A 59,895-nucleotide genomic window follows, 5' to 3' on the forward strand; every position below is an offset into this window, starting at 1 on the left:
TACTCAAAGCGCTTTACAACCTGTTCACCCATTCACACACCATGACAGAGCTGCCATGCATGCTGCCAATGGGAGCAACTCCAGGTTCAGCGTCTTGCCCAAGGACGCTTTGACACATGCAGGGGGATTGAACGGACAACCTTGCGATCAGCGGAGGACCCACTCAGCCACCTGAGCCACAGCCGAGGCTAAATGCTACATCAGTAAGTAGTTTCTTTTTCTTTGCTTTCTATTTTTCTGTTTTTATTAAGTTTCGGTTTCCCTCGCTGCGGTGCTAGGAAATCCCCGACAGTTCCTCGGGGCACCACCAATTCTCACACGTGATTATTAAAAGAAATAAACACATGGTAATTTTAAAAAAACAACTAAAAATGGTTGCCGGAGTAGCTGCAAAAATCAGGTTGTCAAAATTAGAAGATCCTCGAACTTGTATCAGAAGAGCTGATAAGACTTTACCACAAATATTTCATCTTTCATCGCAAAAATTGTGAAGTAAACACTGTAAATCGTGCTCACGTTGCCCAGCAGTCCACCAGGAACGCACATGTTTGGCCACTACAACCTCCCAACAGATGACTGATGCGTCGTGTTGCGGCAGAAACTGACCAACTGTGTGGCCGGAGCCTCCTGCGTGGACAACAGCCGAGCTGTCACAGGATTTAGACGATTCACTTGGAATGAATTGAAGGCTGCCTCCGTCTGACTCCATCACATCATTAGACCGTGACTCATCATGTTTGTCGCTGCTGATATTTGCCTGCGCACTCAAGAATCTGTGGTTCTGCTTGCATAGTGACTTTTGATCCCAGATTCTGGAGCTGTGTGGCCGTGATTCATTTTCCGAGGGCATGTGTTCGCTTTTTTGCTGACCGAGCGCTGATCACATCCTCAGATGAGGGCAGTCTAATTATCCTGCTGACGGTGAGGTCATCTATTGAACTTCTCCTGCAGCTAAAAGAAGAGTTTCGAAACACTCCTCTATTCAGCAAAAGCTACGGCATGTGATCCCAAGATACTGTGGCCAAACGGTGATCGGTCATATGAATTGCGGACGGGTGCACTCTGAGCTTCTCCAAATGACCGCATCATCGGATGACTATCAGAACCGCTGTTGTTTTTTTTGTTAAACACAATGCCGTCCATTCATGCGAGTTCAATGGCTTTTGAACCGCTGAACTCCACAGAACGTTGGAGGCTACAGACGTCAACAAACAGCCAGCAATGCTCGGCAAACACGCGGTTTCTGGACAAAAGGCGAACGGTGGGGGAGGTCGGGGGAGGCAACATGCTGTAACCGACGCTGACCACCTGACCCACCTAATGGTTTACCCAGACACAACATCACACCTTGGAGCATTCGGGTCAAACAGGCCCAGACCTGCTGCAGTTTGACCCCGAAATACCAAAAGCCAACGGAAAGCGACGCCTTGGAGCTTCTTCTGCAAACACGACGCAGGGGGGCCTCCTCTCCTGTCACGGTTCACGCAGGTTCAATGACTAAAACAGGAAATGGATGACCTACTTCTCATATGTTTGTCACCCAGTTTCATTGTTTCATAGTTCCCTAACAACTGTGTCATAAACACGAGCACGGCGTGCATCATAAACAGCAGCAGCACACCTGCATTAGGGTTTTGCTTCACATGTGTGTTTTTAGGAGGATTTGAAAACTTGAATGGGTTTTTTTTTTTTCCTCCGTTGCGTTAAGCGATTGCGTTATTTGTAGAAATCTGATTAAAGCGGGAAATCACGTGTAGCAATAATGTGGTGACGGTAAAAGCCGCGGTTGTGTACAGGTAATCAGGAATCAGGAATCAGAAACCACAGTTTTAAACCAGAATGGGGAACTTAAGCAGGTAGATACTTCAACTTCAGAAATTCCAGTGGTTTTTTTTGTTTTTTGTTCCTCTAAGGTGAAGTTGGCCTGAGACCGACTGGGAGATCAGGATTCGTACTGAAGAGTCGTTCCTTTTTCTTCATCCTGTGAATGTGTCCGAATGTGCGCCATCATGCTTGTTTACTCGTTTTGGTTTCGGTTTCATTCTGACTGAGGGGCTTTACTATTTCAGATGGATGCACAGCTACTAACTTCCCTCCCAAGCAGTGGCGTCTCCGGCATGAGAAACTGAGTGAAGCACAACACACTCTGCAGCTAGAAGCAGCATCTGATTCTCCTGTGATGCCTCCATACATACAACCTGAGACTGATCTGTATTGAATGAGCCACATAAAATGGCAAAACCTACACACTACATGCAATTTCATATCTACGAGTTTCAAGAACACTTGTTGTGGCAAACTGCTAAATTTAGCTGTTATCAAAGAATCAGCTTTTTTTTTTCCTGTCTTGTTCGCTCAAAGTGAAAACCAACCCAGCTTGCTGCCATCCGCCAAAACTGTACACTTTTATTACGTCTTGATGTTCCAATATTTTATTTAGATGACTTTGTCTTGGACGCGTGCATCATGATTTCAGCAGTTCATCACTTAAACAAACACTGATGCCCTGTTCTCAGGTGTGTCAAGAGGAATTAGGCAACTTGTCAGCATTCTGTGGGCAAAGCTTTTGGATTATACATAAATGTGGATAACAAAATCGTCTTGGTAACATAACTGGTCTTTTTGAAGTATTATTATTCTTGATAAAATATTAATTATTGATGATTACTCAATAAAGACTGAGTTTTTTCCACTTAATTATTTTAAGCCAGCATAGAAACAAATGCAGAAACGTCACTGCTCCCGAGACTAGATTACCAACCAACCAGGCAAGACGGACAACTGACTGGAGCTCAGAGAAGCTGCAGCTTCACTGCGTGTCATTTCCATCCATCAATACACCGCTTAATCCTCACTAGAGTCATGGGGGGCTGGAGTCTATCCCAGCTGACTCAGGGTGAAGGCAGGTTCACCTGGACAGGTAACCAGTCTATCACAGGGCTACACTTAGAGACAGACAACCAAGCACACTCACATTCACACCTACGGACAATTTAGAATTACCAATTAACCTCAACATGTTTCTGGACTGTGGGAGGAAGCCGGAGAACCCGGAGAGAACCCACGCTGCACGGGGAGAACATGGAGACTCCACGCAGGAAGATCCCGGGTGTCCTCACTGGGACGTGAACCAGCGACCTTCTAGCTGTGAGGCAATGGTGCTAACCACTGAGTCACCTTGCAGCCCCACTTTGCAGATTTGCATCACTAAAATACGTCAACAAAGGCGGGGTCTCGTAGACGCCATCAGAAATCTAGTTTGACATCTAAATAAAACAGTGTTCCATAAAGAACCACAAACAAAACAACAAACAGGTTCTTTTTTTCTTGCCCCAGGGCATCATAACATGTCGATCCAGGCGTTTCTGTTTCCTTTCTCACCACAGCTTGGTCTCTATTTAACGTCATGATTAAGGAATGAGATCACTACTAATCTGTATTTCATATATACATATATACACACACTGGGTTGACAAACTACATCACAAAACCAGAACCAAGTCCACGTTTTCAGCTACATTTACATGCGTTTAAACACTTCACATTGTGCCCATTGAAGTCTATGCAAAGTCAAAGCAGGTGTTTGCCCAAGAGCAGAAGAATAAGGAAGAACAGAAACAAAGAATGGAGAAGGAAAGCGTTGGCATGTCACGTCTTGATAAAATAGACCTGCTGAACCAGTGCCAGTGAGGAGTGCCGTGTGTGTGTGTGTGTGTGTGTGTGTGTGTGTACACTGCTGGTATTTATTCTGAGACCTAATGTCCTGCTACTTCCTTCCTGTGGGTAACAAGCTGGGAATGTTGCTGGGAACATTCCCTCCCTCCTCCTCCCCTGTCGACCCTTCACAGACAGAGCCTTGTTACCAAACTGCTCTTTCCTCTGTGAATTCAACAAAACATGGAAGGCCTCCGATGACTTAATGCGGGGTCAACAACCTGCTGGAGGGAACACCGTGTGCCGGGAGGGAGAGCGAGCGGTTACAACAGCTTCTGCTTGAGCAAAGCAGTGACACGTACGGCACAGCAGTCATATGAAGAGCTCAAATACCATACAACATATTTAGGAATACAGTCATGTTATAGAAGAGGAAGAAACCCAACAGAAGAATCTGCACCGTACAGATGACGTGTCTGAAATTCTTTGCGTAGTTTGTGTGACTCTATAGTTAAAAAATCTCACTTGTATATTCACAGATAACACAAGAATCTGTCAGGAAACGTCTCTTTGTTGCTCCAAAACTGCTGCTACACAACGGAAAACACCAGAATCTGTGAAATCTGTGACGCATCTGTAGAGTCCGACCTGAAGCAATTAGTTGGACGATCAGTCAGTTAATTGAGGAAACAAATTAGATGAGCAATAAAGTGTACAAGTGGTTATTTGAAGCTAAAATCGTCTATTTTAGGTGCTATGGTTCATCTTGTTCACTCTCTTTCATCGTCTTTTACTTTATTTTCATTCCATCCTTGTTTCCAGTCTGTTCTTGAAATCAGATTATTCCTTTTCTTTGCCTCTTATCCCACGTCTCTATTTTTCTTTCCTTTAATGTCCAGTTTTGCTGTTTTTTAAAAAACTATTTGAGTTGTATCAGCTGGTGTTTGCTGTATAGACTTACATTCATCCTTTAAATGTATTCCTTCCATTAAAGAAAAGGCAAAATTCACAAAAGTCACTCAAATAACTAGCAACTGAAAAAAGTAATAATAAATAAAAATTTGCTAAATTATAATTTAGTGAAATAATGCATTGCTTTTGACTTGTGGTTGAAAAGAATAATTTTAAAAAATAAACAAAACTGTCCTAGAGTTACAGAAAACACTTGATGGCAGTGATTGGCTCAAAGGGTTGTTCAACAAAATATTAGTTTACAGGTCCCATCATGCTGTTTTTAATTTTAAAATATATATATATTTCTTTGGAACCATAATTCAAAAGCAATGTCATGATTTTCATTAAATTTTTATTTATTACTACTTTTGTCAATTTCACCTTATTTCAGTGACTAAAGCTGTTTTTTTCCTTCTTAAATGGGAGGGTATGAATACATCTGAGCACCACTGTATTTATATTCAAATTCAAGATAGTACTGTATTTAACTCAAGCTCTCCCCTTTTTCTGTCAAACTACTGTGTAAACTCTGCTTTTAAAAGTTGCTGGATAAAGCTTTTGAACCCTAAACCTGCTCAGTTTGAACACCAACACTCTGCCTTTTCTATGATTTGCATCCTTCTGTCTTAGACCATAACAGAGCCAGTCCTGCTTATTATGTCAGAACAGTGCTCAGGTCCACATCCAGATCATAGATAAGCTACTTATGCAACAAAAACGGTGCAAATGTGACCAAAAAAAAACCCATCAAACAGTGTCAGAGTCTATGAGTGATGTCTCCTGGTGTTTCCATCAAAACAAACCCTTCAACTGTTGTTAAGGACACAGACTGAACAAAGATCTTCTGAGGTGAGCTGGAAGGAATGATAGCTGCCAGGCCTCACGTCACAAGTGCCAACATGGATAAGCCGCCTATTAATACTGCACTATGGTACAGAATAAAGTTTCAAAGGACGGGATGACTCCGCTCAGATGGGAACATGACACATCATCCAGCAGGACTGGATGATCTCTCGGCAGTATCGACTCACCGAGACGAGCCGCTCGGGCTGAACCGCTGATGAATGGGAGCCGCCTGACCTCTGATCTCCTGCTTATTTTTAAACTTGTGTTTAAAGCTATTTTTCCCAACTCTGCGCTCCACAACAACATTGTTCAGCAACATTTCGTATGGTCACACCAAGTCTGACACAGCAGGAGAAAAGTTATTTACCCCCAAAGATGAAAAGGAAGACGAGAAAGTATTTGGTTTTTAAAATGTGACCAGCAGGTGGTTTTTAGTCCAACTGCTTTGAATCAAATGTTTTCTTTAATACCAGATCTAAGTCTTAGATCTTCATATTCAAACATTTACAGACATGTGTAAGCATCAACTATCTACTTTTCTTTTTAATTTCAGAGTAAACACATTTACATACAGAGGAATGTGCTGCTAAAACACATCAGATCATCAACCCAACCTCCCTAATGCGCCGTCAATCAACCGGCCCGGCACATACCAGGGTTATCCGTTCAAACGCTGCTTTGGCGCCGCTAAAGGGCATCACCAGGCCCAAAGACTAAATGAATGCTTTGGTTCCCTAAACAAGATTATACACGAGAATGTGTTGACGTCCATTTATAGACGACTGAGCGGAAGGCTGGTGTGTAATTCAAAATAGCAGCCATAACAAGGAGCGCCGTGTTTGTGGAGGGTTTTTTTTTTTATCAGCCAGGCTGCATATGCACATTTCTGCTTTTTTGCATGAATTAGAATGGATACGGCCGCCGGCGCTCAACAGGTGCTTCCAGGGAAAGAGAACCTGCGGTTGCTAAATGCGGATTCCAAAGAAGTGAGGGGGTTGGTGTCGGCGGAGATAAAGAGGCGTCAGCTAGTCAAACTAGAAGAGAAATGTCAGGGCAGGAAGAGAGAAGAAAAAAACCAAAAACAAACCAACACCTGACAATTTAGGTCACAGCAAGTGACACGTCTGGAGAGTGCAGAGCAGAAGCAGTGAATGCTCATCACCAACCAGAGAGACGACACAGCACCTCAAACACATTTAGACCTGTTCTGCTCAAAGGCACTTCTGCAAGGACGAGAGAGGAAAGACTTGAGCACACACCCTCAGGCTGCACAATTATATAAACATATTGAAATAGCAGAGCCCAGGCAAAGATTTAATTAGAGACCAGTTCTGAAGTTCAAAGTCAGACGAGTCTCTAATTCCTTGCCAGTGAAGCAGCCCTGGTGATTCTTGTGATCTTGCTGCAGCGCTGTGGCTCTTTGTTTTGCTGGTGCAAGACGTGCAAGCAGGCGCTAAACTTTTTAAATGAGCAATCATGCTTCCTTTGTACACAGCGTTACTGCAGAGTGCGCAGACGAGGCCTATCTCTGCATCTCAGACTCTGAATTCTCAGTATTCACGGCGTCTAACGAGTAAGCGCAGCAGACTACTGTTAAAGATTAACTCGTGCGTCAGCTGACTTCCCAGAAACTGCTGCTTTTTTTTGAACCGAGGGGCCGGGCTGTTGCTATGGGGAAGTGAAGAGGCCCGCAACCAATACCCTGTGAGCCTGGAGGCTGCTCCTCAACTCAAAGCTCAAGTTACCAAACTGTACAAGGACAGCTTGTGTCGGCTGCTCCTGTGCAGAGAAACATTTGAGCAACGAAGTGTGATGACACGGGTTCATTTAGCTCGGAAACCGAAGTTTTCTGGAGATTTTGTCAAACGTGTGTCGTCACAGACTTCCTTAATGAGGCCATCAGAAAGCCCACATCCCCAAAACCTACAGAAAAACATCAGTTTTCTTTTGAGTTCAAGGAATTCAAGTTTAAAGAGAAAGTTATACGAGTACAGGTTGTCCTAAAAAGCTCTTGTGGGTGGGGACATACCGAGGAAATGATTGCAGCTGAATATAATCAATATTACTCAGTGAGTGGCGAGTACATGTACAGACAATGGTTTGAAAACCGCTCCTTGAACTATCCCACGGCAGGAATGTCTTCACCCGTCGATTGTGTGTCGACAAGCTTTCGGTTTGCAGCTGCACTCCTCTGCTGCTGCACAAGCCGCACGATTACAGCAAACAAGTGCAGCTGGAAGGAGTAAAAGCAGCAGTATATGAAAAAAAACATTTTCAGAAGCTGTGCAGTTTTCTTGAAAGAAGGATGTTTGCTGCAGCTTCCTCAAAACAGTTTTTTATCTTTGCTGCTGCGTTATATAACTGACCGTCTGTGGGGCAAAACCACAATGACAGCTTCTAAAAGTCTTCCAATGTAAAAGTCCTTTTTGAAAATTGTCCTATTTTCACTTTCAGATACTTCACTCAGGCCTGAGAACAAAGAGAATTTACTCTACATGCAAAATTGGCTTTAGGTCTGAGAATGTAGAGCTGGGTGATGATTTGCCCTCAGGTCTCTCGTTACTTTTTAATGTTTGGTTACCTAAATTTCATTAGTTTACTTTGTTATGCCTCAACAGTTAGTCTGTTTTGTTGCACATCTTAACACAGCAGCCATTGATGGATGAGCCAAGAACAACACTTCATTTGTCAGCATGTAACATTATAATAAATAAAAACAGTTTTCTAGAATCTCCAAAGTGGTGCACATACACAAACAGTTAAATAATACATTGCTCTAAAAACCTTCCTGCATATTCACCCCCCCAGACACTGCAGTGGTGTCTGTTTCCCCAGTTTGCTTGTGGATGGTGCAAACTGCTCTACGAAATTGCCTCAGCCTCAATTCCCCCATCGTGCACCAGGCTTCACACTGAAGCGTACAGGTGGGGGGTAACCAGGGTGGTGGCTAACATCATCAGCCGCAGGAGACAACTAGGAGAGCTCTGCTGTGGATCATCACCATGGAGAGCCTCTACTCCATTTCCTCCTAAGACCTAGATGAGTGTTGTGTTTGTTCTGTAACCCGAGACAACGGGAGGATCTGAACAAACAAGGGCGAAGCCACCCATCACCAAGGATTCCCCTGCTTGATGTGGTCTTCGCAAAGAATTAAGGTTTCAGATGACAGCAAGTGCAAAAAAAAAAATGTTATTGTGATCAAGGATTATTAATACAAGCAGGAAGACATTAGAACAGGCTGGAACTGTGGCTGAGTGGAATTTAAACCCTCTGCACTGCAAACCTGTCACAAATGTGTGTGTGATAAAGACAAAATGACAGAAATTGTGCATCAAAGTACACAAAAAAAACACTCAAAAGCAGGTATCAAGCATTCAAACACCCAATCACATATCACATATTTGATTGAGTCACTAGTTTCTGGGTAGCTAAACAGCCCTCCAACCCAGGAAGAAGACAGCGTTATGCAACTCTGAGGATGTTGTGAACTGTTTTACCCCAGTTCCTCAGTCTGGCTGTTGCATTCAGCTGGTTTGCACCAGCTCTGTGCAGATATAAACAAGCAACCACTGCAACTCGCAAAACTGCGGATGCAGCTGAGCGCTCAGCGCGATATAGGTGCAGCCACAGCCTCATCAGATTTCTAGGAAACAGCAGCCTTTGCTCTGCCTCTGGGTTGTGGTGTGAATAAACATCAAAGTCTAACAAGTGCGGAGGTGTTAAACTTAGTCTTAAACTTAGAGAATGAGCGTAGATGTAACCCATCTTCTGTTTTTGCACAATTCCCTCAGCAAAAAGACAGTATCAGAAGGTCAAAGCACGTGAATTAGATTTCTCTTTTATTTTTCTATACAAATGTTTAGTTTACACTTGTGTCTTTACTGTTTAATCAACATCTGTTTTCTCTCTGCAGGGGAAAAAAGATAAATCCTTATCCAGTGACTGTCAGCTCTGGTGCAGTCTATCTGCATCTTCCCCACTCACAGTCCGTATTTTTTCCCCCAGACTCATACTGTCCAGGATCCTGTATAGCCAAAAGTCCAGCATGGGGTTGGTCTTGACCCCTGGTGCAGATCCAACATTTTCATAGCAAGGAAGTCCAGCTACACTCATGCAAATTCCACCCCTTCTGCCCCCTCACTTGATGTCCATACAAAGAATCCAGGAGTTCTGAATGGGCTGTATGGAAACGGGCTTCATGGCTGCACAGAGTGAAGAGATGCAGCGTTCCCTTCCTGCTTTGGCCTGGGGCTTGCCAACAAACCATTTTCACCAGAGAATTGTGATAAAATTATAGACCAAATGGTAAACATAATTATGAGAAAAATATAGCACAAATCAGACTCCCCATAACCATTTCAATTTGCATAGAAACATATTTTACATTTATTAGAAAAATAAATTTCTTCGTACATTAAATATAACCTAATTGTTTGAACATTGAATGTTGAAAGTAAAGTCAGTTCCTCCAACTTATTTTGCAGGCGCAGCCGGAAGGGGGGCCCCATCAGACACATGAAGGGAACTACTGGTGTGATCATCTTAGTAGCTTTTGTTTTAATTTCCATCTTCTTATATCCAAACCCAAGCAGAGAAGGTTGGTTTTGAAAAAAAAAAACGAGTCCCTGAGTGTCCAAACAGATTCACCTGATCAGCAGGGCCAGTGTCGCCCCAATACCGGCAAATCCAGCAAAGGCCATGAGTGTGTTCCTGACCGTCAGTTCAGGGTCTGCCACTCGGAAAAACTCTACAAAGCCATCCTAAAGAGAGAGAATATGAAAAAAAAGAAAACATAAGCATCTGGGGGTGACGTACAGGGGGCGCTGGGTGTACAACGAGAGCAGTTACGCAACCGGGCAAGTTTGAGGTTTTTTTCTAACTTCCCGTCATTCAGACATTAGTCAGAACTCACCCATGAGTTGTTCTTCACCAGCCAGTCTCGCTGATCGCAGAGCAGGTATGTGGAAATCTCCTCGCTCACCAGGTCGACGCAGTTCTCCCTGCCCCTCTCCTTCAGGTACTGGCACACCACTGCCCCGAAGGCCACCAGGCTGGTGATGCGACCCCAGTTGGTGGTCCTGTCTGCGAAGAGGCTCTTGGCTACGGCACTGACAAACGACACATCGTCCCCTCTGTCATCCAGCGACAGTTTGTTGATCATACCTATAGAATATGAAAGGCAAAGTCAAAAACACACATCTAGATTTTACATTTTTGTACAGCTATCAGCTCAATTTACTTCACATTAAAGTGGCTGAGCTACACTGAACTAAGGGATCATTTCCTGGTTAGTCTTATGAGAGTAAAATGGCTCCTACTGGTAATAAACATTAAATCCAAACCAGGACAGCGTAGTGAGGACTTAGTGTCAGATGCTGCCTGTAGCTACAGCCGGATAAGCCTGTGGCCTGTCTTTGTGTAAAAAACCCTCTCATTCCGGTCGCCACCTACCGTTGTACGCGTATCTGTGCTTTTCCAAAACGTCCTCCACAACTCTTTTCATTGTAGATAATGCTTTGCCCTCGTTCCACCGAGGCTTTGAAAGTCCAGTAAAGTCTTTTAGGAAGCTGCTAATCAGTTGCCTCGTGTCATTCTCCAGCACCTCGTCCCCCGCCGGGCAACTCGACACGTCGGTTTCACTGTCCGACTGTAGCTCCGGAGTGCACGGTAGCGAGCTGTCCTCCAGGCTGTCGCTGACCTGTCGGAGGCCCTTTCCCGCAAACCCGTTCGTCGTGGACACTCCCAGGTTCTTGGGCCTCTTCGGGGTGGCGCCGGAGCCGACATTCCCGTTGTGTGAGTCCAAAGGGGAGGCCATGGGGATCTGTGCGGAGGGATCTCCTGATCCGTAGTGCATCTGTCCCTCAACGACTCCATTTTGAGGAAGAATAAAGCAGCTCATGAGCGCCGTCCGTTTCGTCGTCGGAATAATGTTCATTTTGGATTCTTAGCTTAAAAAATTACTCAGTTGCATATATAGAGAGATATATATAAAGGGGAGTGGTTTACTTAAAGTTTAAAGCTAGCCTGTATTAAACAAAACGCTAGCCTGCTCTCCGACGTTAACCTATTCTACATGGCTGACGGACCGAAACGGAAGTGAGGCTCCGTCTCCGCGAGGCTCCGGTCGTTATAAACACGACAAGACGTCACGATGACGGAATTTCCGCCCAACCTTTTTTTTTTTTTTTTTTTCAAAACTGTTTTGTTTATATTTGAGTAGCTTTAAAATATAAAAAAAAAGTCAAAAATAAAGAGTCAAATTTATTATGATTTTAAAGCTAAAAATATAAATTAGGTATGTCGAGAAAAAAAATAAAAAATAAATTATCACTGCTACTCTTGTATTTTTCCATGACATCAAATATGAAAAGACTGAGGAAGCATTGTTTGAAACACTCCCACCACAATAGATTCAATTATCTAATGGAATGAAAACAATGACAACTACAAAGGTTTAGCCTACAGAAATAGCTTAAATAAACATGTTTCGTCCCCCCTCATGAGAAATATCTGGTGCAGTTGTGTTATATAAGAGGTATATAGTGCAGTAACCAGTGATGTGTTTATGCTTTGATACATGGCTGTAAATTACACTAATGAAGTAAAAGCAACCCTTCATGTGGACTGTAATAAATTACAAAAAAAAAGGGGATATATCAGACATTTACAGCCACTCTTGTCTTGTAGCACACATGACCTTTATGTTATCACATGAGGCCACATCAACACATTTCCATCATTAAGAACAGCAGGACTCTTTCCATTCCAGCATGTTTCCTCTCTAAACAAGTAATATTTCAGCTTGGAAAAAAACCAAAACTTTTCCCAAAGTGTCACGTTACAAATAAAATGCCTGTGCCTCCCCCTAGTGGCCACTTAGCTCTTCTACTTCCTTCTAGCACCTTCATGTCTTTACCCAGAAGATTCTGGGCTTTGTTTATGCTTCAACATGAGACCTTTTCTTCTGATGTGCTGGAGAGATCTGGGTTCGTAGTCGTCAACACAAGTGCATCGGTTGTCCAGAGTCAGAGATTTGAATAAAAACCAACAAAGACGTCTTATTAATGTAAAAGTTTATTTCAAATACTGACAAAAATCCTCTCACCTACTCCCACACAACTGAAACATTCCAAGTACCCCTGTACTTTCCGAAGTCTTAAAATCATTCCTGTGTTCTCCAGTAATCTTCTTTATCATGTAAACCCTTTTTTTTTTTTTTCCTTTATTTTATTTTTTTAACTTGGAAGCAAGGGTGCCTCTGATTTCCCTGCAGTTATCTTGGGCCAGGATGAAATACATTAATTATGCAATAAGAGAACACAAGAAAAAGAAAAAAAAAAGAAACATTTACTTGCAAAACAAGAAAACAGATAAGGTAAAAGCAGCACAAAAGTACTTCAGAGCACACAGCCTGTCATTTCTTTATACATTCTGGCACGTAATCGTCGTAGCTGAACGAGAGACACCCTGTGTGTCGGGTCTGAGACATACCCTGCTATTCCCTCTCGTCGAACCGCTCCGTGCCAAGCCGAATGAATATCAAGTAGCGTTCGAGAACCCCCTGTCCACTGTCGTTTCATATTCACCCATATCTTTTTAAGCAATCTTCTTAAAGCAGGAAAACGTAGGCTGTTAAACACAACATAACGCGACAGAGTCCATCCTTAAAGTGACATTTCAGGCTTCACCTTTTGAAGTTATGGCAAGACCAAAAGTTGGATCGAATCTAACAATGCACTTAAAATGTAGTTGTTTTTTTTTTTTTTGGAATTTACACAACACAGTCTGAAAGCAAACCGACTTTTCCACAGGAGCTATAGCACTGAGATACTTAAGGACAAGAGAGCTGGACTGGTAGAACCAAGAGGACAGGTGTTCTTTACAGGGTCTCATCTCTTAGATTTGTCTTTGAAATCAGCAGCATTTACACATATTTTCATATGATACAGATTCACGTAGCCTCTGCGATACACTAAAGATACGGCAGAAGTAGTGACGAACTGAAAGGAGAGAGAGGAACCATTGAATCAGAAATAGCTCAGGCTTTTGAAAGAGTGAAAAGCAGGTGGGAAACAACAACAACAACAACAAAAAAAAATCATTTCCTGCTGAAGTCTATTTACAATAGTTGGAACAAAGAAAAAGCAGTGCATTCATACAACACCACAACAAGCACATACGTACAGCTCAGTTCTCGTTCACCCACTGCAAATTTGACACATTTTAAAGTCTCAATGAAAAACAAGTGAGGTTGAGAATGTGATGGTGCATGCACCCTGTCACCTAGCCTATGTGGTGGAGTGTGCGCATGTGAAGGTTCCCTGAAGTAGTTAATAGACACTGATTCTCAGTGAGTGCCGGCATCCAATTCAGATTCTTGAATGTGCGAAGGGGGGGCACACATTCAAAGTCTGGAGATTTGGTGATTGCGCCATTGGCCTGTTTCAGAAGGTTTGAACCACAGGAACAGGTGGGACCGGAGCGCAGAGCACACGCTCACACTTTGCCCCCCTCATCATGTTATAAAATCTCTCTCTGCTTTGCCAAGTGTTGGAGTGAGCGCTCCTGCAGACACGCCATGTCCCACTTTAAGCCCGAGATGATGCTCTTCGGAGCTCTGCTTATCAGTCTGTGAGCTGTTTACCCTCTGACACCCCTGAGATCAAGGATCAGTCTGTGTAGTGTGTCAGTTTGGGAAGAAGAAACTTTTATTTGTGTGTGGCGCTGGTAGCAAAAGCAGGACTTTACTCCAGCTGAGGTTTTAGGGAAGTCAAGTAGTAGAATTATTTTTACTAAAGTTAGTGTTTCATAATGTGAAGAATGCAAGTTGTCAAGGGAACCACTATGTCTGACTGTGATATATTCTGAAAGTGTTAAAACATGGAGAGAACAATCTCCTGCACAAAACTAGAAATCAACGTCAGAATAAGTCATTCTTTTGGTCGGTCCCAAACGTCTACAAAAAAATTGTATCTGCACATGTGCCGCTGCGGGACAGAACTATGAAGGCGATGAACTGCGGTTACCGTTGTCTTCTCAATGTCGTCTTTGAATGCAATCAACTAATAGGTATGTGTTTGGAGAAGTGTTTCAGAGATGGCAAGGAAGTAAGACATCTGTATGATCGCTGCACTCTATGTATAATCAACCAGATCGGCTCCGGCTGCGGTGTAGGTCGGATGGTTAGATGCTAACAGTCACATTGAAAAGACAAGCGTATCCACAGTCTCTGTGCCTGATAGCTGCAGTGTGGAGTTTGGCTCAGTTGTTAAAGCAAAAAAAAATAAAAAATCCAAGCCAGAAATCCCAGGATGTAATCCCAAGTGAGTCGATTTAGCACTACCATTTCTCTCAGGCATGCTAGCTGGTCTGGTCCTCAAAGCGCCAAGCTTATCACGAATTACGTGCTTGTTTGACTATTATTTACAGAAGCATATACTCTATGCAGGGTGCTTCTATCCCCCCACAAATCTTTTTAGGCTCATAGTAAACACACGTCTTGATGCAACTCAACAGCAACCAAACTAAGGCCGAGCTCAGAGACTGGCAGGGTTCCCAGCCTTTAAAAATAATACGAGGATATACTCAGCTGGTTCTCGCCCTGGGCCGCTAACAGGAGCGTGTGCACATGGATTGTCAGGACAGCAAAAAGCAAAAAAAAAAGGAAGGAACTGTGACCGTGGACGCTTTAGGATTTAGTGTGTATGCTTTGATACTTCTCACCACTAAGCAGATGCTCCCCTCCTGTTAAAAAAAAACATATTAAATTTCTTTCTTCTTTGTTACAATCATGCAGCATATTTAGAGAGAACAGGAGCAAAGGGAGTATGAAATTAAAGCAACGTTAGCAAAGGAGAACAAAAAACAAATACGTTTTTTAAAATCCCCATTTGGCTGAGCTGCAGCAGTTAGCATCAGGTTATATTTGACCAAAAAAAAAAAAAAAAAAAGATGCAAGGAACCCTCCATTCATTTCCCAACAGGGTGTCAGTGAATTGTAAGCATCTCTTAAACTAGGCAGCTGCCCCTCACAGATTTGGTATGCAAGCAACTATTCACATACATCTTCCAACCCCTCACGCTGAAGCCAGCCACCAGCATAGAAAGGGAACGTGAAGATCAAAGAGCACGCCGCGATCATGGTTCCTAACTCCCTTACACACATTGTTTTGGTGTCATTCAGGATGCAAAAGAAAAAAAAAACAAAAAAAAAACATACTATACAGAATACAAAGTGCATTAACTCACCCCATCCAACCCCTGCCCGATGACACACACCTACTGTAATGCATCTTGGAACACTGAAAACCAAGATATAAGGGAGGCGGTAGAGCAGAGTGTGCAGAGGGGGCAGAGCTGTGCGTGGTAGGAAGGCGAGGAAGGCTGCAACCTTTCAGGCCGCCTAAGCCTCCGTCCCTCCCACCCCGCCCCGCCCACATACAAGCAAATGGAGTTTCAACTTATACAACTCTGCCCGATATGTTAAAGCCAGTGGTGCCTGGGGATGAAAAGGGAAAAAGGGGGGAGGAGGAGGTCGGACATATTTGGGACACAAGTGAGGTGGTGAAGGGACGTTAGCCGGGAGTCCCAGGGGGGTAGAGGGCGCTTCTGGGACGATGAAGGCTAGCCAGCTAGCTTGCTGGTCACCAAGGAGGACTTCCTCTGGGGCAGATCCTGCGGCGTGGGGATGTGGTCGCCGGTCACCAGGTTCTTGTCGGGTCCCGCCACAGGAAGCTGCTTGTTCTTCATCTTGGCCTTGGCCATGTTGTAGTCCCCCGAGTCGAAGTACTTTTGCTGTGAGAGACAAGACGCGGACCGAGCTTTAGAGATTAGCGACATACTATCTTAAATTAAGCAAAGAAAACGAGCTGCGGTTTTCATCAGCGACAACGTCCGTCTTAAAACAAAGAATTACTGCTCACTGACATAGTTCCTCTTGTCCTGACTAGCCCTGTGCTGCAGCTTCTAAATGCCCTCCCAGCATAAGAGATGGAGGACAAAATCCATACAGGAGGCTTTAGCAGTCCGAGTTAAGCCTATTGCATATTTCTAATGCACCATTAACCCGTACACCTCCGTATCTGTGCAGTAGCAGCCAGTGAATACCTTTCAGATGTTTAAACATCCTGATCTGTAGCTGCACCACGCAAAACACACCATGAAAGAAAAAATAAGACGACAAGAGGACGCAGATGCTGTCGCCCGATGACATACTACAGACGAGCAGCTTTTCCTGCCTTTTCGTCTGGTGCAGCGTTCTCATGCTAAACGTTCAGCAGGAATCACCGAGAGAAACAGCAACTTCTGCACCAACACAAGAGCACGACTCAGACCGATGTGCGCTGTAATTGTTGCAGACGGTGCTCGCACATCAGTAAAGGAGATGGTGTGTGGGCTGCCACAGGGACTATACTTTGCTCTTTAGTCAAATCATATTCCTGTGTTTCAAAATTAAAGTCCTTTCCCCGTGAAGCTCTCCACCTTGTCATCAGTCTGCGATGGCGTTGATTACCTTATGATGAAGTACTGCAATTTCTCTTTAGGCTTTTCCCTCAGCCTGCCTCGACTACTCCTACTCCTAGCCAGTGATTTCCCACGTTTCCCGGAATGACTTTCAACAACCTCCAGAGGTGGAGGTTCTCTGTAGCGTATACAGTACGCGTAGGTGGAGGGAGCAACAGCTTCTCTAGCTGGGGGAAGTTTAGAGGGGAGAGAGAGGGTTGCCTTGGGGTTCTCTGCCCTGCTGTTCAAAATACAAATGAAAAGCACTCCGTCAAAGAGGCTGTATTTCACATGCTACCAATGCAGCTGATTCTAGTCTGCTGAGAAATTATTTTGCTTTCTGCTTCGGTGGATTTAGCCTCGTAGCATTGATGAATGGACAACAAAAACTCTTGCAATGAGTGTAATGTTGTCTGTAGCTGCTTTTCAAACAATGTTTTTCAAGTTCAGACATTTTTTTTTTTTCAGTGACAGTGACGCATTACAGCTGGAAGTACAAACATCAACGAGGCGACTTAGCGGCAAAACTTTCTCAGTTTCAAAGTTGGGTTGATTTGCTGACATCTCCTGTGGGCATCGAATCTCTAACCAGTTTTAAACGAGACACAATCCTGTCTCAGATGATGTCACGGGCAAACTACGGTCACTTACTCCTTTCTGTAGTCTCTTCATCAAGAAGTCTGAGCCGCCGGGCTTCTGGCCGAGGCCGGGGTACTTGGCCTTCAGCTTGGCCTCCTCTGCCTTCACTGGGTTCGCATTCTTTTCCTGGGAGTCCTGAGGACACACGACGAAAAGACATAAACAGTGCTGTTTTTCAGAAGTTCGGGACCCTTCAGAGTTGTCAGCTGATGTGATGCGGCTTCAGGAAAGTTTAAGTACAGACGGAACAGATGGTTGTGTGACAGGCGCTCATTTCAGGTCAGCCAGCAATTCCAAAAATTCTGCTGCTTCTACAAAAAAACACCACAGTTTGTGCAGTAAAATCTATTGTGGAGCAAAGGGGCCACGTCAGTCAAAACTTCACACTTAAATTACTTCTGCAAACCTCTGCTGTGAAGTGGGCTAAAAGCCACGACAATGACTGGTGAGAACCAAAGATACTTCATGCTAGCATGAGTCACAGCATGAATGTTCTCCCGTTACAGGCTTTAATATCACAATCATGCCTTGGACGAAAGCACGGAACAACAACTTCTGGTGCGAACATGAACGTAGAGACGAAGCCCGAAGGATTTTTCACAAGTCTACACTGACAACTAACAACTAAAGCCCTGTTGGGAAATCATGTTAATAAGGATTTTGGCACACGAGCATCACGCATGTATCTGTTAAAGTCTTTGAAAGATGAAATCTGACGCTCACAAGTCTACACAGGTCCTTTTAGCAACTCTGCTTATATGAAACTATGACTGCAACCCGATGCAGCAGATGGTTACATATCTGAGAAGTCTGTCAAGCAATAAACAATCGCACCTTATAGAGCTTTAAGCACAATTTAATTTTGAATCTTCCTCTTAAGCAAGACAAACAATCACAGTGTTGTGAATGGCTAAATCACAGGTTATTACATGCTAATATTTGTTGATAAAATGGGAAAAAACAACAATTTCTTGCTGCCACAAATAGCAATACTTACATTAAATCTTTTGGTTTCTTGTTTTCTGGTAATGTGAATTCCCTGGTTATCTAGCTACGTCTTTTTAGAGGAAAAAAACTGGGTAACAAGGACAAGAAACTCGAACTTGACAGGACTTTCCAACACCTAAAACTCTAGGTGGAGGTTACTGAAGCCTGAGGTGGCAATTTGTTGAGACAATGCCAGAGTCTGTGCTGTTGCCACTGACTAATACTGGCCAAACTGGTCAGATACCCGTCATTCAAGTCATTAAGGCCACTCATTTGGGCCACCACCTTATGTACACAGTGTGAATCAAGTGCATGTTCAAACTATCTCAACAAACAGTAGTTATAAAGCGCTGTAAGGCTACAGTGGACAAACTCCAAAGGCCATTTATGCACTCCTTGCACCTGGAGCGAGCAGTGCACAGTGGAGACCTACTTCTACTATGCAGACAAGATAGGGCACTCAGCTTGTAAAGCTTGCTGGGGCAGGGATAAAATGTGACTAAGGACACAGAAGCCGATGAACAGATTCCCTCAGGAGGAGGGGGGACGTGTCGCACACAGTGTGCTGATTCACTTGGGTCCATGACGAGAAATTTATGAGCTACTATATTCGGTTCCAATGCAGGGAAACTGCAAAATCCAACAACAAACTCTTTGTGCACTCACTGTAACAGTTATGTATTATTATTATGTACAGAACTGTGAAATTCTCCTCAGGCAGCTTCAGATTTTGATTCAACCGTTTTCCAACAATATTTCACTTCATGGATATATTTCCTTGTTCCAGTGCCTCACTGAAGCTGTGTCTCACTTACTGTGACTGAAATCTGAGACTCAGGATTGTTTCAACAAACCGAGAAGTTTGGATGCATCATTTCAGACACAATCTCTGCAACACATTCAATATGTATAGAAAAGTTTGACGAAAACAAAAGTTTGGTTTAAGATGAGCTGTAACTTCGAGGCAGAGGGTTTCAGGCACTTTAACCTAGTTCACACAGAATTTCTGTGACAGCGACTTGTGATTTGACTTTGGCTGTAACTATGTCAACAGTAATAAAAGGCCGTATTTGTCAAAGCAATGTGCACACAGTTTCTATTCACTGAAACTTTATGGCTGGAGGTGGAGTGCACGGTTACTTTGCAAGCAGCATTATGCTCAGAAACAAACTGGTTTGTCGACACAGTCACAGAGTTTTAAACTCCCAACATGCACCAATCAGGTGCTTGCCGCTGGGCAAAGTATCACAGTTAATCATTACGTTTCGAGTATCACAACAATAAAAATTTTAATATCTGAACTATTAAAATGAACCAGCTACAACTGGATCTGAATTTCTACTTTAAGATTTGCAACACTGATGAACGTGCAGCTTTGTAAATATAACAGATACTTAAGCTAATATCAACATCCGGTAAGGATCTTGTACTTTATTAGTGGAACAAGCTACAAAGCTTTTAACAAAAACAAAAACAAAAATCACACTGGTTGCACGATCTGACCTACACTGATATCAACAGATGTTTAATAAAAGCCCTGATCCAGATGTTGAACAGTGGTGCACATCACTGCTGTGGTTGTAGCAGATCATGGAAAATGCGGAAAAAAACACACTGCAGCTGGTTGTCACTGTCAGGACAAGATCACCAGGGAACAATTCAGGACAACAGATTTTTGTTTTAGATCGGGCATCTTTCCTAGCTCAAGGTGCACGGAGTGAAATCCCAATTTATATCTTTATAAGGAGACTGCAGGCCCTCCGTGGCACGTTTCGAGACCCCCCCAGTACAGACCAATGAGGCCCGAGCTGCTGTGGACTCGCCAGCCAATGACACAAGGCAAGGGACAAAACAAAGTGACACACAGGCAAGGTGCTCTGCACGTCATGACAGCTACAACTAAAACCGTTTTCGCCTCAGCGAACAGACTACCTTCGCCGTACATGTCTTCCAGAAGTCCTGCTCTGCCTCGGTGCAGCGCTGAGCATATTGCAAACACTTCACTTGTGCTAGCTGATGTTAGCCACTTCCAGCTAGCATGCTCGGTGGCTAGCTACCAACATCAAGGCAGCAGTCAGAAAAACCCACCTGTTTTTCGTCTTCGTAGTCCACTTGAGTGTCCGAGTCCAGGTTTTCTGAAGACATTGTGTGAGCGTGGTGGACAGGCAGGTGTCCCGTTTGCAAGACAACTCAAAGAGATGTTTACAGGAGGTGTCGTTTGATGTACCTGTACTGAATCTAATCCTGCTTTTCTGAACACGACTGCTCCCCAACAAAAATGGCGTAACGAGATGTGACATCACTGTGGGGGTGGTGGGGGGAGCGAGGGTGGGACGGTTCCCACTTGTGATTGACACATACAGTAACCTATAGAAGCGCAGCAGTGCTCCACACACACCAATGGGATTGCAGTAACTGCGCCGCTTTGCGTGATTGACAGCCCGCCGCCCAATGGGATTACAGTATCGAAACTCGGTGCGATGCGGGGGCCGCACTGCATCAACACAAATCGACCGAACAACACAAAAGATATATAATCGATGGAACATGTAGGTATTTAATTTCATAAACGTTGAGTCACACTTTTTTGATCGGACACATAAAACGAGATAATATTCACGACTGTTGTTTAATTTTTTTCGGCCTTTACATGTACACCTGCTCTGTGATTGGCTCCCGCTGAGCCTGTTGCTGCCGTTAATCAGTTAGCGGGAACGGTTTTTAGCTAACACCCAAAAAGTTAGCTTTCAGAAGTAAAAATACTGTATTGCTTTTGTAAAATATACTTTTTATTTTTACCCATGTAAATACACGATCATTATCAACAGGCTAGGAATAGCTAGAGGTGGCGCAATTCTAGCGTTGCACTGCGCAAGCGAACAGGATTATTAACTAGCTAAAACATCAGCTAGCTTGTTTTAGCTGACAGTAATGTAAATGTGCTAAATTTGCTAATTTAATCCCACATGTTGCCTTGACCAACCTCACATCGTTTCTCTCTGTTCTTTGCAGCTTTTTATGTTGTTGTTTTAACCGAAGCAATGGCCTGTGGACAACAATTGAGAACTTCACAGGTAAAATTACACCAACCTGAGTGGCTAACGTCTAGTAAATTGACAACACAGTTAGCTAGCTGCATAGCTCCAAAGCAGAATCACCATTGAACAGCTGCATTCAGTTTATTTTAGTGTATATACTGCATATGTTGTGTCACGTTTTATCCCTAATTGTAGCAGGAATTATTGTAACTTGCTTGCTTACTCATGCACGACAATGTTTGTGTTTGTTATACTTTAAATCACTATAGTACATCAGTTAAGTAGCTTTAATACTCTGCAGATTCAGAGCTGAAATACAAGCTATATAATCATATAAGGTATATTTATCTTAAGCTGCAACTACACTACACTTGAGACATTTGTTTTTTTGTTAAAAATGTCTGCACATGTTGGTACACAGGGTTTCTTATTACCAAATATTATTGAGATTATTCACAAAATGTTGGAAGAAGACACTCCACTCATTTCATAAACATCCAAGAGCCATGATTGAAATGTTATTTTATATTTAGATATATTTTTGATCATGTCAGGTTAATATTAGTGATAATATTACACTCCAAGATTGAAAAAAATATGTGTTTTTTCACTAAAACTGTCCTTTTAAATGCAGCTGTTGGCTTTCTAGTTCTGTGTAAAGTAGGCAGTCCTGTTTATTTCTTTCACCCGTGCAGGATACTCAGCTGTGTCCTAATCAGGTTGTCTCAGAGCAGCAGTCCTTGGTCGTTATCAAGAAGCTTCTGGCCATTGCAGTGTCTGGCATCACATACCTCAGGGGTATCTTCCCAGGGAGAGCCTACGGGACCAAATATGTGGAAGGTTAGATTACACAAATGTATTTGTCTGCACATCACCAAGTTCCATGTATCATTTAGAAATATTTACAAAGAAGATTCTTGTGCACGTCAGCGAATATTCAGTATGCGGAAAGTAGGGCTGGAGCAAATGTTTGGGTTAAATATATATGCTTGCCTCATGCCTTTGTCCATTTGGACTCTGATGAAGACACACTAATGTTGAAATATTAGACTGTTTTCCCAATAAAAGGCTGTGAATTTAGCACTGTGCTCCAGCCCCTCCATTTGCATTCTGAAGATTCTTACTCATCTTTGTTGTTCCTCACAGATCAGCAAGTGATGGTCCTGAGAGAGGAGCGCAGCTGTCCTGGTGTCATTCAGATTCTTCAGTGGTAAATAACAGCAGCTTGATGCACGCTAACCAGAGCTGTTTATGAGGGTCGCCGCAGCAACAATTTGAATGCGAATTTCATAAACTAGACAAACTGAATGATGTTAACAGAGTCAGATAACCCAACATGTTTTACCAAATACGTCAGTGTTGTCAAGTGTAATGCGTTCTCAGAATGCTGGAATGTTCAGACGCTAAGAACATCCATCCATCCATTATCTATATACCACTTAATCCTCACGAGAGTCATCCAGCTGACTCAGGGTGAAGGCAGGGGACACCTGGACAGGTCGCCAGTCTATCACAGGGCTACACTTACAACCAAGTGCACTCACATTTACACCGACGGACAATTTAGAATCACCAATTCACAAGCGACCTTCTTGCTGTGAGACAACAGTGCTAACTACAGCTCCACCTTGCAGCTCCACCTTGCAGCTCCACACTAAGAACAAACCTGAGCAAATAAGAACAATATATACGTATTTAATTGATTTGGTTCATTATTGTGTAATTGTAGCTGTTAGTAAAGGTCAAATGGGAGGCGTACAGTGATGCTACACTGAGCAGGAAGCAGATTTAAAGGAAAGATTGTCAAGAAATATTAAGTAGATTTCATGAAAATACATTTTATTGTCACTTTGAAAAAATATTTCTGTGGTTTCCCTTTATTCGTGTTGTTTTTCTGTGTTTTAAAGCTGAATAATTTTGTGTCTTTATCACGTCACACACCAATAGACTGAAATGCATTTGGATTTACATGTAATGATGATTCTGGACTTGTTGACCTTAGACCTGTCCCTGCTGTATGTGAGAACATGTTGGAGGACACTGTGGATTAATTGTTTTCACATTCCTCCAGGATGCAGGGATGTTTTGATGCCATCCAGAAGAAATACGTAAGTCACACTCAGCTTTTGTCAGACAGCCGTAAGATTCGTACTGTACACCTACGTGAGTTGCTGTGAATGAGGCGAGATAAACTGACTTTTCTTTGTGTCTCACAGTAACTAACGTGATCAAAATGATGATTGTTTTTTTTGCCCCCACAGCTGCGGACAGTTGTTATGTCTGTAAGTACTTTGCTAGTCTTTGGCCTCCTGATCTTTGTCCTTAATATTGAATGTTTGAATTGAGATAAGCACATCAGAGCGAGAAGTCTGCTTGGAAGCGTGAACGTGGCAAAGAGATAAGAAGGCAAATGCTAAGAACTGCAACTATGCTCGCTCCTTAAAACTTTCCAGCAGATACAGTGTTCTCTATAAGGCTTGCCTTAGCAAATCTAAAAATATTCACGGTGCTGATGTTTGGCCCCCTTATTTTTAGGTTTATACGGACCGAGACAACCCCCAGGTAATGTTCAGGTTGTCTTCTTGCCATGCTAACATGTTGTACAGATATCTCGCTGTAGACATGATTAATGCATCGCATGTCTCATCCTCCCTGTTAGAAAGTGACTGAGTTTTACCAGTTTAGGATCCAGTACACTGCAAAAGGGCCACAAATGGATTTTGAAAGGTGGGATATTTTCATTTTATTTCACACTCACATACTTGATATTCTAATTGTTATTCAGCTGGGGCTTGAATTAATTCACACCTTTAACTCGGAGCGTTCACAAGTGTCTCCAGAGTTGGAGTAAAGCACTACAGGAGAACCAGTGAAGCTAAATCAGATCTAGATGTGACTCACAGCTCAAGATGTTTGACTACATCCGTCATTAATGCATGTGTCGCATATGTAAGCGAGACCGGCCTGTTTGTGTTCATTTCTGATTCCGCTCTGCATCTTTTTCAGCAACAACAACAACAACAAAGTGTCATCGATGTCGTGCGGAAACACCAAGAAAGCCTGCATCCTGCTGGTGAGGAAGCTCTACATGCTGATGCAGAACTTGAATCCGCTGCCAGAGGTCGTCTGCCTCAACATGAGGCTGGCGTACTATGATGATGGTACGGGACACACACACACACAAACACACACACACACCTACACACACAAACACACACACAGCGAAAACATTACAGTGTAAATGGCAGAATTCTGAAAGCTTTGAACACTTAACTGTAATGTTTAGAGCTGGGCTGCTCTTTTGGTCTTCGTTGACATTCGTGCAACATTTTAGACGAAGCAGATGAGAGAAAAAAAGTAGTGTCTAAGAATAAATTTGTAAGGGAATCGCACATACAGGCACAGAGGGTTAAAGAACAGATAAATGGCTTTTACTCTTTTGTATCCCAATGTGGTGCTAAGTTTAGTGGCACACTATGTTTGCCTCAAAATTTGCAATTTTTTCCTACACTTTCAATTTTTACATGTACAGTCGTGACTCGATAATCCGACCCTTAACAATCCTAAACCTTGCTATCCGACAGGTTTTTAGGAAAAACGAACAGAACCCATAAAAACAGCCTTAACATAGCGACAGCCTTGGATTCCCACTCCGACGTGACATTTTATAACGGCGTATTATCTGACTGAACAATCCCACAGATTGGCTACATTCACACTGCAGGACTTGATGCTCAATCTAGATTTTTTTGTGAAATTCGTTTTTTTTGTTCCTTCACATTTCCAATTAAATGCGACTTGTATGTGATCTGCTGTGTGAACTTCATACGACCCATTAATTGGGCCTGAATATCCAGAGAGCAGAAAGTGCTACTGGGACCAGCCCTACTAGTTATTATAACAACTATGAACAATAATATTAACAACTAATGAGCCTTCCAGCATCAAGCCCTCCTTGTATCTCGACCTCCGTCTTGCTATCCGACATAAAAGAAGGTTTTACATTTAGTGTCGGATTATCGAGTCACGACTGTATTTTGTCTTGTTCGTTTTTCATTACGATGTCTTTGTGACTGTTGTTGTTGCTTGTTTGATCCACAAAAAGATTTTTGAGTTCAATGGGTTTAGTTTACAGTATAAAAATGCTGAGTTTCACAGAATGTCACTCTGTGCATTGTTACTGTCTGTTTTCATGTTGTTGAGTTAGGAACCGTGACATTTTTTTCTTTTATCTCTTAATGTAATGACATTAAAGTAATGCGTTTACACTCAGAGGGTCAGGCCACAGGAACAAACACTGTCAGCGAATCTGTGTGAGTCCAGGATTAATGGGATTTGTAGCCCATTAGCATTTATCCCACTTCCAGACATGTTTCTCGTTCAGTTTTTGTTTGTGGTTGTTTCTATATTTCAGTCACTCCTCATGACTACCAGCCGCCAGGCTTCAGAGAGGCCGACGGCGACACCATGGAGTTTGAGCAGGAACCCGTCCAGCTGACCATGGGGGAGGTGGTCACCCCGTTCCACACCATGAAGCTGGACATGACCACAGAGAGGAGGAGACTGGACCAGGTGAACGAGACGGAGGCTTAGGAAAGGGCCGACGTCATAGTCAGTGAAGACAATAAAATAAAAAATAAAAACAAAGCTCAGTAATCGGGACTCCAGGGAATCTTTAGATATTGGTTACGTGGTTTTTTGTTGGGTTAAAACTTCAGTTCTGAATTTGTCAAGACTCACTGTTTTTATTATGTAGGTGAAGTTCCATAATTCATAATAGCACAGGGTGTCATTAGCATCACCACATTAGTTATTTTCCATGATTTATAACACTGTAGGGTCTCAGCTTTATTGTGTGTTATAGTCAAATAAAGTAGTATTTTCTATTATTTTAGGATATTTTTTGGCCTTTTTTGGCTTTATTAGATAGGACAGAGAGAGAGACAGGAAAGTGGGGGGAGAAGAATGGGGGACGGACCTGTAGCAAAGGGTCATGAGCGGGACTAGAACCCATGGAGACTATAGCCCCTATACATGGGACGCCAGCTCAACCAGCTGAGCTATAGCAGCACCCAAAGTAGCATTTTCTATGATTTCTGCAGGGTTTTAATCCCTTAAAAACTGCTGGATAGAAACCAGTGACTTGACTTGACTGGTATCCATAAGCTCTGCCGCAATCAGCACAACTGGGAGCAGATTTACAGCAAATGCACGTTGCCTCATGTCTGCAGGTGGAGGAGTGTATTCATGTGACCAAGAAGTTGGTTCAGGAGACAACGGAGGACAGCGATCTGATGCAGGTCAGCCCGTTCACAGCTCACACATGAAGCAAACGGATCCTTACATCATTCATGATCCCATTCATTCACAGTTGACTTTCTTTGTAGTATATTGTCATTTAAGGCAAAATAATCATGAAAACATCAGTAAATCATGGCTCAAATAGGTTTGAGGAGCTTTCAAGATGCTTCTTAACTCACAAATAAGGTAAAACTATTTTTGTTGTTTTGATCTTTTTTACCATTGGAAAATGTGCTCTACATAAATATCTTTAAGATCAACATTTTGAAGCAAAAAAGTGTAATGTAGGTCAACGTGCGATGCACTGAACAGCTCCGGGATCGATATACAAACTGGAAAAAATGCCTTAATGTTGCAGAAGCGGGTGAGGCTCCAGGTCAGACGTCAGCGTTGTGCTATCAGCAGCTGTTTGTTGTTGTGGTCAGCATGTTGACATTTTCAGATCACGGCGTTCAGATAGCATGTTTTATCCTTTAGAGTCGTACACTTGAAGACGTGGAGAAGCCTGACAGCGAGAGCACAGACCTGGACAACACCGGTAAATAATACATAACGACTACTCCGGGGTTCAGCCTGGCCTTGTTTGTGTGGAACAGTGTTTTCGTAAAGTAGGACATACTGACTGTACTGGATGTATAAAATAGTATGAGTGGGTTCCTAGAAAGTATAAGCATGCTTTAGAGAGTGTTAACTGGAGACCTCACAGGGGTTTGAATGCTGGAATTCAGCTCAAGAGGCTTTAATTGTTGATTTTTTTAATGTTAATTTTACTTAAAGTTGTGATTTTGTTAAATATAAAGACATCCTCCTGATCCACAAACAATCCTTTTTATTCTCTATATTATAGCATTGACTCACGCAGTAGTCAAATACAGTCTAAACAATGCGAAACTCATGGAGCGTATGTATTTTCTATATTCCCAGAGATCCAGATAAGCTGCGATGAGAAGATCAAGACCTGTGAGGGAGTCACGGAGGTACGCTGAACACATCACGAACATGTGGCGCATAAATTAAGCTAAAAATGCAGAAAGCAACAGCATTAAAAATCCTCTAACATACTACAGCAGATTCATACATCGTTGTTCACCGTCAAGTGGAAATTAGCAGTGACGATGAACATATAAAAGAATAGGAAGCCCTAATTAGTAGCAAGTAAATGAGCCTTATTTAAAAAATGATGTTGAAAGTACAAAAAAAGAGAACAAAGTAGAGAGGAATCCAGACACATAAAATTGAATTTAAGGGTTTTTTTTTTTTTTTAAACCTCTGTCGGAAGCGGAGCCACGTTTGAACGGGACAAAAGTCCTTTCACGGCCGGTTTAACTGTCAGCCTAAGTGTCCCTCAGCACGAGGCGTCATCAGCAGCTGTAACTGAGAATTTAAAGAGACGAAGGGCCTCTCAGAAGTGCAGAATGGCTGTAGGCTCTGCGTAAACATGAGGCGAAAGGCCACTCTGAGCGCACTTAATGGTTGCTGGCATTACGGACCATCTGTCCCCCCGTCAGATGGACAATCTGGTGAAGAGGACCTCCGACGTGGAGGTGGGCCTGAAGAGGACCAGGAGTGGACGGATCTGGACTACGGTCAGTTATCCAAATTCTACCTACAAGGCTCTTGAGTCTTAAATGAAAGAGAAGTGTTTTCTTTCATTATTCGAGTTAACCAGATATCTTAATCAGGTTATCAGATATGAGCCTGATTAGTTTTATTTTATCTCATTTGTGATGATTAATGCATTGATCTCCAGCTGTTTGTGTAGGAAAGTTAGAGAACAATGGAAAAATAAGTGTGTTTTTTAACGTAAAACCCTGATGAATTGTTTTATGAGTGTGTATTTGATGTAGAAAACTGTGACATATTTAAGTTAAAGTTTTTAAAAATGGTGTTTTTGTGGCAGGAGACAAACATGACTGTGAAGAACAACAAATCAACAGCTATAAAGAGGAAAATGGTAAAAATCTCTTTCTAGCTCTGACCTTCTCCTAATTAAATGGTTTAATGTAAATGTAAACTACTATGTCCTCATGGCCCCTTTATTCAGGATAGCGTGTTTCTTTGTGTGTCTGAAAAGCGTATCGATAATCCTGAGGTCTGAAACACTGTCCAGCCGTTTAAAGATTAACTGTGGGCGGAAAAAAAAATGTGCGCCCACAACCTAAAAAGACACCATTCGGTTTAGATGATGAAACAGCTGCACTTCTGCATAAGAACGATGTCTTTAGGAGGAATTTTGATGTGGAAACTGCGTAGGAACCCTGTTTGTTTGGCGGATGAGTCAGCGTCGACCACTTTGGTCTCTCCGAGTGGGCTGCTGTCTGTCAGCAGACACATGAAATGCTGCGGTTTACTGAATGTCAACAGCACGTTTCTTCTGCCGCTTTCAGGTTTCTCAGTACGACATTCCCAGCAGCCAGGAAACGCCGTCCTCCTCTGCACCTAAGAAGAAACGCAAATTCAGCGAGCCCAAAGGACACTACTGACCTCGCATCCCACTGGTAACGCGGCAGCACCGTTCTGTCGATCTGCATTGATGTTTTTGAAATTTTGATCACAAGTTACACCGTTTGTTGTTTTTTTTTTTTTAAAGAACAGGAATCTCACATCTGTTTGAAGCTGTTTTAACTTCCTTTTAAGGTTACGACCGAACTGTAGTTGTGTTTGTTTTGCAGTTTATTTGAATGACACACATTTAAAACTGACTGGCTCGTTATGTAATGTTGGAATAAGCTTTAAAAAAAGTGTTTATGTTAGTTTTTAATGGTTAGGTTTTGTTTTACTGTTCATATCCTCAGTTACTTGTGCATAAAGCAAGACCACAAGCGTCAATAAATAAGAAAGATGCACCCGAATCATCGTCTCTGTTTTCAGTAATGGAAAGGAATCTTGTGTTAAAGCAAACTGAGAAAGTAGAAAACAACATAGTTGGTTAAAAGCTAGAAACGCAGCTGCTGCAGGAGGAATAATCCAGAGTTTCGTTTCGTTTATTAGGATCCCCGCATAAGCATTGGCTGTTCTTCCTGGGGTCCACACATATACGCAGCTCATCTCGTTAACTTTGCAATTAAGTAAAATAAGGTAGAGAAACATATTGTCATCATTCAGCACAACATACATTAAATCATACACAGAATTATTAATCCATAATTAATCTTGAACTCATAATTCTTCCTAGTAAACATAAAACCAGAACGACCTTAAATAACACATTTATCCATCCTGTTCTTCAACTCATTGAAATCCAAGAAAACAGGGCAAAAGCACGTTATACATTCTTCGCTCTCGCCAGCATTACATTTTATTGTGAAACACCATTTTTTTCTTGTCCATACCTCCTTAAAAACTATTGTTTCAACAACATTTTGAACCGATCTTTCATATCCTCTTGAACTAAATCCAGTGATAATGAATTCCACCGAACCACGGCGACTGTTTTCTGCATTTAGGTAGAACAAACCGTTGAATCGTGTTCGATAATCACGTTGAGCAAACTGAGAAAATAGCCTTTCGTGTCATATCTTTGGGGATCGCATCAGCAGAATATACCCGACAAAATTTAACAGAACATAGATGGATCTCTGCCTGATAGGGAGCCAATCCAGACTGTCATGCAGAACGTTGTAACGCACATTTTACATTATTTTATTTCCTTTGCTTGTAGTTTTTTTTTTTTAACTCTTTCATTGTGGCAACCAAATCACAAAACAGTGATCAAGCTCTGACAGAACTGAAGCATTCAAAACTTGTTTAATGACATCTGATGGCGTAAGATGTCGTTAATCTTGAATTGAAGAAATAGACAACAAAAGAGTTTGTTAAAAGCTGCTGCAGGACTCCAGAGTTTCTAATCATTTGTATGATATGTGTTTATACATCTGTGTGCTGTTCAGTTTTTTTTAATTCTATCGTTGTCATCTCGAGCCAGTCGTCTGGACTGAAGTGAATTGATCGGTGAGTGCAGGAGTGCGGCTCTGGAGGCCGTACTGTACAGCCTCAGCAGCTGCTTCCATCAGCAATAATGTAAGACGAGAAAAGAAACGCAGTCATCCGCCGCCGCACTTTCCTGCCTAAATGGTCTCAGGGAAAAAAAAAAACTAAATTAAACTTCCTTTTGAAAAACAAACGTCCATCTTTAAACAGACCCTGAAATGCCAGCATTTGCATGCGAGGTGCCTTAAATGAAGCTGTTAAGTGAAAGTGGATTATATCTGTACACAGTGACCTTTGGGCCCAGATAAGGGCCCATCAGCAGCCTCCCGCCCGGCAAGCTGTGTGTTTTTAATCTCCTATTGTTTTTCCCAGAGAGAGGGACGTTTGCTGATAGACTGCCTTAACCCACTGCAGATCAATACTGCAGGAAGCCTTTGTGATGCATATCCAAGCAGCCCCCCTCCACCTCCTCCACCCCCTCAGCCCATGTCTGCAGCAGGCCACAGGAGGGGGGGCAGAAAGAGAGACTCCATCAAATCAGCCCTCACTTCCGAACAGCGGCATTGTCTTTTGTCATCACATTTATTTCATAGTCTCTGTGTTTTTATGGCCGTTTCTGATAACAGAGAAGCATAAAGCAGAATGAACTGGGAAATCCATGGTGGACAATACCCACTCACTGATGCATTGGCGCTCTTTATGAGCTGTGAAATGAATCAGGGTTACCTAACCTCCCAGCCTGACTCCAGTGGCATTTTTCAGCACTTTTTATTATTTTAACAGCAGGGGGTTCTCTGGGTATTGATAAGTGATGAAATGCAATGACGGTAGAGGCTCCTTTGCAGGTTTAGTCATGTATTGTAGATAGCCAATATCTCAGTTCACATTACAGCAACGCTGTATCTCAAAAATGAAATGATAAATAGTGCCCAGAGGGCAAAATGGGCCCAATGGCTTGGAAAATAAAAAAGAAACGTACACGGAAAAAGACACATATTGAGAAATTGTCTTGTGTTGCACCCAAAGGAGTTTAACTCTTGGAGATTAGACACTTGAAGGATCAAAGAGTCGAATATGGACCACTTTAAATCGCACTTTAGTTGAAAATTGAAAAACGACGTAAGAGTGTGTTTTAAGTGTGGGCCAGCGTTCTAGTCAAGCACGTTCCGAATATCTGAGAATACGGGGGGGTAAGAAATCTAAATTGCAATTTTACTCCGTCTCAACCGTCAATCCTTCACTCCGATCCTGGGACTCTACATCATTTCTGTACACACACGTCTCCCAGAAATGAATTCTGAAATTAAATTCAGGGACACACGTCCAGCGGCCAGTGTTAACAGATCAATCAGCTGGTCAAACAGCAGGAGGGGCCCACCGGACGCCTCCGCAGACCAATCACAAATCTGGGTCCGGCCTGTCTAAGTCGATAGCTCAGGTCCAGGGTCGCCTGTGCACGGTCAAGGCAAGACACACCGACGGGCTGATGGACAGACAGCCGCAGTCCATCCCAGGGCTCCATATAGATTAAAGCCAGCCTCTGTGAGCCTATAGTCGTGGTGCGGTGATTGTGCCTGCAGGGCCTATAGGCCCCAAGGGGGGGCTGGGCTTTACAGCAGCAGGGGGAGGAGCGAGGGATGGAGTGGACATCCAGCCCAGGGACCGTGACCCCTCTGACCTTGCCAGAAGGGCAGCAAATGTTTCCGAGCTGATTAGCGCCTCCCCAGCAGAGTAGCCCGCTCACTGTTAACCCTTTGGAATCGGGTAGTGGGCAGAGGCGTCGGAGGAAACCGTGTCGTTGGAATAGTTTTGAGAAAACACAACACGCTAAATTAAAAAAAAAAAGAAAAAAGAATGCTGACAGGTTAAAGCGAGCATTGACTTAATTTAATAAACTAAATATCTAAGAAGACTGAACATCCTTTTACTGTATTTTACATTTAAAAAAAAATAACACACAGGATGTTATAGTTTAAAGTAAAGAAATAAACACTTTGGTACTAGTTTAGTTCAGTTAACTTCAGTTTAAAGGTTGTTCCTTTTGTTTGATGTCACTCTTCTGTTTTACTGCATTTCAGTCTGAGATATTGTCCTTTTTATTCCATTTATTTTTAAAGCTACAGTCAGTTTAAAAACAACGAATTACAACCAGCATCCTGATTAATGCATCAGTGACATTATCCAACAACAATCACACTGTCCAGTCTGCCTCATCAATACTGTTCGCTTTGATTCTGGTGCACATTTGGCTGATAGAAGGCAAAAATATTTGTACACGCCATTTTTATTTAAATTTTTTAACAAAAAGTCAAGTCAAGAAGACGTTAAAAAATGATAAAACGGGATTGAAAAGAAGCACAGGATGAAAAATGCACATTAATTTCGAATGTAAAAGAAAAAACTATGCAGGATTTCAAAAAAAGAAGCAAAAATTAGCAAAACTGATGAACCAGGATGACAAAGATGCTGTGCAGTTGCAGTGAAATGCAACGAATGAAAAATGTAAAAGCCTTGATGGAAATGATCTCAGAGTTGGAACAAATTTATGGAACAATTTCTTTTTTTGTGTCCCATAAGTAAGTTAATAGGTTGAGTTTTGACTGTCGCCAGGATGTGAGCTATCGAAGACCTCAACAGTTCGTCCTCCTTGCGGTTTGTTTACATGCAGATGACGAGATAACCAACAAGCTACGACTGTTGTCCACAAGCAGCAATGAAATATGCTGAACCACCACAAGGGGGCGATAAGTAGCCACGGATTGAGCTGCAAGGCCGAGGCCTCGTACATAACTCCTGGTGCCTTGACAGAAAAGCATCTCCTTTTCTCATGCATGCCTCAAACATCTTGTACAGTCGGCCTGTGCACTGTACGCAATTTAAAAAAGGCATGCATTCCTCCCGAACAGCCGACACGAGGCCATTCAGCTCGTCTTTTGAGAGACACTGCAGCCGAGTCAACGGTATTGATCCGAATAAGGAATGATAAAAGGAGGGGAGGCTGAGAGCAGGTGGTAGTGGGCCAGCAGATTCGGGGATTTAGTCGCACACCGTGGATGTATGGTCAGCGCTGCAGAGCGGCGACGGGGACCAATACCTACTCGAAACAGATGCTCAAAGCAATGGGATGTGCCCCCATTGTGATCAGAGTGGACAGCTGAATTGTTTACCACCAAAGGGCCCTTTTCTTCAGCGGCAGGCCTGCGCACAATGGGGCCCCCACCGCACTGACACACTGAGGATTTCTGCAGGGGGAAGCAGGGGAGGGTGGTGGTGGTGGTGGTGGTGGTGGTGGGGGTGAGCGGTGCTTCCAGTAATAGGGGGTTTGTAGGGTGAGCCTCTGTCCGGACCCCCTTTTTTTCTTTCTCTGTGCTCAGATGGACCTCTCTGCGTCCCCCCCCCTCCCATCCCCTCCACAAAGCCCCCCTAAAGCTACCGCAGGGCAGGGGTTTAAATGTCACGCTTGGCCATCAGAGCGCCCAGCCCCCGGCTCGTGTCTCCTGGGGGAAGCACGCCAAGAGACAGGGTGAGGGAGAGAAGGAAAGCTAAGGGGAGGGAGACACTTGCCCTTGCCCCATTGTCCATTACGATAGGCATGAGCTGCTAACTGACTCCAAATCAAGTGTATCCTCTCACCACGCGCCCTCGACTTGTCCTGCTCTTGCTCAAACACAAAGGCCCTCTGTGTTTTTGTTTTTTTCACCCCGTCCATAGGTGAATAGCGGCTTTGGTCATGGTATGTTTGAGGGAGCAGCTTAGAGGAGGCTGCCGAGTCCAGATTCAGCTGGCCACCGGGCCGAATGATAAACACAGTTTGTCATCCCCGAGACGCTGGAGAACCACGTCGGCAGTGCACTCCGGTGAGCTCCTACATGACGAAAATCAATGCTAACTTTTGGCGTTTCGGTCACATAAGAGGGACTTGGAAACGTTAACGTGAGCGGAGTGGAGGGGAGGGGGTCGGACGGAGGCTGGATGAGGTGTGGGGTGACAGAGTGTCACGCTGAAATACAAGTACAGGACGAAATATACGAGCTGCTGGCCAACTTTATCCCAGCCCAAGGTCTTGGCCCATACTTTACCCACCCACAAGATTGAGTGTTTTATGTATCTATTTTTTCTAAATAGTGGCACACTTGACCTTGAGGCAAGATGTGTGTGCTCGCAGCTTGGCCCGGGAATCATCCCTCCTGTCAGGGATGGGAGGGAGTGACCTTGAACCGCCGAGGTGCAGGCGTAGCTGAGTGCACAAACTCATTTAACTCCTGGGTTTGTTATCGACATGCTGTAATCGTTAACATTATGGATGATGAATAACCACCGACTGCCTTATACCTGCGCAATATGTCGCCGTGCCACGCGGGCTCGGGCCGGCCGGGGGGCCCACGATGGCAGCGCCTGACGGTCAGGTGACTGGAGGGCCACATCACTTAGACTTGTTTTTCCAGCCAGTCATAGCAACAACTCATCAAGAGTGCCAGCAAAGCACACCCTGGTGCTTAAGGACATAGATCACTTCTGTGCTTTACACCTTTCCTTCTCTTCTCTTTTTTTTTTTTGCACACATACCTCTATGTGTACTCAGGATCGCTTAACCTCTAGCATCAGCTGTTTAGACATCTGCAGTGGGTTTTTTTCTCTCTCTCTCTCTGTAGTGCTCAGTTTTAAATGAGTGCATTTATTGTAGTTTCTGAAAAAGACAGGAAATGGAAGAATAAATGATTTGGTCAGTGCTGGTGCTGGAGGCGTGATTTAAGATGTTAACACTAAAGCAGGTGAAGTGGAGGTGAAGTCCTTTAGGAGAAGGACACAGAAAAAAAGGCACAACGAGGACATTTTTGTTGTTACTGAGAACTTGTAAATGAAATGATCTTATCTGCTTTGTTTTAGTTGTTTGAGAGAACATTAGATGATTAACTCTTAATTATGAGATGAGCAGGAACTTGTGAACATTTATGTATTTTAGCTCCTCTAAAGTCTCAACAACAGGCAGTTCTGAATAAAAAAATAATAATAAAAAGCACGTCGAATTTTGTCTAAATCATTCAGATTTTCCACCTCGATGAGTTCGTAATAGTGGATGAATAAAAAACACAAATGCTCAGATTAGTGTCTTTAACCCTAATTACTGAAGCAATGTGACGAATAATCAATAATCTAATATGTCGTGATGAATTCTCCTGCGACGTAGTATTGATAACGTCTCTAAACGTTCTCTTTTCAGTGATTGAATCAGAAACTTTGACGCGGTTCGGCCTTCAGCAACTTTGTTTGAGACTGAAAGACAGAGCCGAGCTCAGCTTCACGTCTTAAACACGCCACACGTGTTTCAATACACGCATGAGTACTAAACTTTAATTTGTTTCTGATATATTTCTCTGACAAAAATGAAAGAATTTATGAATATGCAAATACCAGAATATTTTGTCTCCCAAAAAATGTAGTGATTTTTCATCGGTGTAAGTTTCATACTGGATCACGACAGGTTTCCAAACTGCCTACTAATACATACATGTGCTAAACTCTACTTAAGAAGAAATGTTTGAGCAAAAGAACATACGTGTACATCATTCTATACCTATGAAGGTAAAAAAAAGTGAAGCTACAACAAACAAAACTGAGTCCACGAAGCTTGAAGAACTGTTCTGTGACATGAATTATTAGTGATTAAACTAAAGTTAAAAGAGCTTTGTCAGTTATAAATGAATAATATTTGAACACAAACATGTGCTTCTTTGCTTGCAGGTCTCCTTTGCGACATCAACAAACCACCTCATGAATATTATTCTATATTGTGACTCGTGCTAAATCTGTTGATGCATATGAAACCCGTACCTCCATTTTTCTAAAGAGCCCCGTCGACCTTAAACTAGTGAAAGAAAATAGGAAAAAAATAATCCCATCACCTGTTTCATCACATCACCAGTGTGGTTCTTTAGGAGGTTCCCTTAAAGAACACACTATTACAAAAGCTGATTTTGGTCCTTTAAATGATGCCACAGTGGGTCTGACATTACTCAGGTAACAGCTGTGTACAAAACATCACACTCAAGTCTTTCTTATCAGGCAGTAATCAATTGATAAATGCTTGATTTATGCGTTTTTGCAGGCTACACAGTCACACAGATACTCTGATGTCTCGCAAAACATGTATCATCGTATCAGTTGCTCGGCAAAGCAGACCATCGACCAAATCTTTTCATGCTGTCATCGTATCTGATTAATGTAATTCCCAGTTCTAATAATTACTACGAGTCTGTTTTGATACGTTCAGGATACAACCTCAAGACACCCGCACAGAATACCAAAACATTTCATAATCAACTTGACCGAAATGAAATAAAAAAAAGTCCGGCATGATGCAAGACCTCAGGCGAATAAATAAAACAGCGCTGAAAATCTCAGAAAGCGCATTTGTCAAACTCGACATCCAGTGAAATACTAAACACAAAAACAGGTCACTGCAGTCTGGAAGCCTTTCACAAGTTGCTCAGAAGTTTTTTTGTTTTTTTTTCCCCTTCCGTGGCACCGAATGTACATTTCATATACAATAACTCAGTTTCCACACCAGGTCCACAGTTTGACCACATACACAATCTGCCGGAGGGGAGAAGAAAAAGTTTGGTAGTTTTTCCTCGCTGTCTCTCTGACGGCCTTGGGAGTTTGACTTCTGCCCTGCCAGTGTTTTCCTCCTCTCCAGGCTTTGAGGGCTTTTCATCTCGCCAAGGTGCAAGGGCAGCCACTTCTCTCCTCTCTCAGCCCCTTCCTCCTCCCGTCCGCCGTGTGCATACACATGCGGATTTCCAATTCAGCTATAGCGTGAGATTAGCAGCTCTCCCACCCCAAGGCTGGCTTAAGACAGGAGGGCAGACATCCAGCAGTGTTGGTGGGATGCATGCGGGGGAGAAGATCCCCCAAGACTTGTTTGAGGCCACTGTGGATTCTGCGGATGAATCCTCAAAAACACACATGTGGTTGTTTAGGCTGAGCGGCGTTGTGAAGTGTCAATTTGTTGTCAGCTTGATGGCCTCACATACAGCTAGCTCCGCGGCGCTTTGGAAGAACAACATTAGAAGCGTTATGTTGGAGAAAGCTGTTTAATCTGAGGGGGTTTTCTTCGGCTTCTGCAGCTGCAGACTTTCAGTTTTTACTTGTTAAAATGGTGAAATGATCAGTGACTGTGATGTTTGTGTGCTTCAAGTTTGGCTTGATGGAGTTTAAGCTCTTGAGTTTTTTCTTACAGTTGCTTCATAGTTGTTGTGCTGCATGCTTTAAGTTGTTGTTTTAAGACATATTAGTGCAGCAGTTACTCTCTTCTTCTAATCATCTTAAATGAACTGGAGCAGATCACGTAGGGCAAGAGATTTCTTTAAAAAGTGGCTTCTATTTTATTTGCTTGGATTTTAAGATATCCTTTTTCTTTTTTTTCCTTTTTGGAGATTTCTGCATCCATGCTGGGACAGAGGAGGTGAATCCAATTTGATCAGTGGTGCTTAAAGCAGTGGAAAATTACATTTAAAAAATTCATCAGCAGCATCTCTTTTCCCAGTATCTGCGGTTCTGTGGACAAAACATTCTGCCCACGGTTTCATGACGGACTATTTCTCCAGGTTCAGTGGCAGTTAGAACTTTAAGTTGTCATAAATTGAATTTTACAGTATATATATACTCTTTCACCTACACTGGTGCGTTCGTAATAATCACAAAAAGGGAACTCTTAAAGCAAATAATACCAAATCTATCCGCAGGTTTCAGCTGAACTCACCCGTCCACTCACTTTGAGCACCGAGCAGACATATTTAATTGATACTCTCTACCTATACATTATTCTGAAAACCTCTTTGCAGAGCTCAACAGGCTTACATGTAGACATGCATTAGTCAGTGGTAGGACACGGAGGCCATTTGGCCACAAACCTTCCACAAACCCACCCAGACAAATCAAGCATCCAGTGGCAATAGCGCCCGTTACAACTGACCCGTAACATGTGGCCCAACTACAACTAAATTGTGGCTGAATTATTGATACAGTGGCGTCGGCCGCTTTGCAAGTGGGGGCATGAAAGGGAGCCAACATGGGAATGGTCTGCTAATTTTATATGGGAGCCTCAGGGCACATTCCTCCCAGTGAAGACCAAACATATTGACATATGTGTGTAGGGGGAGAGACTGTATATAATATCAGCCTGGTGCTGAAGGAGAAAAATGGACAATGTGACTCCCCGTATAGACTCAGCCTCAGTCTACATGTGTTGTGTCTTCGATTTCTCTGTAAATATGGCTGTAAAATTTAGGAATCTGAGAGTCGAGGTGATGCATTCGCCGAAGAACTTGGCAGGTCGGAGTAAAAATGTATGCAATGCCCTTTATTCTTTTGCTCTCTTGCTTTTTAGATCGCTCCCCTGAAGTCATTACGGCTAAGCTGTCTGTTTCACATTCATTTGTCAGTGTAATATCAATACTGAACAGAGAAATGGTGAGATGAATTGTGATGTATGGGATCAAGTCGTTTAGAAGGGGGGAGACCAAGGGGGTTGTGTGTGTGGGGCTGTTTGTAGCTAAGCCAAGGTTGTTGACCATCAGCGAGCTGGCCGGCTAATTTCTCCAGAAGTGTCCAAAAGCCTTTGTGTCCTCAGTGCACTTTTATTTCCACCTCTCTTGGAATTGTGATGACCGTGCCTCGGGGCGACAGAGACACCTTGAGGAGTGCCCACCTTTAAATCCGCTGCTCCATGACTTCAACCATGACCCCTCGCTGGAGGGATCCCTCAGGCGAGATTTAAACGAGCTCCCCCAGGTCCGCAGCGGCTCCTCTATTCATCGTCACGTTTTTAAAGACATGAAATGGCTCTCTCTCTCTCTCCCAGGGTTAATTGTAAGATGTATTTAAGTCGGAAAAAAAAGAGAAGATTTGGATAAAATGATATAAAAACGTACATATGTGGGTAAACGTGCCGTGACGTGTAAACAGCGAGCGAGAGGGGAGAAAGGAGTGGATTTTGAAGTGGCTGTGACAGAAAGACGGGAGGAATGCTGAGGGCCCTGCAGTCTCCTTTTCTTTTTCTTTCTTTCTTTCTTTTCATTCCATTCTCAATAAACCAGAAGGGATTCCCAGCGCTCAAAACACAATAAGGCTTTAACTGTATTTACATGTCATCAGACTCCAGGCATTTTTCTTTTTTGATTTGATCACATCTTTTTTTTTTTTTCCCGTTAAATACTATCACTTACATTTTTACAATTCTGTCTGTCTCCCTCTCTCTCTGTCTCTCTCTCTTTTGCTATTATGGAGGACGAATGGCGAGAAAAGCATACAATATACAGGCTATTGATCTACGCCCATCACTGCAGAAAAAAAGTCAGTACGGGGGGGGTGGGGGAACGGAGGGGGACTGGACACAGCGATCGATAACCTACTCTATCAGCCGTTTCCATGGCAACCGGTCGAGCAAGGACAGAGGGCTGCCATGCATTTTGCACCTGTCTATTTCATATACCTATTGTGATAATGAAAGTGTCAGGGAAACGAATGCGGAGGTGACGCGGGGCTCCAGCCCACATCAACTTCCACAATTAAAGAAATTACATAAAGGTTAATAGCTTGCTGGAAATCAGTGGTGAAAAATGGGAGCGAGGGCAGGAGGTGCTGGGGTAAGGGGGGGATTTTCGATGACCTCCTCCTCCTCCTCCTCCTCCTCTTTGCGATGTGGGTTGGAGGACGCTGGGAGGCAAACTAGGTTGCAGCAAGTTGGGTGCAAAATCCGGGCGTCTGGGTTGTTTTCAGGGGAAAAAAGAAAAACATGCACAGATGACAGGAGTTGTTTCCTCGTGCTGGAGACTGGGCCTCTTTTTGTGCTTGACCCCAATTTGGAGGTCGAGCAAGCATGATCAATGTGCTAGCCATTAGCTCACCAGGAGCAACTGTAAGGCGCAAAAGGCAGAGGAATACAGCGGGGCAGATAGAGGGAGTTAGGAGTGAAGGCGGGCAGGAGGAGGGTGGGAGCGGCGCGGCGGTCGAGGTTAGCTTTCTCCAGATCAGGCCGAGCCAGACAGACTGTCAGGAGAACCCGACACCCACACGATCAGTGGATCTCCGTCTGTCTGACTGCGGTGGGCATTGAACTTCCAACCCCCTTTCTGAACCGGGGGGCTCGTCGGCTCCAGAGCCGTGGCGCTGAGATGAGTTGGCCCCTAAGTGAAGGGGATAGATATCATGATCTGGGGCCCGTGTTGATCATGTGCCGTATTGATCGCCAATCGAAACTACTGCTGAAAACGCAGGATCGAGAACGGGAGAGCGAACGAGGGAGTGGGAGGGAAGGCAATCAGCTGCGGCTTCTGGCTACGGTCAGCGCCCCTGTATCGGGCTGCTGCTGCGGTCGCCGGCGTTGCAGCAGAGGAAGGAAATGGCGGTTTTTTCGGAGAGCGTCGTACGCGACACATCCAGCTCTTGCGCATTTCGTCGAGGGGCTTGCCCCCTCCTCGCCGGCGCGTTCTGATGTGTTCTCATTGAGGCGGCAGTCATGAATGACAAACCGCAATGGATTTGCTTGAATGACAGCGGAGTGAAACTCGAGCACGAACACAGCGTGTCGGCGAGTGGCAAGCTGCACCGCTGTGGACGACACAGCGGTTGTCCTCCAGCACCAGAGGCATTCTGTGTTTTGTGAGCTGTGACAGTGAGCTATTGACAGGCACGTGGCTCCACAATGTTGTTCAGGGGCCACTGGCCACTGCGCCGACCTTTGACACCTCATCCACGCACCAGCCTTCATTGTTAGGGGAGGAGGAGGAGGAAGAAACAGGAGGAAGAGGGAGTAGGGAAGGGGGGAGATAGATGACCCCTGGGCTCCTCGGATTCTTCCCTCCCCCACAGCCTCACCCCCCTCCCATCCCAACACCATCCATCCCTCCCCCCTTTCCCTTACCCCCTCCACACACACACACACACACTCCACCTTATGCCGATCAATGACAGTTTCATGTGGCTTCTCTGGGCCTGCAGTGACGTGTGTCCTATTGATTTATCGACATTACTCCAGGCAAGCGAACCCAGAAGCCCCCTCTCTCAGTAGGCAGCCAGGCTCCAGCCCAGCAGAGGCGTACCTCCCCCTGCGCCGGGGTGGGCCCATGCCAAGTCATCCAACTGTACCAGTCTCTGGCAGCAGCAGCAGCAGCAGCAGCAGCAGCGCATTAGCCGCACACAACCGAGCAGCGTTTTCGTTCGGATGCATGTGTGTGTGTGCGTATGTCGCCGAGGATGCTTTTAGGCGTCGCCCCTCCCTCTGCCCATCGAGTTTCAGTCTGTTCCCCCTCTTCTCCCCGGCGCTCCATGAGACATGTAATGGGGACAATGAGTGAGACACCCTGGCACTCACAAACGCATTTACTGTCGCCTCCGATTTCCAGAGGCGACTATTCCACTTTTATGGTTAAAAGGTTCTATTCTTTCGTCCGTGTCAATGTCATGCCTATGTGGCCATGGCTCATCCTCGTGGCTATTGCTCTCATTTGCCCCCACTTCCTCTCTTTTACAGGGGGGGGGGCTCAGACCAGCCCATCCTTTTACACTCTGCCCTCCTACACCCCCCCACAAGCTCTCCTGTGTCCAGTGAAAGGCCAGTGAATTCAGGGAAGGGAGGAGAAGAGGGCAGCTGGACACTCTCTGTGGCCTGGCTAGCCGCTGATGCTGTAGAGACGAGGGGGGTGATCCAGCACCATTAGGATACGGCTGTGGCGATGGCAGCTGGCCCTAAAAAAAAAGAGAAGGAGGTGGGATGGGGCGGAGGGTCAGGGGAGGCTCAGAGATCAGTGACCTGGCCATAGTGTCCAGCTGGGGGGTTGTTTCACAGCCCACCTCCGGCCACGTGCTGGATGACCATCTGGGGATCTGGCAAACCCCACAGCGGAGGTAGAATCATCTTCTTAGTTGCAGGGATGCACAACAACAAAAGTCAAGAAATCTGTCAGCCTAATCTGGAGTGAGGTGGGAGGGGAGGAGGGGGGCACTGCAGCTGCCTGTTGTTGTTGTTTGCCATCCAGTGTCCGCATCTACAGTCGCGGATTTGTTTTTTTAATGAAATGCAAATAAAACCGACTGATTCCTCGTGGTGTCGGTTGTTGCTGATGAATATTCTCTGGATTTTTTACTAATTTTGTCCAAAAAATGTCTGAAAATATTAGAAAAAAGTTTCCAGACCCCAACATGACTTCTTCAAATAACTTTTTTTTATTTTTTGCCTCAGTCAACAAGCTACCAGAATTTTTTTTTTTTACCCTGATTTCAAACAGAAAAAGCAGCGAAACTTCAACATTTGAGAAACTACAACCGCAGTACGTTTGGCAATTGATTACACGCCGCTGCTCTGCATTTGATGCTGCGTTCATGAGACTGCATAGTAAAAAAAATTTAGTAAATAAAATGACTGCAGTGCAGATATCTGCCGGAGTGAGCTACTGAAGCAGGACTTTAAAGATGTTTGGAGATAGAATTCCTTCTGTGAAGTGCAGAAGAGCACTGGGGGGGTCACTCAGCAGTCCAGATGGACCACCAGATTCTCTTTTAGCCGAGCCGTTCGGTTTGATGACTGTGATCGGGGAGCAGATTAGCGCTGGTTTGTTGTCAGTTCTAACCTCACCCCTCCTACTCTTCCTCCTCCACCCTCTGTCCTCCCCCCATCCTTTCATCATCATCATCCTCCTCCTCCTCTTCTTCTCCCCGAGCCTTCTGTCTTAAACTGTTTAAGGTGATCGAATTTTGCCCATCCTCCCAATGTGGTCGGAGGGGATCAAAGGTTGCTGACCCCAGCCTGATTGTAAAGGTTGTATGAGGAACCTCCATAATAAATAGAGGTGCTGCTAAACAGATCTGACCTTCCCCGACGCTTCTATGAGCTTAAAAAAAATCACATTTTTTATTTTATTTTTGGGGGATCCTGTAATCCCCTTAACATTTATCATTGTTCTGCTAATGAAAGTGATCTTTGCGTTCATGTCTGATAGGTTTCTAATTAGATTCACATAGACCCATGTGGAAATGATCCAAAGGATGAGCCAAGGGAGGATTGGAGTGGTGGAGTTATTGCTCTCAGAAACACCGGAGTGCTCCGATGTGCTGAAAGAAATTCATAAATGTGGTGGAGGAGCGGGGTGGGCTGCAATCGTGCACCAGTGTAATCTTTGGTCAGCACTTCTTCATGGCCGATACCGTGATAGGAAAGAAATCCTCTTCTGAAATTTGATTAATTGCTGTCTCTCCGCCTCTCAATCCAAACATTGGTGGAAATGGAAGCCAGTTGACAGGACAGATACATCAGCCTCGAGAGCCGCGAGCCCCTGGCAAGCAGAGGCATTTCTTATCCTGTAACAGGATATCCACATACAGCGAGGTGTGGAAAAGTGAGAACTGCATCGTCTTCATTTGGCCATAACAAGGGAGAGGGGGAGGAGGAGTGTGAGGAGAGGAAGGAGGGAGGCGGAGGGGGGAGAGTCAGCCAGCCAGCCAGGCAGGCAGCTCTCTAGGTTGGGCTGAGGCGTATCGATTGATTTCCCAATAGCCTCTGGTCCATGAGCGGCGAACCCTGGCCCCGGTTGCTAGGTGACCACACCATCCAAGATGGAGAGCGGGGTGATGAAGGGTGACAGCAGCTCTGAGGGTCAGCGGGGCCACTGGTCATTCGGCAGCCCCCTTTGGGACGCTCCGGACATGCAGATAATGCAATGAAACTGGACCTCGGCTCGCAGCGAGGGACGAGCAAAGCAGAGACGCAGGAAAGACAATATCGGAGGGGAGAGTCTCGTCCACCATGTTGGCTCCGCTCGCCTGTGATCAATGCACAGCCGGCGAATTGCGTCGCACCTATAAGCGCGTTTATGACAAACGTAACGGCGGGATAAAACCGGAAAGCAGCCGTTAGATCAGTTTTATGTGAGGTTTCAGGTGGAAGTCGTCCACGAAAAAATAGATTCCCTGAAAAGTATTTATGGCACCCGTGTGCTTTCAAAGGGGCCGTTGACCCTATATGAAAATATTGATCTGACAAACAAAGGGGGCTATTCAAATAGTCGTTGTCCAAAACGTATCGTCTAAATTTGAAGACGGAGGATATTGTCTTTTTCACAATCACAGTAAAAACGCACCAGTGTTCTCATTACCGCGCCGAAGCAATTTACTGAAATGTACAATTTACTAGATGGCGGAGGAGAGTGAGAAATTTATTGTCATAGCTCTGTCGACATAAATATGCAGCACCGAGTTCCTCGGGTCCAGAGAAAGGAGCAAAGTCGTTTATTTATGCATCGTCACTGTAAACTTAAATGTATAAAATAAAGTGCTTTTTTTTTTTTTTAACAGATTGATTACAGGCGTGCTGGTGGAATATTTTACAGCTTATACAGTGTTTTAAATAATCAATCACTGAAACCCTTCAATCTAAAAGCAGAATAAATCCTCGGCGAACGCACAAACAGCCAACAGGACAAAAGAAAAATACTGTAAACATGAACTGGCCATAATCTATATCACATATTCCACAATGATACATGATACCGGAGCGCTTTTCTACATATCGATTGTTCCAGTGTGCAAGTGAAAAATGATACGCAGGGCAAAAGAGAAGAAGAAGAAGAAGCAGCAGCAGCAGCAGCAGCAGCAGGAGGAGGAGGAGGAGGAGGAGGAGGAAGAGAAGAAGAAGAAGAAGAAGAAGGGAGGAGGGGGGGTGGATATAAACTGGGAGACAAATGTAAAAGGATCTACATCACACTGTAAGCTCTGCACTGAGAGAGAAGTTACCAGAAGGCAAAAACGCAGCACAGAAGGGGGTGGGAGGCTGGTGTGTGTGTCGGTGTGTGTGTTGGTGTGTGTGTGTGTGTGCCGGGGTGAGGGTCATGGGGAGAAACCCATTCAGTCGGCCCTGAAAGGCCACCTTGCATTCTGGCTGTTGCCTGTGTTGTTCCTGTATGAAGGATTTCCCTTCATCCTGTGCCATGCCTCTCATGTCCTCCTCAGAAGGAGCCTGAGCGTTTTCATGTCTGTTGGAGTTCCATATCCTGAGGAGGGAGGACTTATGTGTCTCTGTGTGTGCGCTTGTGTGTTTTCCTCCCTCCTATCTATTAATAATATTGGGGAGAGAGACAGGGAGATAGAAGTGGATGTTTGCTTTGGTACAAGGCGAGATGTTTCTCTGTTTGCAGCCCTAAGCTGTGCGAGTATTCAGCTCTTAAATATTCCCTTCCCTTGTGATTTCAAACTATCTTGTGCCCTAAAGGGCTGCATGGACCTCCCTGGCCAAATATCCACATACCTTTAACAGCAACTGGCAACTGAAATTTTTAAATGGGAGGATTTAGGGCTTGGGTGGCTGGAGAAAGAGTGGAAGAGGAGAAACAGAACGCCGGAGAGGGGAAAGTAGGGAGAGGTGCAGCCGGAATGGAGCACCGGGCGTTTAGGCAAAGGTCCTTTATTACCAGAGATTGTTATCTTTGAGCGCAGAGACGTAGAAATTAGAAGAGCTGAAGGAGCTTGACAGGTTGGCCGAGTGTTGGCGTCGTTTGAGCTCAGCTTTGAGGAGGCAGTTTAACCGGATTCCATTAAACTTAATTTCTACAATTCATATTGATATTTATCCATGTTCTCGTCACCTTTTACAGAACGCACATCCCTGATTCCTGAGCGTCCATCGCTTCCAATGCAGCACACAAGTAATTTTAAAACATTTCTGTTTATCGCTGGAAGTTCGCTCACGTGAAAATGAAACCGAATCCAAATGATAAAACCGACATCTTGACTTTACCCCCCAAAAAAGTCTTTTCTCTCCTCTTGGCAGAACAACATTCGTCTGAACCGTGTAGAACCCTGAAAGTGAATCACGTGTGCGTTTCTGATCCATCGCCGCTCGGACAACCTGAAATTTAGGATTTTGGAATTTTTGGCATCTCAGCGCCGACCCCTTGGCTGCCCTGCAGATTTGCACAGAGATAGATGTGATGAGTAAATGTGTGACCCTGAGTCGGGGTGGAGCTGGACGAGCAGGCGGCAGCGTGGTGGTGGTGCAGAGGGAGAGATGGGAAATTTAGCAGCTTTAGCAGAACACCAGATCGAGGAAATATGCATGCGTGTAGAAGATTTGCTCCGTTTGAGGCTCATTTAGAAATGAATTGATGATCTGTTTGGGTTGAACTCCGGCCTCCGTTCTGGTTTTTTTGATTAACAGCAACGTGGCTCAGGCTCACATTTGCACAATCGGTGACGGGAGGCCACCCGTCTGGTTAGCAAAGGCGTTCGAATGCTTTTCTTTCTGCAAAGACAACACGATTGACCCTTTGCTGACGTGGCTCCTCGGCCGGCCTCCCTCTGAATATCACAAATCGAAGCCCTCGGGTTCGGAGCGTTTTTAATCCTCGTCGTCTGCACTCGAGTCGCCGTCGTGTTCGAGAACAAATTTAGCATCATTCTGGTGTAACTTTTGCAGCTTGTTTTTAAAAATAAAGCGACTGTAATTCCCAGCGAGGGCCTCTGCGTCCACCACAGCCCTCCTAGTGTTTGTGTTTAGCAGCACAGAGCGAAGAAGGGGGGAGGAGGTGGATGGAGATCGTATCAATCGCCAAGCCAGGCCATTGAATGTATTGATTAGTTACCTTTCTTATTAACATGCTGATTAAAGAGAGAAGGGAGAGAGAGAGAGAGAGAGAGAGAGGGAGAGAGAGCAGGCGAGGGAGAGGGAGTGAAGGAGAGGCGGACGAGGCTGCACCACACACACTCCTCGCCTCACCTCGGACGGACCGAGAGGAAGCAGCCGCCGACCGCCGAGAGAGACGAGGAGGAGGAGGAGGAGGAGAGGAAAAAAGGATGCAGAGTGGATTTAACAGCCGAAGCGAGGGAAGGAAAAAATCAGGGGAGTAATTGGGAAAGAGGAGGAGAGAGGGGAAGTGAGGAGCGGATGCGAAGAGACGAGGAGGAGGAGGAGGATGAGGAGGAGGTGGTGGTGGTGGTGGTGGTGGGGGGGGAGTTGGATGCAAAGGGGGGGCCGACCTGACTGGAAAACCAAGGATGGAGAAAAAAAAAGAGAGAGAGAGAGAAACCCTGCTGCCTTTGATCCCCCACCGAGTTACACTGGCTGACTGGCTGGAGAGACTGACACACACTTTTCAGGCTGTGAGACACACACATTTACACACACACACACCATCGCCTAAACACACACACTCTGAGACTGACAGGCCGGAGAAAGAAAAGAAAAAAAATAGAAGCATGCATTATGGTGGCAGAAAATAGCCGAGCGTCCGTCTGATCGATATGCAGATGCTTTTTAAAGCCGTGTTTGTATCAGTGGTGGTTGAGCAGCAGCAGCGTGCGGCGAGAGATCTCTGAAGAAAGGTGCTCTGTAGTGCCGTCAGGGACCCGGAAGGTGTGGAGGGCAGGATGGGAGGATGCAGGGGGAGAAGGAAAGACAAACAACAACACAGCAGTTGTTTACTTGTATGTTAGTGTGGAAGCGTTTGAGTGGGTGTGTCAGGGCTTTGGTTTTGGTTCTTTTGCATGGAGGAGGAGGAGGAGGAAGAGGAGGAGGGCTTTACGTGTTTGCAAGCAGCATCTGATCAGAAACATATTTTTTTTTGCTGTGTGCTGTAATTTGATAGCAGCTCCAGTGGCGCCCGCTGTGTGTGAGGCTGCAGTGGAAACACCACAGGCCCTGGAGTGTGTGTGTGTGTAGGTGTGTGTGTGTTGTGGGCCTTTTTGCTGTGTGTCTCCTTCTCTAAAAGTGGCTCTAAAGATGTCTCACTCGGCTCCGATTCGACAACAAAACAAACTGATTGCTGCAGCTTTAAATCCATGAAACGTGCTTTTAATCTGTGTTGTTTACCTGTTTGTTTACTCGCTAAAATAATCATTTTGCATTTGAAATTAATCCAAAATGACCTTTTTTTATTCTAGTGTCCAATTTTGTGCATTATAATAACATAATAATTGACTTTGTGCAGCTTTTTTTTTGTAAATAAATCAGATTAAATGCATTAAGACTAGATTTTGTTAAATAAATGCACACAGATGAAACCAAACCTGCTTGGAGCAGCAGGTTAGGAAAATAAAAGCATCATTTCTGCACCACTTGCAGCACATTTATGAGCCTCTTAAGAAAAAAAAGTTCTCAACTGACTTTCTGCGGCTGCATGACTAATAAGAGACGCCACTAATTGTGCAACTTTTTTAAAAACTTGTAATGAGCGCTGACTGGGAGTGAGACAGAGAGGCAGAGGAAAGAAAATAAAGTCAGACAAGTTGCAACTTATCGACCTTTGCACCCCCTTGAGCTCCATTTTGCATAAATTAAACTCTCCTGCCTCCATCTTTTCTCTCTCTTTCCCTTCGCGGGGCTCGGGCCACCAGATAATTTCATTTGCATAAAGAATGCGGAGCCAATTACAAGAGGGAGATATTTACATTTTATATGAAAAATAGTTGTAGGGCAAATAGGAGGCTGTTTAAAAATGCGCGGATCGATATTGGCTGATGCGCGCTCATGCCGGACGCGCGCTCACACACACACACACATCCTCACATTTCTAAATGAAGAAGAAGCTTATAAGGAGGAGGAGGGGGTTATATTTATTTAAAAATAAATAAATTAAAACACACATCCCTGCACTAATGTTTAAAACAACTTGAGTTTTTTTTCTTCCAAAAGCAAAAAAAAACTAAAAACAATCCAGTGTTTCAATTAATCTCTAAAACACTCATCACCTAAATATTTAAAATGATCTCCCCTCATGTGAGATTTGATTTTTTTTTGTTTATTTCTCTCTTTCTCCACCAGTATGCTCTCTGCTCTCTGCTGCTGTGGCGCATTATTGGCTCGTGTGTGCGCAGGAGCCGAATCCAGTGAATTAAACGAGCGCATTTGCATTAATCCCAAAGATATGATCGATAATAACATTATTCACGCCCCGCGAAGTCGAGTTCCACATCAGGGCGTACACGATCATTACTGCAACCAAACCTTGCAAATAATAGAAAGAAAAAAAATAACGTGATTATCATTCATTCGCTCGCTCACTAAAGTTTCCAGCAGCACCGACCTCCTCTTTTTTTTTTTTTTACATTTTCGACCTGGTCCAGGCAGGTGCACTCTATTGAGAGTTTTAAAAAAAATACAAAATTTGATATTTATTAATCATTTATTTTATTTTTTTTAGGCAACGCAAAGCCTGTGTTTTGAATCCTGGGCTCATAGAAGCACACAATGTGGGAATAATCTGCTATTTCCTGCTTTATTCTGTTATTATAATTAGAATTTAGCCTCCTGTTCGTTTATTTTTCTGCAATATTAAGTGTGAAATCGTGTGTTTATATGCAGGTAGCAGTGTGTGTGTGTGAGTGTGTGTGTGTGTGCAGCAGGCCACACGCTGTTAATGCAGATAAAGTGCAGGCCTGCATGGACACACATTTGCCTGCAGGTTATTTGTCTTCTTTTATTAAATGAGGTGCATGAAAAGAGAGCCAAGAAATGATCATTTTGCATCATGTTAATCATGACTTTTTTTTTATGTTGCATTACGCATCAGATCATCCAGGAGCCTTTCCACCTCCTGATCATCCATATTTATGCTCGTGCAGGTGAACATGCGCGTTATCTGATCCTAAACACTCAATATGGAGCTGATTTGATTCTTTTTTCTTTTTCTTTTTTTTACATCAATGCTAATTTCTACCATTATTATTGTCATTAATATTTTTTCTTCTTTTTTTTCTAATCCAGCCAAATTAATTCACGTATCGATTATTCACATTGTGATCTGTGTAACGCCAGGTGTCGTGGTAATAATTGATTTTATCGATTTGTTAGAGATGGGAGTGGAGAGGGGGAAAAAAATAATAAAAGGGAGTTGACAACAAGAAAAAAAGGAAGAGAAAAACAGTGACAAAATATTCTGATGGCACCACTGGAAAGTTTGAATTAATACACAGTGAATGTGTTCAAACTGCTTTAGATTTATAACGACTATATTCAATTGGGTTAGATTTTTTTAAAACCAAAATATAAAGAATTTATTTATTTCTTTTTATATATAATATATTAGAATTATTTTATAGTTTCTATCTGTTAAATATAAAATGTAAAAGTCTTCAGAGGCACAGCATCAGTGACTAATCCCCTTTTGTCAGTCATCTAAATAATAAAAGTAGAATTTTAAATTTGAATTTAACACTTGAACACTTTTTCCTTATAAAACGGTAAATTTTAAAATGAAATATTAATAATTTTAGCTGTTTAATTGAGAGGCTTTAATAACAATACAGGAGCTTTAAGAAAAGAAGTCACCCTGACAGCAAAAATACTGATTTTTATTTTAATCTTCACTGTAAAGTTTTCTGCTCTTTTTTTCCATCAGACACTGAACAACAAAGAATTTCTTCCACAAACTGGATGAAATAAATTTTTATTTTTTAATTTTTGTTCTAAGGAAAACTTCCAGATGAGAGAGCAACAGGGTTTTATATAGGTGAACTTATGCAGTTAAATTATTTAATGCATTTGTTATTTTAAAAAGCATCTGTGGCAGGATGAAGAACTTTTATATATTATAAATGTGGGGTTTTTTTTTTCTCCTTCTTTTAATCAGCACCTGGCAGGATGCTGTGTTCTGACCAGGAACAAGTGCTCCTGTAATGTTTTATATTGCTGGATAACACTCCTGGAATTGAGATTAAATTAGTTTTTTGGTTGGATTACATTTAGTTCATCATATCCGACATGCAGATGCGCACTTGTGCTGCGTTTTAACGCAACAAACAGACGCTAGAAGCTACAACAGGTAACGTTCCGGCGCAAAAAAATAAATAAAAAGTTAAAGCAATAAGTTAAATATGATGAAGAAAAAACACCCTGAGTACTAATGAAAACTCGTTATTATTCATCTTTAGAACTATCAGTGTGGGTTAATTTTAAATATCTGTATTTATTCGTGTGTGTTGCTGCTGAACTTTGCGTAATTGTGGAGCTGATGTTTTTTGGAGATGGAAATTTTTTTTTTTAAAGTTAATTTTACTTTGAAAATAAGACATGAATGCACCGACTGACCAAAATGTAAACTAATGTGTGTGTTACTACCTGTGATAATAAATAAATAACTTTGAAATCCAACTGGTTGTGTTGTGTGTCCATTGTGCACTACAGGCTGTGTGTGTGTTTACGCACAAACACTGACGACGCAGACAAGATAACAGCTGATATGACTGTATGTGTGTGTGTGTGTGTGTGTGTGTGTGTGTGTGTGTGTGTGATTAGATTTTATATAAATAGATTTAATTATTGCTATGATTAGGATTTTTGGGGAAGTTGTAAATAAATTCTAGGAGTCTGGATTTTCCTCTTCAGGTGAAAACTGCCAACTAAATGAACAGGATTGAATCCTTCAGGTGAGACTCCCTGATGGACGCTGCTTAAAATCGTCATTTAGATTTTTTTTCTTCTTCTTCTTTTTTTCGCTGCTGCAAACACTGAGTCAATATCTCATTCAAAAGTGCAACCCCACGCTCCATCCATTATCATTTACCAATAAGTGATCACGTTTACTCGGTGATTAAACCGCGGATTTGGGGGCTGAGTGTAAAACACAGGATGAACGATGTTACTGTATTTCCCTCCTTCATCCTGCTGCTGCTGATGCTGCTGGTCGGGCTTTGCAGGCCTTCCTGTCCAGTATTCCCAGCACGTCCATGGCTGCAGAAAACACCTTCTTTCTCCTGCTTATTTTTTTTTTTCTTCTTCTTCTTTAATAAAATCTGAATTTATGAATCCTGACAAGTCACAGGGTGGAAACTCATCTGCTCAGGAGGAGCTCTTTCTCTCTCTCCCATATTAATCGATGATGCACAAAGCTAAAAACCCTGTCTGCTATCTTTGGCCGGTTCTGTTTATTTTCCAGCACATGCATGGTCATTTTAAGGTCACACCAATGTCCCCTGACCCTTGACCCTCCTCCTATTGGCTGCTTGTAATATCGGCGCAGCAGGATTTGATGCAGCCGAACACGTCCCTCAGGATGAAAGCTTCAGCTAAATGCTCCAAATCTAAACACGCTCAGTATTGGCTTTAGATTAAAAGCTTATTCTACACCCACCATATCTGGAGTCACTTTGGATAAGAGCTGCAGTTAAATGACTAAAACGCGAGTATTCCCCCAGTATATTTATTGCCTGTATTGGTAATGGAGGAATTCAAGCTCCCGCTGTGAGTCCCTCTGAGAGCATCAGCTAAATGGCTGAAATGTAAATGTTTTGGCTGTAATGTTGCTGATCCTGCTGCTGCACTCAGTGTGAGCAAAGTGACTCTGAGAGCATCAGCGAGATGCTTAAAATGGAAATGGCCTTATTACTGGCGATCAAAAGATTTGAGGCTTGAATTCATCAGTTAATGAAAAATATTTTTCATCCTGAGTCTCCATTACGCACGAACAGGTTTTTCTTCTTTTTTTTTATTCCCTGATTATTGTAATGGTTCTGTGTGGCTGAATGCCCCAGTGTTGACAAACCCCACACCCTGAGCATCCCACAGGAGTGTCGGTTTCCCTCCAGGCCCGCAGTGTAAAAAAAAAAAAAAAAAGTTGGGGCGCTTGCAGCTCGGGTGTCAGCCTGCCTTCTCGGATTTTCCAGCCACAGAAGGTGAACTTTCACCCCGACCTCCGAAAGGACCTTTTATTTTCGCTCTGTAGCCGTTGACCATTTTTACCTCCAGCTACTCGCCATCCAAACACGCATCCCTCCGTGCTGGCTGCGCGCGGGCGGATCGATAGGGCAGCATCTGCTCCGGGAAGCCGGCGGTCCCACACCGCGCACCGCTTCGCTGTTTCCAAACGCCAGAACTGCTCATCTCTGAAAATTAAACTGACAGACAGATATGATTAGTATGCGCTCTGCCTCCCTGCTTCTGTCTGTCTCTGGGTTTCTCTCGGAGGCCGGCGCGCACGCAAAACACGCACGCAGAGGCCCGGCCATGCAGACTAGATGTATATTTATGCATCTTATATGCGCATGCAGGCGCCGGCTCACATAAATGCACGACTGGTCCTATAAGCATGGCGTGCACACGCTCGAGAGCACAGCCAGCATGCACGCGCGCACTGCATGCACTAAAAAATTATTATAAAATCTCACTTTAAGTGTAAAACCAAGTGTGCATGTTGCAGGCATGCGCGTAAAATGTACGCAAAATGGCACTAAAGGGGACACTTTTGCACTTGCGCACACATGCACGCTGGGGCCTGCAGTGCTCGGTGGTGCAGCATCAGCAGCAGGTCTCGGGTCTTCTAGAGAGAGAGAGAGAGAGAGGAAAAAAAAGGTCGCATTGATCTTGTTGAGGGACTTTCCAGACTGAAGTGTTGGCGGCGTGAGTGAATGGAGCCGCGCGCTGAGTGCTGATTAAGAGCTGAGCAAAACATGAGCGTCACTTGACAGCTTTTATCCTGAAAGGTGGGATTTACATTTGACTTAAACCAACAGGAGGCGTTAAAAGAAGAAGAAAAAAGATATCTGTAAAAAGCCTTCTGGATTATTTGGTTCTAAAAAAGAAAAACACAGGCAGTGGTGTGAAGATGGCGCACAGCAGAGAGTAAATAGATTTTTTTTTTTTTTTAAATACAGGAGTCAATAAGTTACTGAGGCGATTCACATAATTGCATATTCACCCTTAATTCGGGTTTTCTAACCATCCCGGGGCTTCTCAATTCAGCTCTGATGTTAGAAATTAGAAATAGAAGAAAAAAAAGAAACCCTGCGTGTGTGCCGTCCCGCTCCATCTTCATGATATAGATAATGTCTCTCGGTGACAATAGCAGCAACAGCATCACTTGTTACATAAAAAGGACAAAATGACATTAGCCGCAGCCTGTAAAATCTATTGATCAGACACGATAAACAGCCGAGCGCAGCAGAACCACCAGGATGTGCGCACATAATTCATAAGTTGTGCATGCGATGGGCTGGAGAAAGGCTTAACCTGTGGGGTTATGAGAAAAGGGAGCATCTCTTCCACCTCCACCCACCCTCTGCCTCCCTCCCTCCTTCCTTCCTCCCCCCCACCCCGGAGAGAAAGGGTTAATTGGAGTAGGAATTTCATCGCACATCTGTCAGATTTTTAAGGCCGTGACGCACTGAAAGCAGAGAGTCAATGTGAGCAAAGGGGGGGAGAGGAGGGGGAGGGAGGGAGGAGGAGAAGGAGAAAGAGTTGGTGGTGAGATCGATGAAGTGGCAGGCAGAGGGAAGAGGAGGAGGAGGAGGAGGAGGAGGAAAATCTCACGAGATAATGAAAGAAAAAGAGGAGAGCTGCTAGTGGAGAGCAACGCACACACACGCCAAAAAAAACGAGGCTAGACCCGGAGATTTTTTGGAGTGCAAAACAAAGACTGGAAACGGGAAGAGGAAGAAAAGAAAAGAAAAAACAACAACAGGGATAAACGAGGAACGAGCGAGAGAGGCTCGTCTGTAACCGCAGATGTTTTTTTTTTTTTTTTTCCTCCTTTTTTTTTTTGCACTCTGGTTTTGGTGAATGTAGCACCCCGGGGCGCAGCGGACCAATTGTGTGAATCTGCAGGGCTGCTCGGCGACACAATCGGAGAGATGCACAGGACGGACAACAGCCGCGGACGCGCTCTGAGAAGTGGATCATAAAAGGTAAGAGGGGATTTTTTTCTCTCTTCGGGTAATCTGCGGATGTCGCGTCCGGATCGTGTTGGGCACTTAGTGAACGCATCGTGCATGTGCGGAGCGAAGACGTAGCGATAATTCCCAGCGCCTCGCATGCGCGCTACTTCTGTATTCATAAGTTTGCATGAGAGAAAAAAAAAATCCAGTTATTATGAAAGATGTGTGATTAAATCAGTGATCTCGGTGCGTTCCGGTGGGATGCGAGGACGCAACGTTGCCCGTTGCTTCTTTTCATTGTTTTTGTTTTGGATGCTCGGCTGTAAATGATTGCTTGGGAATGAGCAGACACGCGTTATTGGGCTGTTTTCTGTTGTCTGTGTGCGGATGAAAGTTTAAACACAGGGAATAACAGCAGCGCTTGTCTTGTCTCACGCAGGCACAAAAGCGAGGCTCCTGCCGAAGACTCAGCTGAGCACCAAAGATACAGGCGGAGTGCTGATGCACAAGTCCCAATAAAAAAAAAAAAAAAACACAGCTAAAGCTCCTGATGCCGTTGCAAACTCGTTTTCTGGGAGTTTGAGGGAGTTTGAAGACAGTACTTAACGTTATCAGATAATTAATTAGACACCCCATAAGCCCGGAAATCAATTAATTCACAAATCAATAAATCCATAGTCTGGTGTAACAAGAGACCTTCCAGACTGTTAGCCCTGCTGTTGAACAACAATAACAAGAGAAGAGCAACAACAACACACACACACAGGGGCGAGAAATACTCATTTATTTGCTGAAACTGAAGATGGATGGGAGTCTAGGGGAGATGTCCCTCCACAGCCACCCGGACCTGGCCCACAGCCAGGACGGCAGGGCCATGCTGCACTCGCGGGACCTTTCAGCTGCTTTCCCCAGGCCTTCCCTCGGGGGCTCCTCCATGTCTCTGGAACCTGAGCCCCGTCCCCCGGGCTTCGACCACTCCATGTCGGCGCTGGGCTACAGTGGCGACTCCCCGTCCAGCTCTGGCAGCACCTACACCACCCTGACGCCCCTGCAGCCCTTCGACGACAAGTTCCACCACCACCACCACCATCACCCCTGCCTCCCGGTCAGCAACGTCATCGGCAGCTTCACCCTCATGCGCGAGGACCGAGGCCTCAGCACCAACTTCTACAACCCTTATGGGAAGGAACTGGCCATGTCCCAGAGCCTGTCGCCCCCCTCCACAGGTTCGGGCCTGGGCTCCACCATGCACGGCTACGGCAGTCTGGGCAACAGCCCCAATGGCAACGGCGGCCAGATGCTCCACGGCGGCTACGACGTCCACGGAGGGAGCCTCTTCTGCCGGACATCGGATTTCGGCCGAGAGATGTCGCCGCCGGGCCTCGGAGGAGGCGACGTGTCCGTGGGGCACCAACTGAACAAAATGGAGGCTCACCAGCACGCCCCGGGCCACCACCCACACATCTACAGCCAGCACTACCAGCCCCACCATCACCCGAGCCAGCAGGCCGCCAAGATGGGCGAGCACCTGCACTCCTCATCGCCCGCCTCGTCCTCGCCCGGCGAGGGCATGCTGCCGGGCTCACAGGGCAGCGGGGGCGGCACCGGGGAGGAGATCAACACCAGGGACGTGGCCCAGAGGATCATCACCGAGCTGAAGAGGTACAGCATCCCTCAGGCCATCTTCGCTGAGAGGGTTCTGTGTAGGTCACAGGGCACGCTGTCTGACCTCCTGAGGAACCCCAAGCCCTGGGGCAAGCTCAAGTCCGGCCGCGAGACCTTTAAGAGGATGTCCCGCTGGCTCCAGGAGCCCGAGTTTCAAAGAATGGCCTCGCTCCGGCTGGAGGGTAAGATCTGGCTTTGCTCTCTTATTTGCCTCACACATGTACACACAGACACACACTCACACAGAAACCACAACAACACACACGTTTCTCCCTCCTTGTTTTCCCCAAACACCTCCTTTCTCCGTGTCTTCCAAAAAATTCTCCTCTCCAGCAATCAGTATGCAGCTCAGGTTGATACATGAGGAAAAGCAAAAGCATCACACTGATGTTTCCCTTCTTCACACCGCTGTGAATCCACCACCGCTGCTCTGTCCATTGTCTCATCAGCCGGCCTAATCAGAACTTAGCAGCACATTGAGGACAGTTTGAGCAAGAAAGGGGCCATATGTGCCGTTCCTTTGTTTACTTTGCTTCCAAACAGCTCCTATTGATTTATACAGTAGCTACAATAAAGGAAAAAAAAAAAAAAAGCCACAGACATTTGCCCTCCTCTTAAATGAACCATGAAGATCAGCGTGAGCAGCGGTTGGCAATTTAATCGCTTTTGAGCCCACAAAATAATTTGTGCAGATATGCCATTCTGGAGCGATTGATTAATCTGAGCAGTGATTTATATCTGCTCAGCGCCTGACTGAAGTTGACTTGGCAAGGTAGCTGATGCAAATTAGACTTGAGCGTTTGCCAGACGTCTTTTATCAACGTCGTCACCGAGGCAATTACTGCGAGGCTAAATACGAACGCTGCTCGGCGAGGTTCCTCAGTCGATTAGTCGACTACAGCAGCGTTTTTTTCTCGTTTAACAAAACTGAGCTGAACTCAAAATGTGAGGCTGTAAATACAGTTTTGGGGGTTTGGCTTGAAGAGCAAACAAAAACACTATTTTCTGACATTTTAGAAACTTTTTACACACAGTTAATTTGACAAACCTTAAAAACTAAGAAGGCCTCGTGGTGTTTACACTGATTTTACAGGCTAAAGATTTTTTTTATTTTATTTTGAAAGGCACATTGTAATCTGCTGCTTGACATTTAATATTCTTTGGGGATGTGGATTGAAGACACGACAGCACGCTGTACAGTGCCGTGTTACAGTGTTGTCCCTCCACAGGGACCCAGGGCCCATCTGATACACGGAGCACAGAAAGAGATCCGAGTGAACACAGTAATACGAGACGAGCGTGGACGTGGACAGTGTGTGTGTGTGTGTGTGTGTGTGTGTGTGTGTGTGTGTGTGTGTGTGTGTGTGTGCGTTATCTGCCAGTGGTCTGCTCACTGCGGGGGTCTGTGAGCTGTACATGTGTGCGAGGCTGCCCAGTTGATCGCCGCTTTTCGCTCTCTGTCAGCAGCTCGACTGATTAAGCCCAACAACACAATAGGGTTCATAGGTAATGATTGTGCACTCTTGCAATCCCTTCACAATTATTGATCTTTGATTGTTCAACTCCGAGAGCACATGTGTACATCCTCCATTCAGCAAAACGCTACAGCAATCACCATCTTATCTAAAACACGACTTATCTTTTGCCATTTGACTGCAGTGTTGTTTTGATTAATCCAATCCCGCCGCGACGTGTTTGTATGCAAAACGCCCTTTTTTCTTTTTCTTCTTTTTTTTTTTTTTTGCCACAAAGTCTTCGTCACGATAAAACAGCCCTTTGTTCCTCTGAGCAGATTTCTAATCATCAATCACTCCTTCTTTATTCGCAGCATCCTCGTTTCTTCATCTTTACAAACACAAACGTTATTTTTAACGAGTCGGTGCGCCGAGTCCGAGCGCCGATCAATCAGACTCATAAAAAATTAAAGTCCCTACACAGAGAAGTGTGCTAATGTTTGACAATGCTCCTCTCTCTCTCTCGCTCTCTCTCTCTCTTTTCTGCTCCCACACACTCTGAAATTGCATATTTAGTTCTTGGCAAAGCCACAATTTGGACAGCTCGGCACTTTTCTACATAACCTACTTTCCGAAGGGGGTTGTTGTGTTTTTTTTCCCCCCTCTGGCCAACCCCCTTTTGTTTAATTACAAGCCTCTATTGATTTCCATGGGAAAGAGCAGCACGCTTTGCCCACACACACCTCGGCCGCATCGGCAAATCGAGACTGGAATTAGAATGCGCGGTGCCCTGTGCTCCCCGGTCTGAAGATAGCTCAAGTGCTCTCTGCTTCACGCCTCAAGTTTTAAGATGATCCTCCTTAATGCAGCACTCGCTTAAACACATAGAAGACCCCTTTAGTGTCAGCCAGAAGCACCGTTATTTCCATAACTACGTCTTCTTTTCTGCGGAGGGCTCTGCCTCTCTCTCTCTGCGAAAGCTCGATGCACAGTAATTATGGAACGTAGTTGCTGCCATTTTGTCTTTTCAAGTCTTTCTGCAGAGACATTTTTGCTAAACATGGAGGAGGTGATCCCTTGGATTTATCTGCAGTATCTTGTTTGTGAGTGTGTGTGTGTGTGTGTGTGTGTGTGTGTGTGCTGTATGGATTACTGCACTGTATATGAGATGCATCTCCAGACCAACCCCAGGCTGTGGAGGAGGCAATCAGGATTTAGTCGGAGAAGAAGGCAGGATAAAGACCACACAGCCGTGCTCTGACACTTAAAGTCGAGGAGTGGAGTGGTGGGGT

The 59,895-nt window shown here is 44.2% G+C and overlaps 4 protein-coding genes across 4 annotated transcripts in view; 2 read left to right on the forward strand and 2 right to left on the reverse strand.

Annotated features, from left to right (window-relative positions):
* Positions 1-9,268: 9,268 nt before the first annotated feature.
* On the reverse strand, positions 9,269-11,558 carry mcl1b (MCL1 apoptosis regulator, BCL2 family member b). Its single transcript, XM_008297610.1, has 3 exons — positions 10,906-11,558; positions 10,367-10,617; positions 9,269-10,214 (listed from the first exon to the last, which is right to left on the reverse strand). Exons 1-3 carry the CDS (start codon positions 11,387-11,389, stop codon positions 10,098-10,100), a joined length of 852 nt encoding a protein of 283 aa, XP_008295832.1. The 5' UTR covers positions 11,390-11,558; the 3' UTR covers positions 9,269-10,097.
* Positions 11,559-12,510: 952 nt separating this feature from the next.
* ensab (endosulfine alpha b) lies at positions 12,511-20,884 on the reverse strand. Its single transcript, XM_008297611.1, is given in 4 exon segments — positions 12,511-16,248; positions 17,608-17,730; positions 20,671-20,768; positions 20,771-20,884. Coding segments are annotated over 4 exon segments (504 nt in total). The 5' UTR covers positions 20,883-20,884; the 3' UTR covers positions 12,511-16,077.
* A 180-nt stretch (positions 20,885-21,064) lies between these two features.
* hormad1 (HORMA domain containing 1) lies at positions 21,065-29,773 on the forward strand. Its single transcript, XM_008297613.1, has 16 exons — positions 21,065-21,131; positions 21,595-21,656; positions 22,316-22,460; positions 22,767-22,830; positions 23,692-23,728; positions 23,882-23,902; positions 24,156-24,182; positions 24,280-24,347; positions 24,627-24,781; positions 26,035-26,192; positions 26,852-26,920; positions 27,399-27,459; positions 27,846-27,898; positions 28,430-28,507; positions 28,822-28,875; positions 29,309-29,773. The coding sequence occupies exons 2-16, from the start codon at positions 21,624-21,626 to the stop codon at positions 29,402-29,404; spliced, it is 1,119 nt and encodes a 372-aa protein (XP_008295835.1). The 5' UTR covers positions 21,065-21,131; positions 21,595-21,623; the 3' UTR covers positions 29,405-29,773.
* A 26,513-nt stretch (positions 29,774-56,286) lies between these two features.
* Positions 56,287-59,895, forward strand: part of onecutl (one cut domain, family member, like) — a 7,847-nt gene continuing 4,238 nt past the window's right edge. Inside the window, exon 1 of the mRNA XM_008297614.1 lies at positions 56,287-57,331. Within this exon, the coding sequence (XP_008295836.1) occupies positions 56,287-57,331 (1,045 nt within the window). The remainder of the gene's footprint in view (positions 57,332-59,895) is intronic.

The sequence above is a fragment of the Stegastes partitus genome, unplaced genomic scaffold, assembly GCF_000690725.1.
Source record: "Stegastes partitus isolate 25-593 unplaced genomic scaffold, Stegastes_partitus-1.0.2 Scaffold1230, whole genome shotgun sequence".
NCBI classification, from domain to species: Eukaryota; Metazoa; Chordata; class Actinopteri; family Pomacentridae; genus Stegastes; species Stegastes partitus.

Bases quoted from the DNA above. Each gene is read 5' to 3' on its own strand.
- mcl1b (XM_008297610.1), bottom strand. From the start codon at position 11,389: ATGAACATTATTCCGACGACGAAACGGACGGCGCTCATGAGCTGCTTT. The intron at 10,618-10,905 runs GTAGGTGGCGAC...CATATTCTATAG, and splicing joins GCACAGATACGCGTACAACG to GTATGATCAACAAACTGTCG. The intron at 10,215-10,366 runs GTGAGTTCTGAC...CTCTCTCTTTAG, and splicing joins TGGTGAAGAACAACTCATGG to GATGGCTTTGTAGAGTTTTT.
- hormad1 (XM_008297613.1), top strand. From the start codon at position 21,624: ATGGCCTGTGGACAACAATTGAGAACTTCACAG. The intron at 27,460-27,845 runs GTAAATAATACA...CTATATTCCCAG, and splicing joins CACAGACCTGGACAACACCG to AGATCCAGATAAGCTGCGAT. The intron at 28,508-28,821 runs GTCAGTTATCCA...TTTTTGTGGCAG, and splicing joins GTGGACGGATCTGGACTACG to GAGACAAACATGACTGTGAA.